We start from the raw sequence: 58343 nt of genomic DNA on the forward strand, positions 1-58343 counted from the left end.
ATAAGGCTGTCCGCAAGCACTTCAGAAAGTGGTTAACTCATCCCTGCTCTTTCACTTGATCAAGATTTATTTTGATGTTCAAGAACAGTCCCTGCTAAATGAATGTGTTCCTGTGGAAGGGCACAACAAGCAACATATAGCGCTGGACTACAAGATTAATACAGATTTTTTTTTTTTTTTTTAATAGAACCTCTGAGGAGAAATATTTCTGACAATAGCTGTCATGCTATTGTCAGGCAACTTAACCTCCACAGCGTTAGGTTACTATGCCCTGAACTATGGGGAAGATTTAGTTTAGCTTTAACTACATAAGACAGGCTGGCGCTAGATTTGACATCCCAGCTGAAGAGGCAGAATCCACTAATTAGTGCAACAGTACATCCAAGGGATTTTCTATGTACCAGAGCCAATTTTGAAATACAAGCAGTGTCATTTACATCCCAAGAAAGTAAGTGCTAAAGAAGCTTCACAGCAAGCATAATCGATGTTTTAACAATTCTTTGCGTATAAAATCCTAAGTCAGACATTTTGAGAATCAAGAACCTTTCTGTAAGAGGCATTTACCATTACCAGCTTCTTTTTACTACCTGGTCACAGATATTATGCTGTAGGTACAGAGTTTTTATTAAGCAAAATTACTACCCTACCAACCAAACTAAGCTGGTTTAAATAGTTGCTATAAAAAGCGTGCCCTCACCACCTTTTTAGTTATACTGCAGACATCCCCAAACTGAGAGGAAATAACTAAATTTTGAAATACTGTTGAATTACAGGAAAAAAAAAAAAAAAAAAAATAGAGACCTTACTTCTCTAATGAGGAACCTGACAACCTAAGCACATGCAGAGTGCAAAACGTAGTGTGCTTTATAAACATTATTATTATATAATGTTAAAGCATACATTTTAAAAGCATGTGTAAATTGAGTGAATACGTACTACTTTTCTTTTTTTCTTTAATAGATGCTTGTTACTTTATAAGCATGCAAAAATAAGTAAAGAGGTAAGAAAAATAATGAAAAATAGTGCTTTTGATTGCATTACAGTAACTTGATACAGGAGAGGGTGAATGCCTGTTTAAACAGAACAAAACAAAGCATATCTGATATCAGTGACGTGCTGGCTATTAGAAATAGAGATATCGCTTTCAGCTCCTTGTAGAACAGGCCAAATGCTAATCACTGTCATCAATGTAAAATGAAATTAAATCCACTGAAGCCAAAAAGAATACAGAACTTGCAAACATATGCAAAAGGGCATATTTATACAAATGTAACTGATATGGCCCATTATGCTAAAAAAATTATCTTAAACTGTAAAGATAGAAGAAGGAGCTTTTAATTGTCCAAGGCAGCTGAACTTCTGATTAGGTCTAAAAGTAATTATCTACTAGTGCACCTACATTTTTTCATTTTTGTAATTACAATGTTTTTGCAGCATTAGAGTAGAAAAATCCATTCTCCGCACTAATAGTACACATCAAAGAATTAGGAATATCTTTTAAGAGTACAGTCATAATACCTCAATTTTAAGAACTTGCTTCCTGAACGTTTCCAGACCGAGAGATAAACGAGGGGCTAAATGAAGGGACAGTAGCATAATCCTCTCTAAATGGGCTTATACAATGCTATTAATGCTGCTTTTGCAGCATTAAGATACTTCAGTTGAGATCATTCCAAAGCTAAAACTGTGTGCAGAGGCCACCTCCAGGTCAGGGACATTAAGTTATTTTGCAGTCACACTGTTACTCCACTGCCTCATCTACTATTGCTATTGTCTGATAAATGGCAACATGCTATTTTTAGGGAATAAAAATGAGGGGGTAAACATATTCTACTATACTATGTTAAAAATAGAGTTTTATTCTAGCAAGTAAGTACACTAAGACTCAGAAACTTTATTACCAAGAACACGCAGCACAAGAGAGACAGAAAGAAGAATTTTGGGTCAAGGATACAGCATAAAGCCACTTTATTACCAAAGTGCTGCAACAGCTCTACTTTAGTCTCCATTCATTGTAGAAAGGACTCAAATCTTAAGGTTGTGGCAGAAAAATGACATAATAAATTCAAGGGTATCCAATGTTTATATTATGGTGGGAATCAAATATTTGTATTACAGAAAGTGCTAAATCTATCCTGGCAGCATTCAGAATGGTGGCTGGAGAGAACTCAAATAGGTCAAGAAAGTAAGTGCTAAAATTATTTTTTCATCATAAAACTATCCTGATCTGTTGTTTTTAAACCTGCCATCTAGTATGTTTTTATTATTTAATATGTACGGGTCTAATAACAGGCAAGTAACACAGGAAAGTAACAACAATCTGCTTGAAAAAAAAAAATCCAGATCATAACCCTCCATCTACCCCTCTTTACTTTTTTTGTTCCATTTATTCTCTGCCTCACCATCTTTCTACCCTTTTAAGTAGTAGGCTCACATATATTACTATGTCAGTATTAAATACATTTTAGCATTTCATGTTAAGAAAATTTTCCATTCTTTTTACATAGCATTTGAGCATTTAACAAAAGAGCCAAGAAAAAACAAAAATCCTAAACAGAATTAAATCTTTTCCTATAATTATACACAAATCATGAAAGAATCTATATGAAAGAATTAAACTGAAGGCATGGATTTTGATCACATAATGTTTACCGCAGATTTATAGAACTCAAATCCTGAGATTTTCATGCTAATCTTCAGTAAGAGTTAATACTGATGAGAATACATTACAAACTGTCTTCTCTGTCCAAGCTGTCCTGCTTTGTAAACAAAAGCAGAACAATCAAAATAAGTCATTTTAAAAGCAGTACAAGTTTAAACTGGTTCTGAAATTAGGCACCTAGCAAGAGACACATACCAATTCATTTCTTTGAATACAGGTCTTATTATTCAAAACAATATGCAGAATTTTATCTGACTCTGAAGTAACAGGGCATATGAACAGTTGCCCTTATTCAACATAATTTCACCTTTCCTAAATAATACCACCTTCTTTAAGGGCTTTCAGAACAAGAGTAAAACCATCCCTACAGCGACAATAAGCAACATGGACTCTTTTAATCTGGCAATATAAAAGCCAGAGGAAACAATAGATAACTGCTATGTCCATCCAGCAGTTTTGATTAAAATTGTTATATTCTCTACAGGTGTGCCAGTTCTTTTCTGTGAAGAAAACCACAGTTTCAGGATTTAAATGATTTTAAGACTCTCATAGAATTGAAACTACAGGTTATGATCGGATTAGTATGCATGCAGAGCCTTCTTTTAGTTCTTTTTCTTTCAAATTATGTTTATTTCTTTGCCTCTCTTCTTCTCATTCTAAATTTCTGATGAGTCTCTGCCCAATCTAGAGAAGGTATCCACAAACAAGAATATTGGGCTAACGGGACCTAATTCCTTTTTTGGCTACACAGGCGTACAACTGTGAAGTGAATGGTTTTATAATGATATCTGGAACAAGAAGAACAAAGTACTTAAGCTTGCAAACACTGGAAAAAATATACATTTCTTCTATGTTCCAGGCAGGGAGAACACAGATTATACCATTTTAATATCAGAACCTGCATCACTTTCTTTTTTAAAAGTACTTGCATCATATTCCAGGCACAGTTATACTTCTAGTTGTCTTTTATATATACTTAAAAGTATTGTCACACACTTTTCAGAGTCTCATTGGTCCCAAGTGAAGAAGTAATAAAAGAGAGAACCACCCCAGTTTTGACTGTCAGGACAGCACACCTGAGAGTACAGAAACCTCTCTCTAACAGCAACAGAGTTAAAGGCAGAGATAAACAACCTTTAAGTAGTTCGTTCTGTCCCAGACCTCGCTCTTCTTACCAACCTTGCTCTATATTCCAGGCTGGATTTACTATTTACATTTAGGTCAACATTGTTGTTCCAACATTAGAAAGCGTTACCTTGCTCAAAACATACACTCCCTATGTATATTCCAAATTAAACTTTTTGTCTTAAGAGAAAAAAAAAAACCCAAGTTTCACTGCATCTTCCTCCTATTAACCTGCAGGAATCATACTAGTTTATAGAGAATTAGTTAGATTTGACAGAATTATTTATTAATTTCCAGTCATAATATGTGTTCAGATGCATTAAGTACAATAACTTTGCATAAGTTCTGGAGAGCAAAATGGGTCTTGCAGAGCTTTCACTGGAGATGCTTTGGAAGCCGTCCCACTTGGCTTTCAGAATGAATCTATAGGCATCGGAACAAAACAATTTCTAAAGGAAGCGCACGTAATGCCACAGTTACTGATGGTCAATAAACAGAAAACCTAACAATGTCATTTCAATGCAAATGCTTCTCAAACTGGAATGCAATTTAACCACAGTATTGATATTTAAGTGGACATAAGACACAACCCAAAGAAGGTAAATGGGAACGTTTGTGCTGATTACCTTTTATCAGCTATTATCTCTTTCTTTGTCAATTTTCTTGTATGCAGTAAAGGAAAAGTCTTCCCATATTAATACTGAAGTCTGTTATTCCATCAACATAAGAATGAAAAAAAGAAAGGAATGAAAGATGAGTAGTACACTTTGAACTCAGCCAATATGGATTTAGCTGCTTTACCGTAAATTACTTCCTAGGCAAACCTTCCTATAACTGATTCCTTCTCTTCAGCCAATGCTATCTGTATTTCATCATAATCTCATAAGAACAAGCTACTAAAGGTCATGAGTCAAGAGAAGTTGGACCATTACTAACAGAAAGTTTAATAAGAGGTTCCAAAGGATGCAAGTACAATATGGCAATACTGGCTCAGGTCCTGAAACCCGGTCTACCTTGACAATACTGCTTCCAGTTCAGGACATACAGCTTGTTCACATGTCCCCACACGGCAGTCAACTGAGCACTCCCTAAAGGAATTATGTTCCCATTTACCTTAGATATATACCTCACGTTCTTAAGCTCTTAATAAAAAACTACCAAGAGCTTTGATGAAACGGAATTTTCTGTTTAAATATCCGTCTTGTATTGGTTCATAAAACTGCCTCACCATATGGTTTCTTATTACTTTTAATGATATATAAGATGCAAAATATAACACCACTAGAAAACAGTAGAAAAGCATAGATGATGAAAAGACAGACACATGGAGAGAACATGAACAGAAAAGCCTGAGAAGAGCAAAATACAAAGTAATAAACAGATCCTATGTGAAATCAAGAGCTCACAGTCATGTTGTGGACGTTAGAACACTCATGGTACTGTTGCATAGCTCTGCGTGTTCATTTTGAGAGGCAAAAACATTAACACTGCATAATTTTAAACAGTAAAGCCAAGTTTGTCCCTTCATTTTTATTTTTAAATTGCACAAAACACAAAGATTTGTGGTGCATAAAGCTATTTTGAATAGGCTGCTTAATTGGTACTCTAAGTCTAATATATCAGCCGCCTGGGGATCCGGACAGCAGCCAAGCATCTCAAGTTCAATACATACGGTAGCTCTATCTGTTCTTTCTCCTAACATACGAGGACTACAGCTACTACAACTTTACAGTTACCACTAATGCAGCTTTCATAAAATTTGCTTTATAAAACTCCTCCCCAACTTATTAAAGCTATTAAAAGAGCACATCAGTACTTCAAGGTATTCTGGACTGAGAAGTACTTGATTTTTTTGTTGTTGTTTTTAAACACACTTCAATTCAATAGCTCAATGTGAAAAGTTCAGGATAGCTGGTCACTTTTTTGGCATTATATTCATAAATACAGCAAGTTGTTATTCTGTTTCTCCTCAACTAGAAAAGGAGAGATGCCACATGAAGTCAGTAATCATATCATACATGTACTAGCACTGTCTGCATATCACTTTTTTCTATCAAATTTCTTTACAAGGGAAGCTGTGTTAAAACTTCTATTTTACAAAAGCTTAAATTTAAACATGCCCATGTTGAGATGATTTCCAATAGCTCAGTGAATAGTGATGCATTGTAGTGCGTCAAATAAAGCTGAAACAGCTTGGTAGGATCTTTGGAATATAAATGGAACAGCACAGGTTTATATTAAGGCAGAATTTCTTTCTCCATGTATACGTATTTTAAAAAAATCCAATCAGTCAATTTCTTTCTGTTCACTTTCTCACAAGAATAAGTGGTATCAATATTCCTGAAAGGTGAATTTGGGACTCAAGTACCTTAAATATTTGTCAAAAGGAAACTTCTAATTATGTTATGGATTTAGATAAAATCCTTTTATTGCATAGAAGATGACAAAGGATTTCTGTAATTAATCATTATAGTTTAAATACTGTTGTCAAAATGTTAAATATTTACAAGGCACTGGCCACTGTCTTTTCATATACAAAAATAAATTTGCAAACAACTGTAATGAAGAAAAGAATTACAGAATTATACAGTATTTCACCAAAAGGCAAAGGTAACATTTCAAGTATGACCATGTATTCATTCTAACTGATCTGCCCATCATGATTTGAAGGTGATCTATTGGTTCCATATATTTAAAGAAGAAAAGCTTTATCGTATACGAGCATGGTTACAAAGCTATATGCATCACTGATTTAAAAAAAACCAAAACTGTATGCTGTCCTAGAAATTTACATTAATATGCTCTTACAGTAGCTTAATTAAATACTCACTACTAAGTATGACTTCTAAATAGTGTGAATTGTACAAAATTTAATTTGGAACTATTCAGAAACACCAGCTGCAAAAAAATAGAGTATTTCCTTACAAAATCCTGCCAAATCATCATACTCCTTTGGAAATGTCTATTACTATCCATTATCTGATCTCAAAGGACAAACCTAGAGAAGCTGTTATTAAGTTTTGACCCTAATTCTATTATAAATATTTACCATCATGGGAATACTCTGAACTTTACTCCTTACTTTGCTCTGGAGACATCACCTAAAGGAACCGTTCTATTTTAAGTGTATCAAATAATGAAATACTGGCAAGTTTCTCAGTTTTTCTTAAGCAGTATGTTCCATGAAAACAAATCATATATTTTTCCTTCATCAATTCGTGTTCATCCTGATTTGTACATAGGTTGTCATGCTCTGCATCACAATTGTTTCCGTCTATATACTGCAGACAAATAGGGAATGATGAAATTTATTTACTGAATTATTAAACTGTTGTTTACATGAGAAAATAACTTACCTTGCAAATCTACACTATCGCCATCCTTCAACAGTTATTGTAATAAATGTGCTAGAGATTATCAATTCAGCTGCAGTCCACAACAGTAACAAGGTTGTCCTGGTCATAGAAAAACTGTTTTTATTCCTCTCCAATTTTTCTGCCCAATCACTTCATAGACAAGGATTGAACATATAGTATTCACTCTAGTAAATAGAGAGACCAGAATTTTCAAGCTTACATACCTTATATGGCACCACAAAATCCATTTCTAATCACCAAAATAAAAACCTGGATTTTCCAATGAACTGTTCACCTGTGTATCTCTCCACCAGAATCTGAGAATTTAAGCTATTTCACTGCAGTGCCTTTCTCTTTGGCATCCAGAAAATTGCCTACTAACTTCTAGTTTCAGAATAATGTTTTTCATACCACAGGCCGAGTAGCCAGAAATAAATCAACCTGACTTACAGATAGTCTTTTAGAAAAGCTAAAAGAAAGACCAAATAAAAAAGTATCAAACCACTTGCTTTGACTAGCAAATATACGAAGTTGGTTCATAAAAAATAGCACAGAGGTATTCATCAGGTTACTATTCTACATTGTACTATAGCCACTTTAAACTGATGAGACAGATTTTATATGTGGTATCAACCACTCCCAGGGTTTTGCAGAGTTATGTTTATGAAAGGTTAACAGCAGGCACTAATACGAGTATCATGACTCTTTTCAGGCAGTAGGTGAAACCTTGAAGAAAAAGTGGCTCTGTCTTCAAAAAAGTGACCTGACCTTTGCTTTGGTGGGTTTTTACTCTGCAAGAAATAAAAAGCACTGCATGCTTTCCGATGCATCCTTTCTAGCTGATAAACTATTTTGTTCTAGCACTCAGCACAAAAGGACTACATTTATAAAGATCAAATAGCATGTTATTAGTGCTAGCTAATGATAGCTCCACGCGTCATATGAGAAACAAGCTTCATAGACCTGGAATATGTCATATGAATCATGAACAGAGTAAATATGTAATTGGCCAAGAACCTTTGATATGCTTACTAATTAGAAGTAATTCTCATTGAATTAAATATACTAATTTTACAATGACTTTGCAGTTTTTTGGATATCAAAGGCACCACAAATCCAGCATGCTTATCATTTATGACATTTCTGCTCTGAGAATTTCTTGCAGCATGCGAAGAACTCTCTATAGGGAACTGTGATGTGTTGCACAAGGAAGCTAACCTAACACTGACCTGACGATCAATTAAATCTGTTCAAAAACCATAATAGAATGTAATGTTTTTACCTGCAATTGATGAAATGTTTCTGAAACAACAAAGTGTAGCGCAGTATAAGCAATACTGTTGGGTTTTTTATTGGACACAGAGCTAGTGAAAGTAATTCTAGTATAAGATGTGGTAGTAAAAAACCCCTTCTGTTAATAGACTTTTAAGTATTTAAATACATTTAAGTCTAGTGTAAAATGCTGCTTTTATGGAGCCAGATCCTGCAGTCTTTGCACAGCTAAAACTTCCACAGAAATCAATGGGAGCTTTATAAGTATAACAGTAAGGATATGCCCAGGGTCACTAGCATAATGGAGTTCTGCTGCTATGCTTTATGTGTACGCTCAGACTTTCTCTGTCACTTGCAAGAGTATAAGAGATCAAAATACAGAAATCCATGTGAAATCAAGATGACAAATACCCTTTTTAAATAAATAGTATGGCCTCAAAGAGAGTGTGACACAAAATGTTAGTGCATTTTTTGTTTGGCTGAAATATTAACATTAAATATTGTTAAAACATTTTTTACTTTGTCTTGAATATTTACAATATATTAAATGAATTTTAAGAAATGTGAAGTTTAAAAAAAATCCTTAGAGTAAGTTCAACAACAATGACCTTTTTTGGGAGAACTGTAGCAATGCCTATGATGGCAGAATTTGGCTCCGTATATTCTGTTAGCAAAACCAGAATGTTTATGTGATGTAAATTGCTTTTAAAAATGTTACTAGAGCTATAAACACTGCAGGCCCAGCCCTACAGGTTATACTTTCAAATTTCAGGGAGAATTTGCCTCAGTGAACTACAAGGATCTGTGCTTTCTTTGCAAAATCAGCTTGATGCTATTTTTAAGCAAAAACCAGGTATTTCAGATACAAACTTTTGGGTAACCAAAATTAAATCAAGGGGCTGATCCTGCAGACCTTACTCCTATGGAGATCCTATCCTGCAAAAGGTCCAAATCCTTCCGTTTGCACTGGAGCATTTCCAGCCAGCCTTGCCCCAGCAAGGTAGTGCCGTATTCCCGTCGACTTCAATGGGGCAACTCTAATGAGTCACGAGACTACGGCTAGACCCCAACCGCATTGATAACGGACGGGTTCACAGATAATTTATTATTATTATTATTATTTTTAACCAGTGTTTGTGTATTCTACTTTCAACCAAGCTTTGCTTCCAGCCGTAAACGCCGTCAGTTTAACGACTGGATGGTTCTGGGGTGTGTTGTTGGGAAGCGGTTGCTGTTGCCAGGCTCGCTGCTGACTCGCACCATTGTTGATTTCGCTGTTGTAGGGGAAAGGCTCTAGGGCGGCAGATAAGGCTGTTGCCATGGTGATGAAGGAGATTCCGAGGGAGGAGTCTGCAGAAGAAAAGCCCCTCCTTACTATGACATCACAGGTGGGCGGAGCGCGGGGCTCTGAGGAGGCCGCGGACACAGCGCGAGTCACCGGCCGCTCGGGAGATGCGAAAGCCCCAGGCGAACTGCGGGACAGGCGGCCTGAGGGGACCCTCACCCCCCCTGTAGCTGCCCCTCGGTGCAACTTCAGCTTCAGTGGAGCTGGTTGAACCACCTGCTAGAGGATCGCACACCAGTGTCATCACATTTCCTCACTGACACAGGGGAAAATAGCGTGGGGTAAATAACGTAATCGCTTGGGGTTTCAGATGTACTGACGTGAAAATTTACACAAAAATGCATTTTTCCCCAAATAAAGGGACGTGTAGAAAGTACGATATATGTCAGTTACCAGAAAGTTAGTTAAAACCAATTTAAAATTTCAATTATAATTCATGCCATCAATATTGACACCGCAGATATTCATTTGCATATTTAAATACTCATACTCAATGCGTATCTTAAATAAGAAACAACCACTTCACGGCAGTATCGTTTTCAATATCTCAGATCCCATTCCTAAGCTCTCACTAGGATTCTACTCCTGGTCCAAGTCAGAATATGTTACTTTGCACACCCCATTGCTTTCATTTCTGCAACTTCAGTCAAAGGAAGGACGTGACATCACACTAAACCTTACGCCTTGGAGCACCCATCGGGCCTTAGGTGGTTTCATTAGTTTATTGAAGACAGTGACTGAACACTACTGTAACACACCACACTTCCGCCTCACTACAAGAGTGGATTTTATTCTCTCCTGTTGCTCACATGCATGAACTTGTTCCCCAAGCAAGTGCATTTAGTTTACTGTTAATATTTAGTGCACACAAGTTACTCCTACTCAACAGAAGGTTTAATGGAAGTAATCTTACTACACAGTTGTTCTTACGCGAGAGCCTTCAACAAAATCCACAATCCTGTTTCATTCCCTTCATGTTTTAGGATAACAGCTACTGTACTTTTTCAAAGTATGTAGGATGCACACAAGGCCACACATACTTCTCTTAGAGTGCATCACAGATGCGCTGCAGTAATATGCACACCTCGTAGAAATACCACCGTCTACTTTGGAAACCAGGTCTGGCAATCTCCTCCTCAGCCCCTGTTGAACACCGTATTTTGCTTGTGGTGAACTCTAATGTCTATGAAGTAATTGCACAAAGGAAAAGGATGCTCTCTTTAAGGCATCATTTCTAATTTTCTACTAAGTGATTAACAAACAATTAGAAACCAGCTTAAAATGCTGTTCCCTCTACCTACCCACACCTCCCCCTGTCCCACCCTGTCCCCTCCCCCCCGAAAAAAAAAATGCAAAACTTCCATTGGCTTCAACAGGGCCAGGGGTTCAGCCTGGGTTCATTAAATGTTTAATGCACCATTTTAGTGGTTGTCTGTCAGTCTACTCAGCAATAGCCTATGATAAACTTATGAGTAAAATGCTTGTGTCTGTTAGTCAGCGTAGTATCTTCCACTAAACACAAATACCTACTTCCCTGCTATGCACCAAAGGGGTGCAGAAGCCAAAAGGAAGCAGAATCAAGTGAAAAAGTGAGTATTTTCCATAGCCATCTCTGCATCATGTATGTGTGATGTGCAGTTATACAACCATATTGCATACATCATTTGTATCCTAATTGTCTGGCTGCAATGTTGTTTTGAGATGCTTCCTCTTTAGTGTGTCCACGTAAACCTCTCGTTCAGACCATTCATTCAGAATAATGCACTGCTGTATTGCGATATACGTTTAGCCATCACCATGAAAGTGTTTGTCTCTGCTCTTTACATGATGAAACAGATGGATGTGGTTGCTGCTCACAGGGTGAAACATGCAAGTTCCAAACTGGCTGCAAACAAGTTTCCCAAGCCAGATCAAATTGGATCACGAGAACAAGGCCTGGTCTTTCCAAAGTTATCACCACCACCAAACCCAGTACAGCCACATATATATCTTAGGAAGTAATTGTTTACATTAGGTATCTATGTTGCTCCATCCCTACAACTAACTAAGCAAGAAACCTGCAAGAAAAATGCAAGGATCAAGGCCAGATAGAGGAGTACTGCCTTTTCCAAAAGTAAAAAAAAAAGTGAAATCTCACATTTCCAAAATCTTTGATGAATGGAGGATTAATCATGTCTGACTCTGGAAGCAGACTCCACAGGAAGCATAAGTGGAATATGATACACAAAGAGACTCTAAATCCTCATTTTGAGAGAAATAGTTAGCGATAATATACAGAGGTCCCTGAATTTATATTTTAAGAGATGCCTCTTTGCTGTCTGCCTCTGGAAAATGTTAAACACATATCCAACACAGAACAAGTCAGAAAAATATTCACATTTTATTGTTATGCTCCTAGCAAAGCCCTGCTTGTAAAATATGACACTTACTTGTTGACATAAATACTGTGAATTAAATTTTAATGAAGCTTCCAATTCACAGATTATTTTGTATCATCAGACCTGGAAGCAAATCTTCAAATAACATGAATCAAAAAAGTCCTGCAGACTCCAGAGGGGCTATGCCAATATTTGGCAACCGGGAATCTTGACCATCATTCCAACAATAATGAGTATACTACAATAAGCAGAGGGATATTCTTGGTAATTGAATAGGCCTTTCAGTAACTATTTTTTGTGATTCTCTCTCAATTACTTTCAATGAGAGTCACTTTATTAGTGTGAGAAAGCATTCAGTAGTTGCCAAATTTAATACTTCAAGCATCAGAGTGAGCTTTCAGTACTAATGGGATTTTGTAGAACATAACTCTATACTACGTTGCCGTCTCCATTTATCTTTTTAAAGATAATTCAGAAGAGACTGGAACAAATGAAAAAAGGTGGGTTTTTTCATATGAATAGAATCTACAAAAAATGAAATAAAGTTTACTGTATGTTAAAGACTAACTAGAAGTTAAGCTATGAGCAAATATACTGCTAACTGAAGCAGAGAAATAAATGAGAAAAATTGTGCATAAAAGTTTGATTTGAATTCCAAAATAAAATTTTTGTTTAACCTCTTCACAGCTTCTTTGCATTTTACAGGAGAAAAAAGCTCACTTCAGAATTACTTTTTAATGAGAAATTTAAACCTAAATAACCCCTGGAGTCAAAGTTTAATTGTACAGTCAGCTATGAAATTCCCAATTTACTGCAGGTCAGTGAACTTCAAAGGATCGGATTCAATAAAGTACTTCAATCCACACTTATATTTTAAAATATGATTAACTGCTTTATTGAGCAGCAAAAAAGTGCATGCTTAAATGCCTTGCCAGCCTGATTTTAAACAAACAAATCTCACAGTGTCACAAGAATTATTTGTCCCAGATTCATCACACCTAATTTAGATTCTTCATTAGAGTACATAAATTGGAAAGCTAGTGATGGTAGGATCCTTATCAAGATAACAGAAAGAGTTAAGACCTGCAGGAGGTGATTCATGTCCAAGATGATCCTCTGGCAAATATACTCTGGTATTATATGGAACAAAAATGGGAGCCCATGAAAAATTCACCAATAAGAAAAAGAAATGCAAATTATATATTGAAAGCTATCACCACTTCTGTTTATAACTGAAAAATATGGGAGCTGCCTACTTAGAATTTACATGAACTACACAGACATTGCTCAGAGTACAATTTTGATATTGACTACTTATAATTTAAAAAGTCAACCTACAGAACACTTAGTTTTAGAATTGGAACTGGAAAGAAGAATTTTAAGAAGTTGAAATTACATTATAAGAAACATGCTGAAATTCATCCTATCCCATGAAAAATGCAGGCTACAACACACAAGTTGTCAAAAAAAGAGATATGTTTCATGACTACACCCCAATTAACTCCACCAGATACTTAAGACACTTTTTATAGTCTCTCTATGAGGTATTAGTTAGTATTCAGAGTAGGAACTTTTTTTTGTTTCAAAGTGAACTTCATCTGCATGCCATTTGTTGATCCGAGCACATTTATATTTGCTCAAGGGCTTATGAGTAAAATACTCCAACACTTCCACTGCCTAAATTCCACTGACCTTTTTTTTTTTTTCCTTGCTTGGTTGGGCTTTTTGTTTTGTTCTGGGGTTTTGTTTTGTTTGTTTGGGTTGTTTGTTTTGGTTTTTGGTTTTTTGGTTTTTGGTTTTTTTTTTTTTTGTTTGGTTGTTTTTTTTAAACTCTGATAGGAGATCTCTCAAATGCTTCCTTTCAACTTTATAAAGGAAACAGAGTAAAGATAGCTAGTATTCAGCCCAATGTTGTTAGTAGATTTTTCTCATGTGTGTATCGAGGACTCACTACATGAATTTGATTGCATAATCACAGTTTTCCATATAAAAGTTAACAGTCCCATTTGGATCAAGCATGTTCATGCTAAGCTTCTTAGCATTAGACTTGCATTGCCTTACAGCCCACTCCATAAATGTTTACTAAATAATGCTACAACAGAATGGCAGAAAGTTAAAGTGAATGTAATCAGCTTCTGTTCTCTTTTATACCAATCTAAACTAGAATTAACTCCATTTTAACTAATTGATATATATTAATATAAAAAAAGGCAAAAATCATGCCAGTTTTAGATAATTAAGTTTGGACTACAATAATTCACTGTACATTCCAATCTGCTCTCTGAGAACAGTGGCAATTTCCTCACTGATCTTAGGAGGACTAGACCTGAGATCATATTTTTTTATATTCTTTTTAGAGGATTCATGATAAATTCATTAGCAGTATTTTCCATACATCTCAAATCTGTCTCGTTTGATTTATTATAAAAGTTTTGAGTAGTTTAGCAGGGGACACTTCTTAGGTTCTACTGATAACTCTTTTTCATCTATTATTAAAACTGGGTAAATACAAGAAGACTAAAAAAGAAAATACAAAATTCATAAATGCATGCTTAACAGTACAAATATTGATTGATTCTTTACCTCTAAGTTAAATACTGCTCAACGTTATTATTGCTTTTAGGGCAGTATGCATAATTTCAGCAGAAATATTCTCACGAGTATAATAAAGTTGCCTTGACAATATGCTTAAAAGTCATAAATTGGCTGCTTGCCTAAAGTTATACAGATTTCTCTGTCACATAAATTAAATAAATTTTCCATGAAATAACAGTTTTAATTTAAAATTACCATGGGAATTGATGGTGTAATTTCTTCATAAAATAAAAAATCAACTATACTGTTTCATACATTTTAAAATGCCTTACCATTCCATAAGCACAGAAAGATTTGGACAAACATTTTTTTGTAAATAAAATATTATACCAGTTTAACCCTGTTTTTTAAATATGAATTATTTATGAATAGGAATTAATTTTCAGAAATTTGATGGTTCTTCATTCATGAATACTCTAAGTAAAAACATACTATCCTGTTAAAGAGTTGCAAGCCATGTACTACAGTTGTTCTATATTCAATGAATTCACTGTTTGTACAATGAATCTGTTCTACTGAATTGCAAGTCCAAAAAAATTCACAAACAGCTTTCAAATTTCAAGCTTTTTCAAAGCAAACACATACAGTATGACAGATCCCTACACAGAAAGGCTGTATAACTTAACAAGAAATTACGACTTGCTTCCTATGACTGCCCACAGTAATGCATCCAAAACCACTGCCTTATTCTAGATATGCTACAGAACTCTGTTTTAAAAGAAAAATCCACAGAAAGGACAAGAAAAATCTGTGTGATTTCAAAGTAATTACAGCCTATATGCAAAGATACAGCAAGGGTACATTGAAAGATTAATTTTGTTGCATGGGAAATGAACAAAGGGCATTTTCAACACAGTTGAATATCAGTAGGAATGGCATAAGCTTTACAAAAATTAAATTCTGTGATAAGCCATGATATATTTGATATTGTTAATTCTCTCATCTTCATAGTCTTCACGCTGCTATAGCATGAAGATTTGGTCTTAAAAAAGCACCAGTTGTGCATCTTTCATCTAAATTGACATTTGATTATGTACCATACTCAGAATAGTGCATGAGGCTGTAAACAATCCACTACTGCTGAATCTCTTGAACTTATCTGTGTATCACCGGTGGTTCAAAAGAATTTGTACATGCAGCTCAGTTCTGTATGCTGGCAACCTTCTTTACTTTCAGCTAATGAAAAACATTAAATAATTTTCTAATATTTTGTAAGCAGTCATCATAGTTGCTCCCAGAGATGCTGCAAAAGTAAAATGTAATACCTGCAATGTGAGTGAAACAGGACTCCTCTAGTTTCTGTCCTCCGCACCTTATTTAAAGGCATTTGAGAACTGTGGTTCTCAAAGTTTGACTTCCTCTTCAGCTGGAGTTGCCACACAAAAAGTAATTTCAATGAATGATACAGAAACCAGAATCTAGCATCATGAGTTACGGCTTGTTCCCAATCATGGCACTTGTGCCTCTCCACATCTCCCACAGGGTAAGTTTCTCCAGGGCTTTCTCAACAGATAACTTTGGATTCTGTAGCCTTCCTGTTCTACAGAATTTCCCAACCTGTATTAACATGTCAAATTTGTTAATCCCTCAGTTAACTAGAAGGCCATTTTAGAAGTACAGATGAAGTACTTCCATAAACTAACATTACAGAAATCATTTCTTTAAAGGAACATTCTGTAACTTTTTAGTGACTATATTACTTTAACGATCTCTAAGTATCTATGATGATCAGTTAATTTTATCTTTGATCATCGTTGTAGAGTAGTTCTCCAGTTCAGATAGTGATATGGGGAAGGAAAATGCAAATCGCAGGGTAACACCACAAAGACAACACGTAGCCAAGTGAGGGAAAATAAATAAATAAAATCATCTAACACCCGGGAAAGGGAGGCACTCCATTTTAGTAAACAGCTTCCTTTACTTAAAAAGTGCATAGAGCATGCAGATATTAATGCAACAGGCAGGTTTACAGTAAATCACATTTTTATATGAGTAGTAAAGGCCGCCAAATTGTCAGTCACAGTCGAAATACTACAACAGTATCTTTTCTCCCCTTCCCCCATGGCTCTGATCCAGCAAGACAGTTAAGCGCATGCTTAACCTTGAGTTTTGCAGGACATGCTTAAGTGCTTTGCTGGAGTGAGGCCAAAATGCAGGAGCCAGATACAACTCCAATTCCCATATTTAGTTTCCTTTAGCCAGACCAAGAGGAACAGAGGGAAGGAGATGGTGAACTGTGAGATATTTAGTTCTACCTTCTATTCTTGCAGCAATACACCATAATATGGGTCAGCACTTACAAATACAGATAGGATGCTACTGTGACACAGTGATCACAGCAAGAGTTATCACCAAGCAATGCAACTGTTTACGAAGACACAGCATAAGCATGTTATCATTTACCGATTTAGACATCAAGCATAGGTTTTAAACAACACAGCTGGCATGTGAATTTAAATATCCAATACAGTGTCTACAGTAATCCTCCCACAGCTTCTCTGACTTCACACAAGCCCTCTATCAGTTGTTTGCATTAAGCCCCCGGGTCACTTGGCTTGTGTGATTTCAGGTAAGATATTGTCACCTCTGATTCACAGGCCACTCCACACGCTTCCTACTCCTTAACAACAGAGTAGCGGTTATCACCTGCTGAGCAAGACTAGTCTCTAGAGAGGCAGCAACACCAAACTGCTCTTTGCAAGAGGGTGAAATGAGTTTGTCTCATCCTTAGAGCTTCCTGCACTTCACGTTAGGTGGAAGTCAGTTATACCGCATGCCCTGTGAATTGATTCTCTGTTCTTGTGAAAGCCAAATATTTGGCTGGCACGTCAGTTTTGTTGGGACATAAATACACACTAGAGTGACAGAGAAAAAATTAGTATGACCCTGGCACAAGATGATGCAAAAAGTCAAGTAATAATCACACTTACTATACAATAGTAAATAAAGTGTGTGAGGTGGTAATTTTGATTGTGAAATACTTACAGACACACTAGAAAGGTGGGTGAAGAAAAACATAACTCACATATTCTGAGCTTTTAGCACAAGACCAGTGATTTTGTCAGGAGTTCCCTTTCCAAACCTCCCTCAGTGAGCAGAAAAAGAGGTCTTCCAGTTCGTGTCTGCCAAGATAATGATCCGCACACACAACTGTCAGGCCAGTACTTCCAGTTACACTCTAGAGAACAATAACCTCAATTTCTAGTTGTGGTTCCCGTTTATCAGGTTTTAGAAATAGCTAGTTAGTGGAAATGAATTCACTTGTTTCCTCTTACCCTAGTGAATGCCACCAAAGATCACAATATGCCAGATAAGTGCAGAGAACCTATCTATCAAGAAACCATTGCTGTGTATCATACAAATTAATTAGTGATTGAAGTTCATGCTTTAGTAGATGCCTCTGGTTAAGTTAAAAGAACAGCATAACACAAACTAGTCAAATTAATCTAACTTGTTCACGTATTTGTCCAGTCTCACCCAAGCAGCAGACAAGCTTCTCAGAGTACAGTTCAAAAATACAATTTCCCCAACAGCAAATCTGAGTTAAAAGGTTCCTGCTTTCTCCCATGCTCACTACCACATGTTCATTACCCCACCCTGAGCTTTCTAGGTCAGATCATTTCACTGATGCAGTCAGCAGCCCAACCACACTCTCACCAACACACTGAGTGGACAGTACAGCAAAAGGCGTAAGTGCCCAGGAGCAGCTTTGCTGCTGAACTGTACAGGGGATTACCCATTAGTAGTTTGGGTCTTCCTAAATTAGTGCCTTGAGTAATTCAATCAGCCTCAGATGACAAAATGGGTAGAATCCAATCCAACTAACTTGGGTAGCAAATTACATCTAAATTTTAGGTGCCTCTTGAACCAGTCCTTCTCAAATAAGTTCCATATATAGCCAGTGGGAAAGCTAAGTGCCTTTGAGAGCCTCCTGAGGGACAGCCTAAATTAGGCAGGCAGGATCTCTCTCTGGAGTTGCTTTTCTAGGCATTTATCTCTCCCCATTGAACATGGAGGGAATTTAGGCACTTAATTTAAGAGAACTAGTTCACTATGTGCTCAAAACATAGGTGCTAATTAGCTGCCTATGCCTGACTGGAACCCCCCAATTTAGAGTCCAAATAATTTATCTTAAAGACTAGCATTATGTTATGCCCTACTAACATTAAAAAAAAGAAACAAAACAGCATGCATTGTGCACTGCAAACAGATCAAGATCAGGAATGTAGTAAGAGAGTGTATAAAACGGAATGTCAGGACCATACCTTACTGACAGCCTCGGTGTGCTCCAGCAGTCCCACAGTGCAAGCCCAGTGCTCTAGGAAGAGAAAGCAGACAAAGCAGCCATGAGCAGGGCAGGTTGTGCAGGTGAACATTATCAACTGTAAATGTGATGCTAGGTAAGAAGTTGGTCCTCTCAGCTGTTCCCCTGAGCACCAGGTATGTTCCAGCTCCATCTGCCTTAAGGCCAAACTAAGCTGCTCTGTGGAAACTTTTCACAACAGTCCTGTTGGCCGCCCACTCCCCCCGTTGCCCCCCCCCCCCCCCCCTTTTTTTTTTTTTTTTTTTTTTTAAATCAGGCTACTCTCTAGGTATTTCATAACTCTCTGCATACAACATAAGATGTAGACTGGGAGCAAAGCAAAACCAAACCCATAGCAGTTGCTGTATACATACGTAATCTCACATTGTCTCTGGCACAGTAAAACACACCACCACTGACACCAGCATCGCAAAAGGTGTCTATATTAAAACCGTAAGCCAAAGGCCCTGAAGATGAGCAGAAAACAAGTTTTTACAGGACAGCAGAACTGCCACCATGGTGGCCACTGGGCACTCTCTGTGCCCCATGCAGGCTCTCTAGGGCAGCGCCAGGCCTGAGGAGAGGCCCTGGGGCTAAGGCTTCAGGAAGGTGTTTTACCAGGCAGGGCACTCCTGCAGGGTCAAGGGGAGAAAATAAGGCCTGGGAGGATTTAGGGGTGACTGCAGGGCAGAGGAAGAGATGCTGGGTGGGTGACTGAGGGAAGCTAAGACCAGGCTGGATATTAGCTAGAGGAAAGAAAAGCCTCTCATAGCCACTGCTCACTTTCAGGTGGCCAGCACTGCACCTCTTCCACAGCAATGTCCTCCCTCCTGTCCCAGCACCTCCATGCCCACCTAGGGTTGGGTATTTTTGACCCCAAACCAGCACCTTTCATTAGGCTCCCACTTACCCTTCAGGCCTAAGGATCACCCAGAAAGGGAATCCCCAGGAGCTGCTGGCACCTGCTCCTCATCTCACAGCAGCTCTAGGAGACCACTAGCCAAACCAGAGCTTTGGGAAAAGGAAAATGCGTCAGCAAAGGCAGCTGCAAGTAATAAACTTCATCAGCTGAATAAATGCAGACAGCTGTGAATGGGGTGGGTGACAGGGCACAGAAAATGGAGACCAGGTGATTCGCCTCAGTGCCCTGAGCTGCAGGACTGCCTAGCCTGCGCTGAGGGGAAATATGGCAGACATGGCCTCCAGCACTGCCTGACTTGGCCTCTGTGCCTTGTCTCAGATCTCTGCTAAATAATCCTTGCTTTGAGTATACTTAAGCAGTGGGGCTGATGTCAGCCATCAGATAATGCTTTTAACTCTCCCAGTATCTCTCCCAAAGCACCAAAAAACCCCCACAGATACACTTTTTGGAACAAAAAAGTCCAATAGCAGTACTGGGGTGAAAAAAAGCACCTTTTTCTGTGGTGCTGTTCTACAGCAGAAGTCAGTCACAGAAAATTCATTTTAATTTAGGAGTATTTAATACTATGGATGAGTCTCTTCACATGTATTAGTAATAAGGAGTATCATTTTCCACAGATTTTACATATCCTTCAGTTAAAGGAGTGTGGGGTTTTTTTCTTTGATTAACATAGATTTTATAAAGAAAAATTAAGTTCTTAGAGACATTATGAGAAGTTATGGCACTCACTGGCTAAATTAGTATTCGGAAATCAGCAGTTTCACAGGCTGAGTCTATACAGCTTGGCACGCGCACAAATATTGCACGCCTGAACACTGTGCGGCGGTGCAGTGCCAGCCGCCTGGCACCGGCTCCCAGCACCGCTTCCTCCAGCCCTGGGTGGCGTTGGGCGGCTTTCTTAATTTCACTTTGCTTCTCCTGTCTGCAGTGTAGAGATAATACTTCTCAGCTCTGCGGTGGTGCCAGGCTTGATTCATGAATGTTTTAAAGCATTCTGTGATATTCACCCTGAAAGGTGCTTGAGAACCATAAGTTATTACTTTAATATAGATAATAGTTTTCATCTCATGAATGCTTTATAGCACTACTCCAAATTCATGCCTGATAGAACTCTAATAACTTGATCAGGGTTAAACTAGGGATAAATTTGGTACAATATATGAGGCAGCAAAATGAAATTCAAAGCGTGAGACCAAGGGCTTACCCAGTGGCATTGCATACACAGTAATGTCAGAAACCTACCCCCCTGCCCGCTTACCTACAGCAAAAATATCAGCTCATGGCACTCTTTAACCTGTTAAGGTTTGATTCATCATGACGTGCCTACTTCACGACAAAAACATATTTTTCTAATATGTTCTATTGTTCTACATATGTAGTTTGTATTTATTGAGAATTCATAGACTTGATCATGTATTTGCTATCTGTTTTGACCCAGATATTTCAGTTGAAAGCACATTATTTTTCACAGGAACAATCCTTTTAATAAGACACTCCTACAGCTTCCAGTCCTTAGTCATGGGAGCATAGGACACAGGACTGGGAGGGATCCTCTGGGCCACAGTCCACTTCTAAAAAGCAATCACATCATAAACAGCCATGTAGAAAGCTTGTCAAAAGCCATTTTAAATAGTTGGGCTTTTTGTCCCCCTACCCTAAAAAAATACTTTCTGTATGCTTCACTGCTATGATAGCTAGAAAGATTCTTTTAATTCCCAGACCAGATCTATTCACGGCCAGTTTAGATCTCTTTGTTGTCGTGCCAGCCTTTCTCTATAGCTGAAATAACTTTCCTCCTCCAATGTCATCTAACCACTCTCCCTTTGTGTATACATGAAGAATAATTATATTCCTACTCAATCTTCATTTTGTTAGCCTAAGCAAGTCAAACTCTTTTAGTCTCCCTGTAAATGTGTTCTTTATTCCTCTGATCATTTGGGTGGCCCATCTCTGATGAATCTTACTATGTTCACAAAGTAAGAGAGTCAGAGAAGATGAAGCTATTTGTTTTCTAGTTAAATAAAAATGCTGCAAATGCAGCAGAAAGAAGACACAACTTAGTAAAAATTAAATCTTGGTGTTTGCTGGCAAAATTGATGAAGTGGATATTACCACCAATCTTCTTTCAGTTTGATGGTAGAATTTTATTAGGGGACTTTGAACAATACACTGCTGGTATCAAACTAATGAAGGCCTGTTGCTGAGCAAGTCTTCCTTTTATGAACAACATAATAAAGAAATTTCTAGGGATGAGATAACCAGCTTTGGAAAGAAAAAATATTTGCCAGACATCTGCTACTTCATACTTCACTTGAACCCTGGAGAAATTCAGATCTTTGTTGATTCTAGTCTCCTTCCCCGCCACTATTCTGATTTTCAGCATTACTACTGCTCTTCCTGGAGTTTATCCTCTTACCCCACAACAGGTTTGGGCAATAAATTGCCTTTCCAGTTGGTCTTCAGATTTTCTATTCTTCACCGTCCCCAGTGAGTGATCTTGGTTGTCTTGGTTCTCATAATCCTTATTAATTCCCTCCTTCTCCCATTCTTTCCTATTAAAGAAAATTTCCATGGAATGTAATGGGAAACTTGATAAGCATCCAAATCTTATGTGATAATGTACTCTATTGATACACTTTTATAAATACAGAAACAGAATATTTCCAATGAAGGTTTTACATTTACAGTGATTCCTATAGAACCTCTTCTTTCTTCCCTCCTGTCCCCCTCCAAATGGTGTAGGACTTTTCTTTATGCTGTTAGAATATTACAAAATAGATCATTGAAGATCCAGCTGATCCCGCAGCTTTGACAATCTTTCTGCTGGATATTCATCCGAATATGCAACTTGTTGAAAAGTGCAGCAGCTGTTACCGATGATAGTTCCTAGAATGGGATGTGTAAAGGCAAAAAGAAAAATGTATTCAAGCAATTTTTGCTGATATCTGGATTTGATCATAAAGAAACTTTTAAAATATTAAAGGTAATTTGGACAAGAATTAACTAGGTGTCCACCTTCATTTTTTCACCGATAGAAATGAGTAAGGACTGTCACCTAATCATAAACAGAAAAATAAGGTCCTCTTAAGTCTTAAATATCAGTACTAGGTAAAAGTATACACCTGGAGATAATGTGGGTACTGTAGAGCCACCTTTAATGGAAATCAAAGGTGTGCAGCTGGCATAAACGCAATTTCCAATCAAGTGTTGAGATTTACCAAATTAAACAAGTAACTTCTGTGCATTCAATGAGACAGCAACCTGGGTAATCAATTTGGAGAGTTAAAAACCCACATGATTAAGTCACCTGTATGGTGCATCTGCTGTCTGGGTTTAGCATATGCAGAATTAGAGTTTGGGACAATATCATTGCCAGATTTCTAAGTTAAGTGCCTGCATTTGCACGTTCTGCTACACACAGTTGGGCGGGCAATCACTCATCTGCCTTCCATGTTACTCATGTAAATTGGTATTTCAGTGCAAAACTGTAACGTCCTGCGCAAATGAATAAGTGCACATATTATACAGTCAGTCAGCGTTAGGTACCAGCTTAAATGTTTGACCCATCAAAATAATGGACTTTTTATTTCAATACCTCTGGCATTTTCTTGCAACTTTGTAATACAAAAATCAAGTACCAAACAACAGAGAATCTAAACTGTTTTGCTGTAATAACTTTAGAGGCCATCCTGCTACTGGAGTAGCTAAATGCCAATAATTAACAAATATCAAATGAGGATGAGTAAATACCTTTTTTGCCAGTTTTAATCCATGTTAGCATCCTAAATTTAAAAGTTCAAATATATCTGAGAGAAAATTTTGAAAATTCAACAATGGAAAAAGAGTGAAGAACAGAACAGAGAGGAGGAGAGCAGAGAGGATAAAAGTAAAGCTGAAATAGCTCCAGATGAAAGTAACAGACAGAGAGGAAACATGTTTTCACATTATTAAAGATAAAGTAAATGCAGGCCACACCATCAGACATCCATCCAGCTCAGCTTAGGTCTTGATCCTCCAATCAGAGGTAGATTGCAGAGAAGAGATTTATGAGACTGTTTCACTGTTTTGTCTTTTTAATCCCTAAGACATGAAATACCCTGTAATATAGATATTTCTTTTAGGTAGCAGAACACCAATGCATTCATGCAATTACAATAAAAAGGGAAAACTGCTCATAAATAAAAACTGTATTATGAGTCTTCACATAGTCAAAACTCATGCAGGAAATTCATACATTCACCAGGCTCCATCCACTGTCGTTCATATGTCTTTGTATTGCAGAGGAGTGTTTTCTGTCTCAGCAGGTTATTGTTTAATGGGCTAATAATGCACATCCGCTAGATTAAATAGTATTGTGCAAGTTCTGTGGGGAGGCATGTTACTGGTGAAAAAACCTGACCACTTCCAAATACTAAAAAAGCCCTGCTTAATCTCCTGGTGATAGAGAAGGCCAGCTTCACCCATTGATTTGAAGGGAGATACATCAGGCCTTGTATACTTCAGCCCTATAAGCAATAGTATGCAATAATTGCTATGGAAAAAATCCCCTTGCTGCTTTATTTTTGTGCAGTTTGTAAAATTGCAATATAATTTTGCCCCAAAAGAGTGACTGAATTTTTTTATTTTAAGCCCAGAGCTATTTGTACATCTTCTAATTGCAATCTCTTACTCTCACAATCACAAATAAAGCACATGATATTGTGAGAATATGTTCTATTTCTTTAAATTCTGCATCCCAACAACACTCTGTGACCCTGGGTTTTTTTTGTTGCTAGCTGGTGAATGAGCAACAAGAAAGCAGACCCCTTCTGAGCCCCTCCATTGATGACTTTCTCTGTGAAACTAAACCAGAAGCTGTTGCAAGGCCTGTAACATCAAATACTGCAGGTAAACAAAATTCTTCACTATCTCTCACTAGAGAGAAATAATTTTAGTTTTATCTTAATTATGGAACATTTTTGTCAAGTGACTTCTTGATTTGTTACTATTTGCACAAAATTACAAGCTGGTATTAAATCGTAATTGCCTGATCTATTAGTAGAAAAAACTCTGTTCATGACATTTGAGGGCAAATCTGATGTAATCCAAATCACATATATTCTAGCAGATCTCTGGGGATGAATTAAAGGGACCTTGTTTAAGTTCAACAGGAAGTACAAATCAGTTTGACCAATTCTCAATCTTTGTTTCTGCAAAATTTTAACCTATAGGTAAGCCACATTTAGTCTGGTTTTAACCAAATTTATTCCTTACTCTAGAAAGATTTTCTTTAATAAAAACTTGGATGGGATGTCAGAGAAAAGGGAAGAAATATCAAAACAGTTTATCCAGGCTGAATTCAGGCACTTTATTAGTGAAAGCGTCTAACACATTTCTTAGCTCCTTTGTGTTGTAGTGAGATAGTAGAGCAGATAATAAAAAGTAAGAGTGAATCCTGAAAGCCTTTTGAATTATATTGAGTTATATTTGAAGTATATGGTCCTTTGGAAGTGTTTTTAGAAATTGGCCTCCTCCTATTCAGTATTTGTGCAAAGGTGATCAAAGTGGTTGAGCAGATCAACTGAGATACAATAAAATCAGCATAGCACTATTATGATCTATTGCTATCTCATAAAATGACTTGACTTGTTAGAAGCTATTTAATTAAAATCTAGATACATGCAAATTATTAAAATGACTAATTGACAGCTGGGTGATTATCTTCACATCTAATTAATATGTGTCTAAAGCAATATGCAAGTTCTAATAACAAAAACTGGAACACTGAATTAAATAACAATTGTAAATAATATTTTTTCCTTTTGTATATAGCTAAAGATATTACATGGATGAATAGAAATATTTTACATTGTTTAAGAGTGGTGTTTGTTGTAAAAAAGTAAGTATCTGTAGGTCCTATATCTGCCTTGAATATCTATCAGATTTGGGGGGATTAATTAGATTTATTTAATAACAAAATAAAAAATTCTATGAATATTGATGAAATTCAGTGATTTAACAAGAACGCAGATAAAGCACTACAAAAGACAATACAAGTTGATCTGTCAAAAACACCTACCCTATAAAGTGATGATAAAGAGGGAGGTTTTCTCTCTTTTATGTGCTAAATAATTTTAAATGTTACTCTTTAAGCAACTTTTAAATGAAGAACTCAGACTGAACATGCCTTTTATACTGATATAGTCCTTAATAGAAATAGCAGTAGAATTTATAATTATATTCAATATTTATCCCCCAAAAGACAAACAGCAACAACAGTAGAAACCATTACTACACATACCTTTATTCCTTTATGACCCAAGAAGTCCACCCAAGAAGCTGTCTACTCTTCAGCTTTTTCTGTAATGGCATGTGACTCAACAGTAGTGCCCTAAGCAGCTGTTACAAGTACTTGATAAATTGTAAGATTAAACCAAACCTTATCTAAAAGCTCGATTGAACAGGGAACCCTCACAACGTAAGAAAATCTGTGCAGTAAGGCCACAGCCTTAAGACCTAAAATGTCTTTAAGATTTTCAGAGGAAAAGTCTTTTGTGCAAATCAAGCTTTTTAAAACTGCATCCAGTTAAGCACCTGAAATCCCTAGTCATATTTGAATATGCTAGTCATCATCTTTAGCCAGAAAATATACATCTACTCTAGTCAAATGCAAATACATTAGTAATTTTTTTCCAGTTAAAACACATTTTTAAAAGGGAGCTCTTTGAATTAAAACAACATTGAATGCTAACATTTTGTCTCTAAGTATTATCAGCAGGTCTGGATCTTTTGGATCTTAGTGAACCTGTCTTACAAACCCAAAACAAAGCAAAGAAATCAGAGAATCCATCAAGAAGTGAAGGCTTAAAAGCTTCAACCCACAGAAAGAAGACTGACAAGTCTGACCTTATCAGTGTGGATACTGAGCAGAAAGTCCAGACTGTCAGAATTTCAGACAAGTCTTCACTAGATTTAGGTAAGAGTGTAGCTATTATATCAGTGCTACATAGCCTTGCTTAGCACAAGCTTCTCCTTGCTACTATCACAAAATAACAAAGCAACGCCAGGATTTTTGTTGCACCACATTTTAGCAGGGAGTGTAACCTTTGTTCCACATTATAAACTACTTGAAACACTAAAATTGAAACACTGTAAACACATTTTGCCTTTGCCTTTATACTTATTAAGTTGTCACTAAATGTGCAAATAAAGTTTTTAAAGGATTCTTTCAAAAAGAGTTTAGTCAGGGAGAGTAAAATCGTAGAAAAATCTACAGAGGTATCATTGGTACCTCTGTAATTGGTAAAGGACACAAATCAGAGGCAGCCCATACTGGATGTCCTTTTCAGAACTGCAGATGTCAGAAATACACATTATATTTGTAAATACTGCTTTATCTATGCATACAAGAGGAAAAAAAGATCTATTCATGACAAAATAGCTATATTTATACAGATTGAACAAAAATCCCCAAAACAACTCAATATCCTGCCAAGCATGATCTATAGATGACCTTTGGAAAAGGTGAATTTAATTTAGTTCCGTCCAAACTAAATTACTTGCACCACAACTGAGAAATTTGCAAGGTAAATGTAATTTATACCAAGGTAGCAAATTTTCCATTCATCAGCAGAGAAATTCTTTTAGAGAACTTTATCTTGAAACAGGAGCTGAACATCTTATTTTTGCAAAGCAAGTCCAACATATGAGTGAATAATATCAGTTGTCTACAGTCATTTTTAAATGGTAGACAGTAAAAAAGTTTTAATTTTACAATTTGACTACAATTGGGAAATTAAAAATATCAAAAACTATCAAATAGTTAGTATAATTTTATCAACAGATCTAAATTACATATAAATCACTGATTTTAAGTTGAGTTCCACTGACATTCTGACCGTGAATGCTAATAGATTTAGAAAAATATTGTGAATTACTAAATATTTTCATAGCATATCCGCTAGAACGGTGCACAACATTTCTGTATATTGGATCTTAACTAAAATACAGTCTTTGGTGGCACCATTTTCTCTATAACTTACATTTAACAGAGGAGATAAAATTTTCTGCAGTAGTTTCTTTAAAAGATTCATATTTTCTTATTTTTCAGTTGATATTCAGACACAGATAGAGAAATGGGATGATGTCAATTTTCATGGGGACAGAAGCAGCAAGGTCCACCCTTCTACAGAGCGAACATCATCATCATCTAGAGCTCCATCAAAAGAGCTTTTATGGTACAACTTTTTGCTTTCCTTACAAAAATATTTCCAGTCCAGCTTTCTTAATTCACAGAAATGCTTGCTTGATGACAAGTCATATTATTAAATCTGTTATGATTACATTAAATGTGTTCAAGCAGACATTTGGGGCAATATATCATAAGCCAGTACACTGTAAAATGACATTTTGCCAGCAATTTTTAATGTTGTGAAAAGTAGCAGGTGCAATCACTAAAAAAATGGTGGTGAGAATTCTACAGAGGCACGCAGTGATCCAAAACCAACTACAAACATGTGAGTAAAACGAGTTCAAAGTGATACGTGGCACTGATTTGATAGTCACTGGATATCCAGTGTATTTTGTTTTTGCTACCAAGAATTTCTGTGTATAACTGGAAGAGGCAATATAAAATATCCAAGCCAAGTATTACCTCTTTCATGCAGTTCTACTAAAATTGCAGGGGATGTAAATAAGGGAAGAATTGGACTTTGCCTTTGGGAACAGTTCATGTAGATTAATTCTGCTGCCTTCTTGATGTGTAAGCAACACTCATTCACTACATTACACATGACCATAATTAGAATTTTCATACACTATAAGCAATTTTCTGACCAAATGATGCTTATCCTGTATCTTAACCTGCCCTTTATCTGGGTGTTTCATTAACTTAGAGCTTTACACAAGTTTTGCTCAGTTAACTTGATTTTGGTCTACAGGGTTTCATTTTCTAGGAAGAAAGAATATTAGCGTATTGTGGCACAAAAATGCACATATGCCAAGGTGAATTCTTGTAATGTGGTGGTTGATTCTTAGACACTGACTGCAGGTACAGTCTTGTGTCATTGCCTAACCTCATTTTGCCTGGCTATGAAATAGAAGCATAGTGGTAGAGGCAAGCTCTGCATTCCACTATACTAGTTTCATGCCAATATACACCCAGGGCTCTACTGGTGAATGAGGCCTGACTCTGTTCTGTTGTATTAACTATTGTCTGCATGCGACTGAAAAGCGTAAGAGTGAACACTGAGAACACTGAGAAGGGTCCAGGCACTTTTGATAACTGCAAGTTAAACAATTAAGTTAAAAGAAATAACCTAATTAATCAGTATGTGTTTATGAACCTGAAAGACATAAGGCAGCATGTCTTAGTGTGCAGTGATGAGTGTGTAAATGCATTATTTCTAGGTCCACAGAAAACAGATCACAGTCCGAGCTGACTAACGTCAAGAGTACCTTGGACTCTGATTCAACATCAGAATTAGAACTTGCACCTGGAACACAGGTAAGAGGATTTGGTAGATTTAGTAACAATAAAAAGTCAAGTAGGAATTGTCCCACTGGCTAACCGTTCACATTCTGGAAGAACTATTTAAGGGCTATTTTCAGGATAAGAAAAGATTCATACAGCCAAATCTTCACATAGCTCCCAAATTAATATGTTATGAAAATAACTTAACTATGTTAGCATCTCAAACATGCAGAGTTTAATAGTGCAGTGAACTGTGACCTTCCTGTACAGAGAGAAAGACTTCAAACTACAATTTAGAGCAGCATCATTTTTCCCTTCCTCCAGTTCTGAAATTCAAACTTCTAATGGTTCCCTCTCCCTGTAATATGTCTATTCTCAAGGTCTCTCTGGTCATTCTAGAATTGGGAAATGGCTAAGGAATACAGGAAGGAATCATTAGACCAACGTTCATTAGCAGTTTATCTCCACAGGTGGGAAAGCAGTCTGGTCAAAAGACTTTTTCCTGCTGGCAAAGGAACTTTAATACGGAGGGGTCTGGGATGAAGGTTTGTAAATTTGCCCAATTCCACTGTCGTATTGTATGTTGGACAGGACCATGTGGAAATGATTACTTAGAGTTTTATGGTTTTAGATATGTATGTATGCATATATATGTGCAAATATACATTTATATATGCATTCACATAGATGAAGTTGCTTATATACCTTTTTCCTGCTTCTTATTTTTTAACTGAAAGATTTCAGTTAAATCTGAAATCCAGCCAATGCCACTGGCAGGGAGGAGAGAGAGTTGTTTGGTAGATTAACTTTTAGTTGAAAATAATTTTCTCCTCTTCCACAGCTATTTTTAGGCCTGGACTTCAAAACCTTTCTGTCAGATGGAAAATCTGGAAATTAATGGGAAATAATAGACTCATTTGAAAATGGAAAAATGAGACACTAAAATGCCAAATGCCTTTCCCGAGATTATGCACCAGTTTTTGCAGAAAATAGAAATAGAACCCCGTTATCAAGATCCATCCCTGTGTTTTGGTTAGGAAAATCTCCTTTACTTCCCTGCCATCTCTACATTACAAACAGGATTTTTTTTTTCCCTTTGGAAAGCCTAACACTAGTTGTAATGCATGATATCTTTCCTTTCTGTGCAATAGGTTTACACTTCTTAGTAATGGAAAAGATCTATTGCATAATATCATCCACTTGAGATGGACAGCGTGTTTTCACATGCTTTGTCCAGCTTATCTTCAAGTACCTCTAACCCCTTTTTAGGAGACTGTTTCTCAGCCTAATAGATCTAGATGCCAGGAAGTTTGTGCTTAACCGAGATATGTGTAAATCGAGTAGACAGTCACAGAATTTAAGTGCTGTGGCTTTCTGTAAAAGCAAAATTCCACGTTTTTAATTCAGTATCAGCTCAGTCAGTTGAAGCTCCACACTATTTTGTAAAATGACTGGTATTTCAAAATTAAAAAATGTGAAGTTGAATCAGCCAACTTGAAAAAGAAGCAGAGTATAAAATTCTTATCTGTTGTTCTGGTATATTTCATGGTTTGCTTTGTTTTATCATAAGCTGCTTTTTTTCAAACTTGTGATCCACTGAAGTCATGAAATGTTGTTAAACTGGTAATTAGCAGTGTAGAGAAATGACCTGAAGTGAGATTGCATTCTTATTCTAGGTAGTTTACTTAGAAATTTAGTATTTTCATTCACTGCCTGCTTCATCCTGCTTATACTTGGACTGTCAAAGTTGTCAGGTCCTAACAAACAGGCTCATCTGTCTTGACTGAGTTCTTAATCTGCTTGTAAAAGAAATCACGTTACAGCTTTTATCAAAGCTTATGTTTTCCATACTTTGTCCTCTATAGATCTTGCCTGTCTCATTTAAGGGCAACCTTTGCATATGCAACGGATTCTGCCATACCCTAAAGATTTCATCTTGTCAAACTTGCTGCAGTTTTCCATCAGCAATTTCTCAATCACCTTCATCACTCATCTTTGACATGTTAGATTTAGTTCCTCAAAGTGAAATACTAAGTAACTAGGTCATATTTTCATTAAAATTATGCAATCTTCTTAACAAAATCCTGTGTTTACCAGCGGTTATGCCAATACAAAATCACAAAGGCAAGCTTTGAATTAAGAAATGTGTTTGAAGGCTGGAATGGGCAATAGCATGGTGGCTGTCATTTGATGTGGCTGTCTTGTTTCTCAGTATTCTACTCACATCATACGTTACCTATTATTAACTCTTAAACTGCATTGGCCCAAACTATCTTTGTTCTTTCTTTTATCTGCCATGCTGAAAAGTTCCTTGTTACACTTTTATTAGTACTGAGATACCCTACAGTGTTTGGGGGTTTTTGAAGGTTTATTTTTTCTCTTATAATTACAAACTGCAGGGGGAGATAATATGTTCAATTGTATATGCATAAAGTCTGCTCATATTTTAACTCTCTAAATGCAGTTTCAAACTTGGGTCTCCCTGGACATTTTAGATATTTTACTGCTCACTCAGAATGCATACACAAAAACCCTGACATGCTAAAAAACTGTACCTAATTCTAATATGTCAGCATTCTTGGACAAAGATATAGCGCAAAGCCTGTAAACCTTAGAAATCTGCAGTTTGGGGCAACAACATTTAGAATGCAAAATTTATTCCCCACTACTCCCAAATAGCTACAGTAAGACTAATGGCCCTAGCTCTCCTTGGACGTGCCAGTTTCTCTAATGAAATGAAAGTTACAAGGGACAGATTTAGCTCATTATTTGAAGACCTGCTCAAAAGTTAAGACTATAATTTAAGCCTCTCACCAACAGTTAAGGTCCAACAGCACATAAGCAGACTACAAGCGCAGGAAAGTGTGTGCAAATGCATTGGAATGGAAGATTTTGTCCCTGAAGACAGCAGCCAGTGATCAGCTACAGCACCTCCATTGTAGAGTGGTGAGCATATCAAACCACAGTGTATGCAGAGTGTCCATGCCTCAGACATACCCATTCCACCCTGACCCATGCCCCACCTTGCGCTGCCCTTAAGGGAGACAGCTGCAGAGTCCCACCCCATCACCAGCTGGAGATGTGAAGTTCTCCAGTGCTGGCACTCCATTCCCCTCCCCTCTCCTCCTGCACTAGCGAAAGGCAGCATGTTTCTTATATGTGGGGTCTTTCATTTCTGGGTATCACAACTCAGAATATGACTCTGCATTGCCTATATGTAAATGCAGCGTATGTGGGTTTTGTTAATTACTTCTTTTTTCCCTCTGGTTGAGGGCAGGTGTGCCTTTAATGGAGGAGAAGGTTTATTTCTGTGGGGATTATGCAGGGGCAATGTGTATACTCTGACATGTGGCAGAGGAGGAGACTTCTGTGCCTCTTGTCTCTTCCCCCTCGCCTCTCTACTGCCCCAACAAGCTCACTCTCCCATTCTGCAGTACTACTCAGTCTGAACATCGTGATTTACAGTATTGTCCTTGACCTAAGGAAATTGCAGTCACTGGAAACAAAAAATTAAAAAGCGGAAGTAATCAAACAGTTTGCAAGAGCCAACTCGTAAATAACGAAAAGGCTAGGAACATAATTAATGTCTATCAACAGAGTTTTGTGTCAAGAAAACCAAATTTAATTCTTTGATCAGATTACAGGTCAGGTTGATAAATGTTGCTGTGTGATATTCTGCAAGATGTTTGAATTAACATACCATATTCTGATTTCAAAATTAGCACCATACAATATGAATAAAGCAGCTGTTAAACAGATTAAAACTGGCTAACATAAGTTCTCAGTAGTTATCTACCAGGAATTGTAATCACATGGGGGTTCTTCTATGATTCCAAAAAGAAACCATCTTCAATATGGTTCAATATGAATTCAGTATGAATACCTTCAATATTATTGATCTGAAAATAAATATGCAAGCCATTCCTGATAAAATTTGCATATGATGCAACAGTGGAATGAAAAAAAAATAAATGAGTCCTAAAAATGAGCTGGTGAACAAGACATCTGTATAAATACATATTTCAATACAGTCGCTTGAAAAATCATACATTTCAGAACAAGAATGCAGGCTCTACTTACAACACTCTGCTGGAAGGCAATTTGAAAAGAATCTATGGCTCAGAGTGTACGAGGATGTCATCATGAGTGCTCCCTGTGTAGTACTGTGGCAAGAAGAGCACGTAGATGCAAACATAATTAGTGGGAGATAGGAGATCACCTGATTTCTGTATGGAGAAACAGCAAGACAAGTACTGGAATATAGGGTTCACTTTGGTTGTCTGTATGGCTATAAAACAAACAAAGCTATAAAAAAATAAAGAGGGAGAGTAAAAGAGACACAAAAAAGGTTGATAACTGAATAAAATGCCTCATAATGAGATAATTTAAGATCTCAATCTCTTTATATAATTTAAAAGACAATTAAAACCTGATTAAAGTCATCAGTATCTTTCCACAGAGAAAATAAGGGGTACCAAAAAGTGCTTTAAACTACTGGAAAAAGAATAAGAAGTGATAGTTGGAAACTGAAATTAAAATTAATAAGAGAAACAAGGAGGGCAATTAGACAAATTTGCAAACAAAGTGATAAGATTAAGGTCTCTTGATAACTTTAAATTAAATCCAAGCACCTTCCTCAAAGACGTATATTCCAGACAACCTCAATTTATTCTCTGTGGAATGTCAGTTTCATCCTGTGGATGTTGAGTGACAAATACTGTCATGTGATATATAGACAAGCGGATGATTTGAACCAATTATCTCTTCTGCCCTAAATTCTATTAATATGTACAATAACTGTTTTGTGGATAGGATTGGTTTTTGGAATGTTTTCAATGACAACCTGAAATCTCTTCCTGGCCTCCCCAAAGGAAAAAATATTTTCCAAACAACATGGACCAGAGGTAGTAGATGTTAAAACAGAAACAATAGATCCTCAGTGTAGACCTTCCCTCATGCTCTGCGCTGCCTGACACTCGCAGCAAAGTCCAGAAGCCAACACAGAAGAATGCACAGAGTGACCCCCCTCCGCGCTTCTCACAGAAATTGTGCTGTATCCTTTTTTTCTAACCATATGTGTATCATCAACTCAATATACATTTCACTCATCAATCTTACCTGAGAGACCAGAAACAAAACAGAAACTTTAGGGCTAGATTGACAAACAAATGTCATCTTTCTAGGTAAAAAACCATGTGTGTACACACACAGACGTTCGTGTTTGACCATGCATTGCACATTACTTATATGAACACCCAGGAATATATTGGGTGTTTCATCCCAGCCGTGCACATTCCAACACTTGCAGATACAGCCCAATGAGTCTGAAGTGAGCAAAAGTAGTCGTTTAGCAATGTGGCTCACAGAAATTTAATATTACAAGTACAGTCATCAGAAATATAATCATGTAAATTAATGCAATTGGGACCATGGTCAGGCAAATGGCTAATGAGTTTAACCTCTGACAAACACGAGGGATGGGATTAGCAGTCAGAACTCTGTTTAGCAAGATTAGGCCACTTTGTGCTTTTTTGTACCATCATTGAATGCTGTTTGGTTTTGTACCGTGTCTTTTGTCCAAAAAAAAAAAAAAATGTTTTTAATAAAAGAATAGGGAGAAACTTTTTATGTACTTCCGATGGGATCGACTGATAGTAAGGCATAGAAAAGAGAGCTGCTGATTGTAAAAATGGATTTGTCCTTCCAGTGAAATCCATAGCAAACCTGGCTCTCCAATGTGATCCCAAAGCAGAACCTGAAAGAAAAACACAAAATGTACAGGGAATATTAAATGCTTTCTTCCTGAAGCATAGTGAGTGGAATGCGTTGCCACAGTCATAATACAGGAGTAGGAACAATTAAGGTACAAAATAGTCAACTCTGCCCTTTGTAGCCCAACTCTTGCATTGTCATTTCTTGGATGTCTCTTTATCTTTCATGCATCTTGAGTGAAAAGAAAAGCCTGGAAAAGATAAATTATTCCGCTTCCCATGAGGAATGATCTCTGCTACGGTGCAAGAGAATTCAGAGGAATTCATGCAAGGACACAACCAGTTTTGCCCAAGAAAAAGGCCATTTGGGGCTCTAGGCAATTAAGGAAATAACTCAGAAATGTGGCAGAGAGTATATAATCCCTTTCTGATTTATTCTTTTATTTTTTAGGCACGATCAACTAAGGAGCAGCGTTGGGGAGCGCCTCTTCTCTCCAGAAATCACTCCTTGGAGGAGGAATTTGAAAGAGCAAAGGCAGCTGTTGAGGTATTACTTCATTTACTGTTTTCATGTTCAGCTAATGTTCTACAGATTTCTTATTCATCTTGCAGCACAAGTATAGGAGAAAGTTGGAACTGGATTATTTAAAGCAGAGAAAAGATACGTTTCTCATTTAAAATAGCGGTTTCTCTCTTAAAAAAAACCCAAACAACTTAGCTATAAATGAAGATTAGATGGAACCAACTTTTCAAGCTCCATTTTGTATTATTGCTATAGCAAATGGGTCAAGAAAAATTCCCCATAAATGTAAGTACTTCCAAACTGAAAGTATAACAGTAAAGCATATTTTTCCGCAGCAACTGAATGTGTGCAATCAGTTATTTAAGCTCAGACATAAACCAATACTCCACAGTGAAACTGGAATTCAGAATCATTGATAAACAGAATGATTACCTGTTGTAATGGGTAACTGCACATATAGCAGTAACCATGCACCAATGCATTTTTATAATTAGTGGCAGAATGTTAAACACAGGAGTACTCTCGTTTCCTGGTAAATCAATATAGTTTGAAAAGGTGCAGGTATTTGGATAGTTCTCCTATTGCACTTCTGTTTTTTTCACCAACTACTACTTTTCCAACACGAAAAATGCCTCTTGACTGTTGTCTATACCTCTAGTCTCAATTGAAATCCTGATCCTGTCTAAAGACAAGGTGGCATACAGTTTTTTTAACAGAATCCAATAAAAAATTAGATACAAGCATCAATCTTGAGCAGCATATCTTCTCAGGGGTTCAGTCGGTAACCCTTCAAAATGCCATCGCCATAAAGTGCCAAAACAGCTGCATCTCACTGAGGACAGAAGTTCAGGCTGAATTATGTAACAGCTACTGAAATGAGTTTTTAGAGTGGAAAGGATGAGGCTGTGAAGCCAATTCCTCAAAACTGATTATTTTTAGCATGAACTGCAGTCTCACTAGTTTCCAAACATGTAGAACACTTTAGGGATATTTGGGTTTAGATTTAAATTTTAGTGTCTGTATTTTAATACTCCTCTAAAGTTTTATACCATTGTAATTCCAGTGTTGGCAGGTGAACTATACTAGATTAATATTGGTTGATTACAAACAAAACTAGGCCTAAATCATATGCTGGCTTCTAGCTGGAAACAGAATTTCTTATTTAAGAAAGTAATTTGATTTGTAGGGTTTTTTCATGATGTGCTAAGGTAAGATCCTCAGAAACCGTTCTACCATGGTTTCTTAGGATCTTATTGCACACTAAAAAATTCTTGTATCAGCGTACAAAGCTAAAATGGACACAATCAGTAAGGTAGCTGTTTTATAAACTATACACAGAATGCATTTTTCATGTATTTTCTGAGTACATTGTTCTTTCCTGATCAAATAGATTCTTTATAAACAACTGCTGGTGACACACAATAGGTTTTTTGATGTCACACATCATACACATTTGCTCCAGGCAGGAAAGGAGAGACTTGCTTTCAAATTGCCACTGTTTAAAATGCTCTAGATGTTCCTAATTGCACTGCAGACTGATCCTTAAGGTGGGACATGTTGTGCTGTAATCTGTGATTGCAACACAGGGAAACACATCGGTTGGACTCAATGATCTTAGAGGTCTTTTCCAACCTTAATGATTCTATGATTCTATTCTATGAACATCTCTGCGTTATGGTTAGTGGTTAAGTAAATGATGTCAGTACTCTTGCCATTGCCAGAAACCATGTGTGATGGGGAGTTCCCAGACATTCAGCAGAAAGAAAAATGAGTTGAGGTCAACAACAGATTACAAGACTTCACTGAATTACTTTACAAAGTAAGGAGGAGAATATATTGTAAAAAAAAACATTGCACATTAAAAGGTCATTCTGAGGCAACAGAGACAGGTTGTTAAAATGCTTTAATGTAATCTCAAAAACAGCTATTAAAAAGAATCTAATTAAATGTTTCCCTAACTGTGTAGCTGGCAGTCTTAAGTTATTAAAACAGAAACTCGGACCAGGTATTTAAAATGTAAAGGAAAGGATTCTTCAAGATCTTATAGAGCAGTTATTTCCATTTGCATATGAAAAGAGCTGGATTTTCATCCTAGCTAAAATGAAGTGGTAAGAAAGCTAGAGTGATTGAAATAAATTGCAGCCCATTTCAGAAAGATTAGTGCTTTCTTAAGCGGAGAATAGATGCAGCTCAAAAATTCATCTTTTAGGCTTTGGATGTTTCTGTAATATTCTTCAACTGGGAAAGCTCCAAGTGGTAAGATTAGCCAGAAAACTGATCAAGAAAAGGAAGTAAATCTCAGGTTCTTTATGGCCTAGTTTGAAAGGAATTAATTAACAATTCAGTAAATGAAGACACCAAACTTCATCCTCCACCCAGTATTCACTTTAGAGCTTTGGGAATGGTTTTAAGATGTCAAACTTTGAGATTAATGAAGATCTGTGAGGTAATTCTTTCTTAAGAAGGTTTAAAGATGTCTATTGGGGAATCTTTTAAGAATAAAGACGTAAGTAAATCAGCTTTTTTACTAAAGAGGGTCCACATTCACTTGCAGTGATTGGGTGCTTGCAGACTTGGCTACCCTTTCTGTCACTCTGGAAATTGGATTTACTTTTTGCCTCATCCCTTTGCTATACATGTGAGGGAAGCACAAATAGCCTAAAGTCTTTATGACTTCCAAGTGCCATAAGAAATATGTTTTAACGGAATCTTTCTAATAATTAGCTGTGTTTTATCAAAAATTGGTACTTTTTAATTTTTTAAAAAGGCCAGCATGAGGATTCAGATCCATTCTGTACCTATATTCTGTTAAAACGACTCTCTTATCATCCATGTCCTATTGGTAATGAATTAGAATAAATAAAAATGAAACCAAGAAAGTGCAAAAACTTCCAACTGAGAAATGTCTCAGAGATGGAAAAAAAGCAATTTTGATATTTTCTTATTCCACATTTCCCTGATGTGGAGATTAAACTGCAGATGCCACACTGTTTTGTGAGCTTACGCAAAAGAATTTTTGAGCTGTCCTTCTCAGCATCATTTTGTTTACAACACCATGAGCCATCTGCTGTATAATATACTGTTATGAAGCATCAGAACATATTACAACTAAATTATATGACAATAGTAGGAAGAAGATGGGATTAATTTATCCTAGCCTAGGAAAACATAGTCCAGAATCATCAGCTTTGTGGTTCCCATGAATACCGGTTAGAATCCTTTCTGTACCTATGATATTCCTGTCTCACTGTTTCAACATCCCTTTTGGATGTTCCTAAGACAGCCTAAACCACATTTTAAATTGGGATCTAGGAGCTTGAGTCATTCAGATGCATTTTATTTGGTACTCTCTCAAATCACAATGGGAATCTTTTCTTGATATACGTTTTTTATCTCTAAATTTTACTAAAAAGGCATACTTCAAATTTTGTTTTGCGAAGATACCAGCTAAGGAAATCTTATGTAGTTAGCACATAAGTTTAACCTATTGTGTCTTTCACATTGAAGAGTATGTTGATGCAGTAATTCAAAGAAAGAACAACGACAGAACCTTTGTTTCTTATACATTGGTCAAGAAGGAACATTGCAAATTAATTTTTGGTAATACAGGACAGGCAAAATTCTATTCTTAAAGTTATGAAAATAGGTAAGTTTAGAAATGAGCCAGCAATATTCAGAAAGTACATCCCACCCCCGCTTCACTGTATCGTAGGAAGTAAAGAGCCTGGAAATATTTTGCCTCCCATTTGTTTAACTGCTTCAGCATATTTTTAAATACTAAGAGTAAAAATAGCCTCTCTGACAAAATGCAGAATATTCTGCTTGGAAGTAGTCAGATGGTACGAACGTTTTTCCTGGTTGTCATTCCACTTAACTGCTGCAGATGATCTGAGAACGTGTTAAATGTGCTCAACTGGTCTGAAAACTTTTTGTATGTCCAAAACTTTTTGTATGCCCAAAACTTTTTGTATGCCAGCATTAAGGTAGCAAAAACATGGAAATGAAGTAATTGGCACCAATAACATAGCAAATAGAGTTAAAATTAGATCTAGGAGTCTTGATCCAAAGCCAGATTTTCAGAAACACTCAATATTAATTTAACCCTCCTGCCACTAAAGTCAATGAAAAAATTGCTACTAACAACAGCTGGAATAGACTAAGGCCTTTAACAAAGACTGTGTAATATTTATGGTCCTCTTCCTCAAGGACATTAAACTGCTTTGCTATTGACATTGTCACGGCAATATTATAGAATTTTATCAGTTGCCATAATTTATCCAGTTGCTCAGTGCAGCTTTGCCATACCAGTTTCAGAACCCCCCCATGCTGGATGTGCTCAGAAAGGTGTAGCTGGGACTTAAGCCCATTTGGCCCCAACAAGCAAATCTTTGCTTATAGTTGCAAAATAACAGTTGGGTCCTGGCCTGTGTCCAAGTAGCATATAATGAGTTGATAGACTTTATAGCAAAGCAGGTCTTCTCCCCATTACATTTTTCCTCCACCTTTGACTCACTATAGATAGACATTAAGCGTGGCTACTTGAATGCACAATAATTCATTAGCTTTGTAAGTCGAGTATGCACACAGTGAACTTCCATGTGAATTATAAATATGTAATTAAGCAGCAGAATTTGAACATAAGACCTAAATGCTTGCTTACAATCTGCAGAAATGTGATTGTTTAAAAAGGCATTACTAATTACTTTTCAATATTAATCCGTAGAAAAGGAGAAGGAAAATTTCCACTCCTTTACCTCATCCTGAATCTCAAAATTACTACTGGTAAAAACAAGGTCAAGTAATTTTTTCTTCAATGCAGTGCAGATTTGCACTGAATGCAAAATAGTTGATAGAGACATCTGTTGAACAGGATAGTTTAAGGGATTCAAGTGCCTCTGGTCATGGCTAAGAGTAAAAGAGTGAGCGATCCGATTTATTATCCTAGCCTTTTCAAACCCTAAATGGACATTTCAGCACAACTATTTAAAAGACACTATTTCCATGAAATTTGGAGTGAAAGCAAATTTTGAAACCTTGGAGGTTGTTGTGTAACGGAGTTGTCATGTTCTGTTTGCTTCTATTACAATGAGTGAAATCTCCTCTCCAGGAGTGAATGATTCACATTTGTTTCCTAGTCCACAGAGGAACATAGCAGGTACCTTCACAGATCCAATAATTGCATAATTCAGACAATTCTGAGTCTCCTGGAAGAAAGTGCTGGATATCAGGAGGCACATGCTACAGTAAGAGCCAAAGGGAAATGCCTGTAGATTTCTAGAGAAGGAAAGCACCTTACCAGTTGTAAAAAGCCTTATGATTTACAGCAACCACACCCACTGTTAGCCAGTGCAAGTCCTCCTCATCCTTCACGCCTAGTCTCCAGTGTTCTTGTTGCTAACTCATTCTAGATCTTTTAATAGTCTGTGCTTTCCTTTTTCCAAGTGCCTAAGAAGGAGGGTTGTAGCAAGTCATGCAATCACAGACTAAGCTCTAGTTTTGCAAATCATGCCTGGCTGTGAAGCAATAGCAAAGCAGTCAGTCTTATAATGAAGATTCAGACAAAACTATCTGAACCAGTTTATAATACCTTCAGTTAATTTTGATTAGCACCTCACTCTCAAATAGTTCTGTCTAAACCTCAACAGAATTATTTGTGCTGTTGTCTTTGACATAAATAAGCTGAGAAATTGTGCCCTCAGTAGTGTCAGTTCACTGAGGTTCTGGCCATGACCTTGTAGGAACTGGAGAACTTTGCAAGGCTCATAGTGCTGAGCATATATTCTGCTGTGGAACTGCTTTTCAGGGCTTATGACTAATGTGTGGAGGCTGAAAAAATAGCACCTTAACTTGGATTCTCCCCTCTTTTTTTTTTTAATCCTATTTCTGTTTCTTGGCATAATTTTCTAGTAGCCACAGTGGTTCCCTCATTCTGGTTGTTACATATGCTAACTCTCATTCTTTTTTCATAATTTCTGTTTCTCTTGTATATGCATTTTTCCCTCTTGTCTTTGAGCTGAATGTTAATCTTACTGTACAGTTTTATAATCTCTTATATATTCCTCTCACCAGCACAGTATATGATACAATATTAAGATTTCTCCACTATGTCAAAAAGCCCCATTTGTTTTAATTTTCTTGTGCAAACACCCTCTAAGTTTTGCAATTACTCTTTTACATAGTTGAAAATTATGCTGAATATACCAAAGTGGGATGCTTGTTCTTTTTTAAACTGTTTTATCTATTGTTATTCTTTAGCATGTATGCTTAGTTAATTTTTGCTTTTTTTCCTTTCCTTTTTTTTTGGCCACGGACTAGCAGCATTCATTTCCTTCAAATTTGATATAACAATTTGCTGTTAGCATCAATAAGATGCAGTGTAAGCTGCTGCAAATCCTGCTTCAAATAGAACATACGCTGCCTCTGAGATAAAGAGTTTTCTGTTGATGAAATGCATTCCAACATAAGAGATGAAATTTAATTATGGAATTCCAAATATAAGCTGTAGTATTTCAGTCAGTATGATTATTAATAGAATTAATACTGCTCAGCAAAATTGCCAGGCTCAGGCCACTGGTAGAAAGAAAAACCTTACCATTTTATTTTAAAGTTTTGTTGTTCATTTTCTTCCCCTTTTTCCTGTTTTTCTTCTAGTCAGACACAGAGTTTTGGGATAAAATGCAAGCAGAATGGGAAGAAATGGCTCGCAGAAACTGGATTGCAGAGAACCAGGAAGCAGCGGGGCAAGTCACCATCTCAACCATTGAGAAGGTATCACAAAGTTTTTTAATACAGTATATCCTTCCTGTGAAACTTTGAGATGAGCCTCAGCTATGCAAGGGAACCCAAGAAAATTCTTTGGACATGGAAGCTAATTTTACCCAAAAGAGCTCATCCTCTTTAAATGTCTGAGAGTGGGGTAGATTTAAAAGACCTTACCATAGTGAGAATACATTTAGACTTGCACACTGCCTGAATTCAGCTGAAAGGACCACAAAGCAAACTGCTGGATTATGGGCACTTTTGAAGAAGGGCACTTAAGGAAGAGCACCAAATAAAAAAATCTGGGCTGGCACAAGCACTGTTGAGGATAGAAATTATAGACATTCTCTCTCTCTTCTTCATTCCCTCCATTGTACGTTTTAATTTGATTTATACTATGTAGCTGATATTAGCATACACCCTCTACACACTGCAGTGGCAAGAAAAGAAAAAGGCAAAATTTAAAGAAATACTAAAATAAACTCAGGTGCTTGCAGCACTGTTCTGTATCTTGAAGGTTATTTGAAGATTTCAGGGTACTAACTGAAGAGACATCAGGTTACAAGCACTGCAGGGAGTCAACTGCTTGATGTGTGCTGTTTACCATCAAATTGGATGTACTGGGCTCATGCTAGGTTCAGTTCTGCTTTTATTGCAGTCAGTTTGAGTTGTTGCCATTATCTTTGATGGGAGCAGGAGAGCCCAATATGATACCAGCAAGTATAACTTCAGAGCTAAAGTAAAAATAGAGCGAGCAGAAACATAAATGTCCAGTGATGCTGACTTTTTACACTTTCTGTCATTGAAATTTCATGGGGGAGCTCATACCGTTTTCATAAAACAAAGGATGTTTACATCCAGTTGGAAAATAGTGAGTCATTTAATTTTATGGAGTTGCCATTCCTTGCTACAGTGCTTCATCATGGGTCCGTTATCTCTCTTTTCCAGGGTTATTATTTCCATACTGAGAATCCCTTCAAAGACTGGCCTGGTGCTTTTGAGGAAGGACTGAAAAAAATGAAAGAAGGTGACCTGCCAGTTACAATCTTATACCTGGAGGCTGCTATTCTACAAGAACCCAATGATGCAGAGGTATTCACTCATGTGCCTTTTACTGATAAAGGAAAAGGGGACGCCCTTTAGCATGCAATGGTGGAATGATTTCGGGGCCCAAACCTTTGCTAGTCATGACTGACTGAAACAGATTGAATGCTAATGGTGGGTTTGGAATAGTGTATACCTTGAAATAGATAAAGGTGAGATCTTCATAAGATGAGAATCTATTTTTGAAATTATAGAATTTCCAAGTTGTCATTTAAAAGCATTCAAAAGAGACAATATTTCAACCCTTTCCTTCTTTTCCTGATGTTTTCAAACTATCTTTTAAACACTGGTGTTGAAAAGGTGAACGTTTCTGATTTAACAAGAATGTTGAAAGATTTTTAAAAGTTATATCCATTTCTGCAATATTGATGTTTTCAATGAGTATATATTTAAAGTCTGTTTTCTGTGAAACACGAAAAATATTTACAGTGTAAGTATCTAGGTCTCTTTGAATCTATTGCTACATTAAATTAAGCAGCAATATTTCGAAAAGCAGAGACAATTCCCAGACTCTCTAGAATCCCTTAAACCTATACAACTTAATAATTGTTCTTCACCGTTTTCCATAAAATTCTAGCAACATTTAAAATGTAACAAGTAACACAAATTTAAGAAATCAGCGTGTGATCATACACTGACAGAACACCTTTGCATTCATTGATTATAAATATTACCAGGCCTGAAGATATTCAAAACTACACTGATTTGTACTGTTGGTATGCATGCCGTAGAAAAATCTGTAGTTAGTCCTGGACAGATCTGCTATTTTTATTCACCCCACTGCTTAACAGTGATATCAATTGTAACTCTGCTTGCAGTTGGGCATATATAACAAAATAACACAATGATGATTATTTTTGCAGGCCTGGCAGTTCCTGGGCATAACACAGGCAGAGAATGAAAATGAGCAGGCAGCCATTGTCGCCCTCCAAAGGTAGATGAAGATAATTGTTAAATAAGGGGTCTGATGAGTATTAGGTAATGGAGGCCTAGGTATATTTAACATCATACTTACTTTGTAACATGAAGCATTTATTTAACTAAGTAAAGCATTGACATAGGTATAGAAATCTTCCTAGTGACTTCAGAGGAATGACTAGTGATTCATATTTCTGTTTTATTAAATAAGCGCAATATCTTGTAATTTAAGTAGTTGCACAAAAGAAAAGTTACATGGCCTGATAAACATGAATTAGGCATAATGCAAATAAAGTGCCTTTTTGATATTCTAGCCACTTGGCATGTTTTCTGTAGTCTGTCCTTTATGAAGAGGTTTTCTTAATTGGAACAAGCTCTCTTCAGCTGCTGAATATTAAACTGACAGCATTTTTAGGTTGATAGAGATGTGAAGAGTACAGTATGCTTGTATGTAAAATGTCAGTTCCAAAATATCAACATTAGTATTATCTTTCTGTAGTGGGTTTTCATGTTTCCATTTGAAGCAAGTATCCTCTTCATATGCAATTGCATTAGCAGTGTTAACCATCAAGTCATTTCACCTAAGGATACTCTAATTTTTTTATATGTAACTTCTTAGCTTACCTGGATAGAAATCCAAGGGGTTGCCTGATTTTGGGGCTTGCTCATCCCCACAGTTTTGAAACAAGCAACACTGATGTTCACAAAATAGACTAGATTCTGTTTTCAGTTGATGGTATATAACTGTAGAAAGACTACTCAACTTGATTGGCTCCAGCTTTATCAAAGAAAAACTGAGAATTCAGGATGACTGAGAAGATTCATAGGGATGGAAGAAATTTTGTCTTCAAAATACTTTTTTGTACAGCTGCAAACCATATTAAACTTGTTTGCTTGAATTTACATAAAGCTTTTCTTTGTTTACTAGACAGATACTATAAAAATGATCTACCTACATTTACTCATAACCAGAAGGATGAAAACAAAGCTTGTATGCATACGTTTATGTACATATGTGTGTATGCAATGTGCATGCATATATCTGTGTATACATATGCATAATGCACTTATCACAGAAAAATAAGACAAAGTCCTTTCTTTAAAAGTATTATTGGGTAGATCGTACTTGTGTGAGTGTTTTTTTTACACAGATTATTTTGGAAGAATTGTGTTTGGATAAAAAAACCCTCAATATATTTTTATTTTCTGCCTAGGTGCTTGGAACTACAGCCAAACAACCTAAAAGCTCTGATGGCCCTGGCTGTAAGTTATACTAACACTGGCCATCAACAAGAAGCCTATCAAGCTCTAAGAAACTGGATAAAGCAAAATCCAAAATACAAGTATATAGTGAAAAGCAAAAAAGGGTCCCCAGCACTTACCAGAAGAACGTCTAAGACATCAGTTGAAAGGTAAATGCAGTGTAACTCCTGATGGTGGAAATTTTAATGACATCACTAGAAATGATGGTGCATGCTGTGCCCCCTTACTCTGTAGAAGTCCAGCCTGTTCCCTGTGATGGAAGACTCAATGTCTCTAGTGGCAGGAGTGGGAAGCCAACACAGGACATTCGGTTTAGTGACTGAAGGCTGTATCTTATGCCATCTCTGGAAGTTTAAAAAAAAACCCCACACAGCTAAAGAGGGATGCTTCCCCTCAATTCCCATCACTTTCCTCTGACCTTGTCTGCTGTCTCTGTATTCCCACATCCCGCATACTCATTCTTCAGCTGCTTCCAAATCCATACCAGGCCTCTATCCTGCTCTACATGTGTGTGTTCTTCCTAGTGTTCATCATATTTTCTGTATCCCAACCAAGCCACTAGAATCCAGGAATGACAGCCATTTTGCTGTGGGACATGGCTTCAGTTCACTGAAAATATTGGGAGGTAGCATCTGCTTGTTTAAAAGCCATTCTGGTTCTAACCAAAGAGACAGTGTAGTCCTTTTATCCAACTTCAGCCTTGCATGCTGTAATGGGAGCTGGCAGCCATTTTAAATAACAAAAAAATTCATGATTTAGCAGCCCTTCGTCATTATCAGTCGATAAATAAGTATCTCTGAATTGCAAGATGCATGATAAAGTCATTAAAAGCATAAGCATGATTTATAGAACTAAAACACCAGGGCTATCTCACTGCTTGTCATTTTGAAGACAGGCCTTATGTTTTACCCTTATCACTAACAAAGCCTGGGTTGACAAGATAATTTAGTATAAGCAAAAATAAAATATGCAAGTTCTGCTTAATTGCTAAGTGTGTTATTCTACTTTGGCCTCATCCCACTGACATCTGGTGTTGTCAGTGCAAAGGTTTTATGAAGCCTACAGTGGGTACAGAAGTCTTAAATTTTGGCATCTTTCTTCAAGGGTCTTGGCTAGTCACTTGATCTATTCCTTTTAAGAATGACTACTATTTTTGCCAGTAAAGAAACACTTTTATGTCTGAGAAACTCATCCAATTGTAATAGTTTTAACAAGCCTTCATGTTATCTCGCTTGGGTTCACAGCTGCACTTTGACTTCACAGAATCATTTAGGTTGGAAAAGACCTTTAAGGTCACCAAGTCCAACCGTTAACCTAACACCGCCAAGTCCACCGCTAAACCATGTCCCTAAGCACCACATCTACACGTCTTTTAAATACCTCCAGGGATAGTGACTCCACCTCTTCCCTGGGCAGCCTGTTCCAAGGCTTAATAACCCTTTCAAGTGAGGAATTTTTTCCTAATACCAATCTAAACCTCCCCTGGCACAACTTGAGGCCATTTCCTCTTGTCCTGTCACTTGTTACTTGGGAGAAAAGACCGACACCCACCTCGCTACAACCTCCTTTCAGGTGGTTGTAGAGAGTGATAAGGTTTCCCCTAGCCTCCCTTTCTCCAGGCTAAGCAACGCCAGTTCTGTCAGCTGCTCTTCATAAGACTTGCTCTCTTCATTATATAGGAGAAATTCATTATATAGGTGAACTTTTTTATTTCAGACATGAGTTTACGACAGCACCTGGAAGTAAATCTTTGCCATGATGAAGTTGAAGAAGATTATTTTCAAATTTTAGGAGTATATCACTTCTGATACATCCACTACAAGGATTTTAATTTCTGGCTATGCAATCAATATTGCAATATTTGTAAAGAACTGTAAGATGGAACTTAAAGTTATTTTTCACCCTTGTCTAGCTCATTACTTGAAGAAGTAAAGGATTTGTACCTGGAGGCTGCTCACCAGAATGGTGACATGATAGACCCTGACTTGCAGACAGGACTTGGAGTTCTTTTCCACCTGAATGGAGAATTTAACAGAGCAATAGACGCATTTAGTGCTGCTTTAACTGTTCGGCCAGAGGTACATTTTATGCTTTTACATTTTTAAGAATTTAGCTTTACAGGCCATTTTCTTTCTCCCCTCTTGATCAGGCTAATATTAATGAGATGTCACTTCAGCCATTAAAATTTTAATACCTGAAATAGAAATGTTAATTACAAGACAGCCCCATTTAGAAGCAGATTTATACACGTCCATTTTCTAGCTGTGTGCTGATTAATTGTTCTAGTTATATAAAGTTGCCTATAATCATGAGTCAGAACTTCACGTTCCGTGTCAATTAAGAGAAGATACAATACTGTTATTTTCTGCAGTCCTCCTTACTTTGCAAGCAAAAATGAACTATTATGTCCCTTTTTGACACCTACAGTAGAAAACTCATTTTCTCACCAGGACTATACGTTATGGAACCGTCTTGGAGCAACCTTGGCAAATGGGGATCGAAGTGAAGAAGCTGTCGAGGCCTACACACGTGCTTTAGAAATACAACCTGGCTTCATTAGGTCCAGATACAATTTAGGGATTAGCTGCATAAACCTAGGGGCATACAGGTAAGTTGCAAAAATGTGTAAAAAAAAAAAAAAGTCAGGGATCATAACTACCAAGTTAAAATTCACTTTCTAGCTGGAGCTATCTAAGAAAAAAAATAATCAGAATATAGCTACATAATCTCAGCTATTGTAAAATTTTGCAATTATTTTTTACACAGTACTAACAAAGCAATGATACTTTTCTTATATCCACAAATTCTACACAACAGAACTACTCAATTTCTATCAAAAGAAGATAAATCCCTCATTCAGCAAGCTGCTTAAGCATTTTTTTAGCTCTAAGTGCAAGTACTCTTATTATAATCAGTGGGATTGTTCTTCACACTTAAACTTAGTCCTGAGCTTTTCTAAAAGAAAATATAAGAGCCTGTCTTTAGAAGGGAAACTTCAGTTAAACTGCGTCAAGTAGCTAATGCCATCAAAACCACTTTCAGTACATCCTTCAGGAATCAAGGGTGATATTCCAGAGTCCCAACTGTCAGCTTAAGGCAGTTAAGTTGAAGGGGAGCTACACAGCAATGAAGACAATATCCCCAGATGTATGAATAGACTGAGCTCTGCATTACTACAAGCCACATCCCCTTGTTTAAAGAAAATCAAGCAAGAATAACACAAAGAGACTGATGAACTGCATTGGAAAATAATATACTTGAGTCTAGCATAGAACTTTAGAAAGTTTTACTCTAGTTGTTAAGCAAATTATATTGCTTGTTTCTTTTTTCTTCTCCCCTACAGAGAGGCTGTCAGCAATTTTCTCACTGCTCTCAGTTTGCAAAGAAAGAGCAGGAATCAACAACAAGTTCCCCATCCTGCTCTATCAGGCAATATTTGGGCAGCACTTCGAATTGCTCTGTCTATGATGGACCAGCCAGAACTATTTCAAGCTGCCAATGTGGGTGATCTAGACATTCTGTTAAGAGCTTTTAATCTAGAGCCGTAATAAAAAGTATCCACAAATTGATTAAATTGTATTAGGAAACAAAGAACTCTTTTAATACTCATCTCAAAATGACCACATTTTCCAAAAGATCGTGGCTGTAGATCAGTAGGGGAATTCTCTCGGACATTATTCAAAAAGGAAAAGTTCAAAAGCACAAAATATTGTAAGTAAATTCAAACTCAGAGGATTGAAATGAGCTGCCGCTAATCTGACAAAGCCCTGAACTAGATGAAATAACCATTTCTGAAGAATCTTCATCCCATGCAAGCTATCTCTCTCTATATATACACAGCTATACAGAGAAAAATATATTAAGAACAAACCTAGATAATCATTATTACAAGTGAGATGGCAAGCAATGCATCCAAGGAACCTGCTTAGTAGCTCATCGCACTGTGCTGACATCACTTTGCCCTACAACGTGGATTCCCTATCCTTTGATTTCTTTGTTGAAAAGTCTTCTCAAGATCCATTTTTAACATAGCTCTGAAAACAGATGCATGTAAAATGGATGCATTTTGTTTTGAATATATTTATTAGTTGGCAGTCAAGAAAAGTTTTGCTTCCAAAGGTACCTTGATTCATTTGGGCCCAATTCTGCAGGCTCATAGGGTTGTAAGCCATGTGCAATGTTAAGAGGAACATTGTACATGGGGGTCTATGGGATTAGGCCACATACATATGGGAAGGCCAAGTGTTGCCAGCAGAAGTGGTAATTTGCACTAGAATTGTTGCTGTTTAAACCAGCTATCTCTGATCTTGGACAGAGTTCGTCTGCTTCAAAGGGGCTCATAGCAGGATCTGCACCTACCTATGTACTTAAGCACTTTAATCTTTCTTTTTGTAAAATAGCGCTATGCTTTTATTTTAGTTACTAACAACAGAATGTACAGGATAGCCTTGTTGGCATAAAGGACCAAATATCATTTCCTGAAATGTGATGAGAGGGTTTTTGATATTCTTATGTTTAAAAATGCAAATACAGTATAAACTGCAATATCTATTAGAAAGATTATTCTATTATGCATCCATCAGGTACTACACACATACATGCATGTGCATGCACATACATGTTGTATGTGAATTATGTCATTTCATAACATAGTAAGCCACAGATCTTTATTGCAAATAAAGAAAAGTCTTCATAGGAGTTAATGCCTGCAGACCATGCTCAAGGGAAAATTTTCTCGGGGGGAAAAGAGGAAAAAAAACCAAAAAAACCAACAAAAAAACCCAAAAATCGATCTATATAATGCTTGTAGGATTGAGACTAAGATTTGAACCTGCTGTTACAGCAAGCAGTAGCAAGTCTCAGTGACCTCCATGATAGCAGATTAAATCCTTAGATAACATCAGTAGTTGTAGCTGCTTAAAAACGTATATATCTACACCATCTTAATTTTCCCTGATTGGATGAATGGGGAACAGTACTGGGGGCAGTACACTGCCACATGATGAATGTGTCAATCAAAGACAGGAATAGAAATTTTTAAGGAGGTAATTTTCAGTTGCTGATATTTTTAATATTTTTCCTAAACAGTGAAAGATAAAAAGTGTAATTAGATGGCTACTGTGTTGATCTGTGGTCAGGAATTCAATGTGCAGGGTAGCTTTTGGGATGTGTTAAGGTGGGACAAATAGCACATTTCCTGTAAACAGCTTTAAAAGAAAAATCCAGCTTGATCAGCTGGATAAAAAAAAAAAAAAATCCAACTGCACAGATCACAGAGAAAGAAGGGGAATTGGACAGTTTCACCAGTAGAAACCTAAAGTTTCTTGCAGCTGTCTGTTATTTTGAGCAACCACTTAAAGGAAAATTCCATGTAAGACAGTGTAATCACTGCATTTAATCACCAACTATAGTTTGTTAAATAAAAATAATCAATTCCCATGAAAAAATAAAAGGCTTACCCCTCACTTTCCCACAGAATAGAGATGCTGAAACAGCTACAGGGTTTTTTTTTATAGTGCTTTATTAATTCATTGTTTACATATATATTCCTATTTATCTATCAAGCTTTTCATAACTGATTCCTGCAACTTCCTCTAAGGATTGGTTATCAAGGACTGACTGGGAATGTCATTTTAGCTAAGTGGGCTGCTGTATGCATATCTGCTGACAACAGTTTGCTCTTTTGCTTTGACAGCGATGTGTGATGACAGCTCTTTATTGATAAGGCAGAGCAGAAGGTGCAGTGCAATTGAATCTGGAAAGTGATAAAAGAGAAGGGAGGCAGCTTTGAGAAGAGGCTGTAAAGCAAAGGCATATGTGCTTAGATTTTTCTTGATGCCCTGCCATCACACAAGTTCTTCTAGAATATACTTTGTGCTGTGGTGTAGGATAATACAGCTTATCCAGAGGAATTAGCTTTATTTTTATACCTTTCAAATAAAAAACAACTTAATTGCTTGACTTCTCAGAGGCAGAATGACAAAGGGTATTTGATACTGATGGCAGTTCACTAAACCTCTTCTCCTCTAGCATGTGGACAAGTAACACAACAATTCTGTTAGGAAAACCGAATGCAACCCCTAGCCTCCCCAAAAAGAACAGACAAAGTAGGCAGCTTTTGATTTATCCTGGGATGCACTGTTCAAAACTGCATTCATCCGCTGATACATGTCCATACCCATGCGATTGGTATGAGGAAAGTTGTCTGTGTAAACAAATCATCACTGAGGCTGAACTCTGCCTCCTGAGGGGATACTTGGGCCTGCATTTCATAACAAGCACTGCGGTTCTGCTGTATGGGACACAGGCTACAAAGCCTATCCAAAGAGATTGTGCGCACTCTCTGAGATTATCCCAACTGTTCTCTACTGTTTTAGATAGCCTATGGCCAGTTAACCACATACCACTGACCGAGACACTGCGTGAGAGAAAGACTAAAGCAGACAGACTTATAGGGGATGGCGGCACATCTCCTCATACTAGACACCAGTTCTGGCCTGGTCTGTGTGGGAGAGTGGCCGGTCATTGAGCTCACCTTACTCTTAACAGGTCAGGCTCAGCAGCTCTTGGTACTTCTGGGGACTTCTTCAATATCCTGGGCTTTATCGTCCTCCTTTACCCCCAACTGCCAAGAACTGTCAGTGCAGAAGACAGGATTAGATACAGCTTTGATCTGACCTCCTCGTGATGTTTCTTAAATATTCAGCGGCAAGCATGTATATTTGTCTGAAACAGCAAGAAGAAACATGTGACAGGGCTGCAGCATATTAACACCTTGAAGAGGAAATTCACCTACTCATACTTCTAACCAAGCATGAGGTAGGATAAATAAGGCAGCTGCTGAACAGTAGCAGATTGAGCCTGAGAGTGAGAGACAGGAAATCTGGGTCCTGTTCTCAGTGCTCCCTGTGGGCTCGACCAAGTCAAAACCTCCTGTCACCCCTGACTTGCCCAGGTGTGCAAGGAAGGAAGACGGGCAAGTAACAGGGATTGCATGTGATGGCACTACATGAGAGCTGGTGTCTCACAGACTGCATGGGTGAGGTCACCACTTGTGTAAACTGGAAGGTAACACACAAACACGAGGTTGCTCAGGTCTAAGTAGGGAAGCAGTTTTACAGAGACTAGCAATTCCAGCAGAGGAGCGACTCAGAGACATTTCAGGATTACAACTGCACAGCATCTATGGGGTGATGCCAAATTAGAGTGCTGCAATGGTTTATCATCATCTCCCACCCCTGTTTCCCCTTCTTGGTACTCCCCTCTTTCTCCAGAGGTGATTTATCACTGCCAGGTAATTGATTCCAAGTTTTTGAGTCTTTCTTCTGTTTTATATTTCATGCAATTAAAAAATGCTTTCCTAACCCCAGCTTGTGACTGTCCCTCTCCTCTGCAAAGCTTTATGAATATGTATGACCTATAAGTCTGATCCATCAAGCTGCCGAACACTGGAAGTCTGTAGTCTTCACAGGAGATCGTGTGCATGTATTCAGTTACTGGATGAGGGCTGGCCTCTGATACCACTGCACATGCTGAACAGGCACTGAAATCAAAGTGATTATTTATGGAGTTAGGCTTTGCGATGAAAGAAATAGGCTCATTTCTTGCTGATCTCTTTAAACTGTAATGACTCTAGAAACCTTGTTGCAATAGACTGGTTTATGTCAGTTTGAAGAATCGATTTGATCTTTAGGTAAACATATACACATATCTGTATCTAATGGTATTTTCTTATGATCTGATAAATCACAGCATTTGTAAAATATTAAGGGGGAGGTTCAAATGACACAAAACCTCACATGACAACATTGCATGCAACTACATTAACAAATAACAAGACTGAAATATTAACACAAAGCATGCAATGCTACTTGACTATATGTTTACAGAATGCATGCAGAAGGCCCACCCATAGGGTATTTTTAAACTACTGACCGGTATCTTCTATGGGATATTTTAAAAGTACTTTGCATCTGCCGAACTCAAAACTGAGTTGTTCATGTTATTTGGAACAGGTTAGACCAAACGCAGAGCCCTTTTTAAATCCCATCCTTAGAAATCCCTTTGTGTTGTGGATTTCACGTTTGCTTCAAGTGTTTAATTAATGACAGACATCTGTAGTAACAGCTTTTGCAGACATGTTTTAGCATCCTCTTAAGAATTAAAAAGCTAAATGTGCACAGCTTTCATAGTGAAGCTGGGTGTTTGGATTTTCACATTTTCTTCTCTAGACTAAACCAGATAGCACCAAACCAGAGAAAAAGATTCCCAAAACCAGTGAAACAACTATTGTCTCTGTCTACACTTACCATGGGCCAGGCTTTTCAAACTTTCCCACTAGCTCTGAAGGCAGCTCAGTGTCTGACCATCCTGTGTGAAATATGTAGATGTAAAACTTCACAGGATCTGAGTATCTGCTGCATCCACTGATTTCAGCTGCAGACACTTAACTCAGCTGAAAGCTCAGAACATCCAGTTAAGCAGGAAGAGCTAATGAGCCAATTTAGAAAACTTGGGCCTGTCTGTCAGATGAAAACGAGGACCCTGACAACACCAACAGGTGATCCTATGAACATCCATAGAGCGTGGGCCTCCATAACACAAAAGCCACCATGACGGAAATAATAACTGATAACATTAGTGGCACCCACAGAGGCAAAGCCTGAGGCCTAAGCCATTGCCTGTTGGAGCCAGTGAGAATTGGAGTGAAACACAAATTGATTGTAGATCTCTTTTGACTAAACGTGCATCTGTAAAATGAGACATACTAATTACTTCGCATGCATAATCTGCACCATTGAAAAACTGAGATTTCTGGTCACCGGTGTTGTCAGTTTAGCAGTCTCTACAGTGAATTTGTGTAACAAATGTTTATAAAATACCAACACTGAGTATTCACAGATAAAAGGGATAGACAAAATGCACTGCACATTGTGAAAAAAACGGTGGGTATGCAATACAGTATTATCTACTCAAACCTCATCTAGGCTAGAAATCAGATTCCTTCATTATAGTTCTATTTTTGGACTGGTGAAATAAATCAGAGAAAAGGAGTGCCATGCATAAAGAGATCACCGACACTTTGAACAAACCTAGGCAAAATGAAAAATGAGCATGTCACAGAATCCACAGAAAGTTTCAGAGCCTCAGCCCACAAAGCAATTGCTTTTAGGCATGGGAAAGAGACAGAAGGAATCTTAAGTTTCCTAAAATAAGCTGTAACTTTACAAATGCTTGCACATGTGACAGCCCGTTGAGCAAGCTTACATGGTCAAGACTTAATGTGCTTTGATCTTTTTTCCCCTTCCACATTTACAGAATGCCATTGACATTGGCTAAAACTTTAATTTAAATAGCCTTTTTAATATCAGTAATCTATTGTAAATTCAGAAAAATCAAAACATTTATAAATATATTTTATATATCAGAGTATAACCTATCTAGAGTAAAATAAAAATATATAGTTTTGAGAGGCATTCTGTGTGGCTTCTTCTATATGCTGTAAACTGTTTGAAAACCTTTGCAATCTTGCATCAGTTTTTTTGGCTTTATTTTTAAGCCAACATACAAGAAAGAAGAGATTATAGGGTTGGCAGATACTTTCGCCTGGGCCATCTGAAGAGCCCTGCTGCTGCAAAGACTTACATTGCTCACTTAACTTTTTGTGTTGATAGTTAAGTGTAGGTGCAAGGCTTAGCAGTGAGATGGGCGGTGGATGCGGAGGTGGGAGTACAGCCCTACACCTGAATGTTTACATTCCGTTACAAAGGTTCATATTGACCCAGATTGAGAATCTGAGTCTGTAAGTACACATGGAGTAAAAGATTAGTTTCTTACTACAGGTAACTTTGCCTCTATATACTTAGTGCATTATCAGTTGTGTATAATATTAAACACAGACCTGTACTTTACTGATGCTTTCATTTGATGTTTCCTTGCACTGCTCTTTAAAATAATCTATTTCCTCAAAAATGAATGATGTGCATATTGGATGTGTTAAATTTATTAAGTCATAGATTACTATTTGCAGAGCACCACACTTAATGTAGTATTTTTGTACTGTAATGGAAGCATGCCTTCCTTGGGTTCTTTTCCACATCTTAAATTGTATTTATTTACCTGTATTTATAACTGTGCAGTTTTTAAATATGTTTTAAAAATAAACTTTGTCTGTGGCTTCAAATATTTCAAAATCTTTTTTCAATTTTAAAATGGTCTTGACTATAATTACTTGAACTGAAAGGAGGGACCTACTTCTCCAAGTGAAATAAAGCATTTTTTTAATAAGGTCTTCTATCCTTTTGCTTACGATGTGAACATGTTTCTCTGCTGTCGTGGTTTAACCCGGCAGGCAGCCAAACACCACACAGCTGCTCACTCACTCCCCACTGCCCCCGCAGTGAGATGGGGGGAGAATCAGGAAAAAAAAGTAAAATTCGTGGATTGACATGAAGACAGTTTGATGGAACAGAAAAAGAAGGAATAATAGCAATAACAATAATCATAATAATAAAATATACAGAGTGAGTGATGCACAATGCAATTGCTCACCACCTGCTGACCGATAACCAAGTAGCGATCGTTACTTCCTGGATGACGCCTCTTATTTATATACTGAGCATGATGTCACATGGTATGGAATACCCTGTTGGCTAGCTGGGCCAGCTGTCCCGGCTATGCTCCCTCCCAGCCTCTTGTGCTGGCAGAGTATGGGAAGCTGAAAGGTCCTTGACCAGCAGAGACCTTAGCAACAACCAAAAACATCAGTGTGTTATCAACATTCTTCCCATACTAAATCCAAAACACAGCACTAGGAAGAAATTTAACTCTATCCCAGCTGAAACCAGGACATCTACTTAAAAATTAAGCCCAGAAGAGGGTTTTTAATTACCAAACATTTTTCATAAATTCATCGTTACTCTGAGGTAGTTATTTTTATAATTTATTTTTATTTCAACATGTTGATCAATTATACTTACAACTGGAATTTATACTAGCTGAGGTCCGGCCCAAAGGATTTTGCGCATACATTCCATATGAAGAAAAAAGGAAAAAAGCAGATCAGAATTTTTCCTGAAGATCATGCAACTGCACACCTCAAAATTAAACCAGAAGTAATAATATTAGAACATAATCTTTCTGAAAAAACAAAGGCAACTTTCAGTGATTGAAATTGTTATTCAAGCAACTTCCCATAAAGCATAGTGGGAGCTGGCTAGCGGTGTTTCTCAGTTTTGGCTTTTATGGGATGAGGTAAAAGGGCTTACATGGTAGAAATGACATCATCTTTATACTATGGGACACGGACATAAGCACAGACATGAGAGGGACACAAAATTCCTGTGCCCTGCTGTGGACAGAAAAGATGACACCCAGCAAGGGGGCTGTGACAGTTACAGCTATTGAGGGCTATTGACAGAGCAGGACAACATTGGCATGGATCTGAAGGCTGACACTCTCAATGGACATGTGGGTTTCTCCAGAAAAAAACTCAGAAGATACAGCCACAGTTTGCCTGCAGAAGGAAAGCTCTGTCAGAAAAGCCAACTGGCTGCCTATGGCTTTAACCAGAACCTTCTACTAAAGAAGAAAAGGGAAAAGACACTAAAAACACACTAACCCTTAGGATGCAAGTAATGTGTGCTCTTTACACAGGCATGCTTTGCCAGGAGACGTTAAGGTTAGTTTAGTTCTTGCTGCTCAAGTGTACCAACAAAGAAGCAGCAGGAATACCCATTAGTTATGTGCTCTGTAGTGAACGTGGACCAGGAACACAGCACTGCAGTCCTGAAGCCAAACAACGAGAGTAGTTGGGAGCAAAGTATTGGTGCCAAATCCTGCGTACAAAACTGCTCAAAAAATCACTGGGAAGGATACTGGTAAAGAAGTCTGAAAATATAATCACCTACTCCACAATAGCTGTCAGCCATGCACTATCTGTCTTCAGTATTTTTATGGCATTCGTCTTTGACCACAGCTGTCAGTGCCTCCCTTATTCATATTATCCATGTAGCACACCTGAGGGACAGAGAGGTGTTACTTCCCATTTTAGTGAGGAGGAACAGAGACCAGGGGTGGTGTTAACCTGTCAGTTATCTAATACTGCCTTCCACAAGCAGTCCACAAAAGTTAGCAGGTACAAATCCTACATAGGAAGTTCTTGCCTGATGTCTGAACAGGGCCCTTTAGCTTGCACAAGGAGCCCCATTCTCCCATCTCTTCCAATTGCTACAAGTGGTGTGAACACAGTGCAGCATGACTTGCTGTGGTCACAAAGGACATCTCTGATAGAAAAGAAACCAAAACAGATCATTAAATTTGGACATCAGGAGCTGAACCATCTTTACCTTTCTTACCATTCAACACTTCCCACGGCCTCTACTTCCATGTCAGGAAATTTCGCTAATAGCCTGGTAGGTTTACCTCTTACCTCTCCTCCAGTTCTTGCTCTCGTGATCCTATAGAAAGATGAAAGGGTTGCCATCCCTCAGTCTTCTTTTTTGGCCTATTCTTGCATCTACCAAAGAGTCCCAGTGGTCACACTGCTATGTAAAGCCCTTACACATGAGGAAAAAAGACTTCCCCTTTACTAAACAGCAGTTTCTAAATGAGTATGAGGAATTACAGACCAAGATAAAACTATGATTGAACAGCAG

General features: G+C 37.3%; 1 protein-coding gene across 3 annotated transcripts; it reads left to right on the forward strand.

Annotated features, from left to right (window-relative positions):
- Positions 1–1698: 1698 nt before the first annotated feature.
- PEX5L (peroxisomal biogenesis factor 5-like) lies at positions 1699–49241 on the forward strand. 3 transcript variants are annotated; one of them, XM_009582398.1, is made up of 14 exons: positions 1699–1707; positions 9699–9803; positions 24734–24845; positions 26704–26913; positions 28048–28174; positions 29346–29442; positions 35572–35667; positions 42295–42411; positions 43351–43494; positions 44370–44440; positions 45639–45836; positions 47600–47765; positions 48138–48295; positions 49031–49241. In XM_009582398.1, the coding sequence occupies exons 2-14, from the start codon at positions 9735–9737 to the stop codon at positions 49233–49235; spliced, it is 1770 nt and encodes a 589-aa protein (XP_009580693.1). In that variant the 5' UTR covers positions 1699–1707; positions 9699–9734; the 3' UTR covers positions 49236–49241. The 3 variants fall into 3 exon arrangements, with proteins under 3 accessions (XP_009580693.1, XP_009580692.1, XP_009580694.1); XM_009582397.1 differs by lacking the exon at positions 1699–1707 and adding an exon at positions 7859–7921; XM_009582399.1 differs by lacking the exons at positions 1699–1707; positions 26704–26913 and adding an exon at positions 7859–7921.
- The last annotated feature ends 9102 nt before the right edge of the window (positions 49242–58343 follow it).

This window comes from Fulmarus glacialis, unplaced genomic scaffold (genome assembly GCF_000690835.1).
Source record: "Fulmarus glacialis isolate BGI_N327 unplaced genomic scaffold, ASM69083v1 scaffold12867, whole genome shotgun sequence".
In the NCBI taxonomy this organism is placed as follows: domain Eukaryota; kingdom Metazoa; phylum Chordata; class Aves; order Procellariiformes; family Procellariidae; genus Fulmarus; species Fulmarus glacialis.

Bases quoted from the DNA above. Each gene is read 5' to 3' on its own strand.
- PEX5L (XM_009582398.1), top strand. From the start codon at position 9,735: ATGGTGATGAAGGAGATTCCGAGGGAGGAGTCTGCAGAAGAAAAGCCC. The intron at 35,668-42,294 runs GTATTACTTCAT...TTTTTCTTCTAG, and splicing joins GAGCAAAGGCAGCTGTTGAG to TCAGACACAGAGTTTTGGGA. The intron at 47,766-48,137 runs GTACATTTTATG...TTTTCTCACCAG, and splicing joins CTTTAACTGTTCGGCCAGAG to GACTATACGTTATGGAACCG.